Here is a 72,089-nt window from a genome sequence, read left to right as displayed (position 1 = left end):
AAAATCGTAGAGGGACACCAAGAGATGAATACACTAAACAGATTCAGAAGGATGTAGGCTGCAGTAGGGACTGGGAGATGAAGAAGCTTGCACAGGATAGAGTAGCGTGGAGAGCTGCATCAAACCAGTCTCAGGACTGAAGACCACAACAACAACAAGTTGGATACAGGAGAGAGGGACAGATGCGGTTCGTGGAGGAAGAATTCAGATATTAATCTGTTCTACATCTAATATCAAACAGTAAAAGTAATATGTGATTTTGTTTGCTGTAGTTGCATTGTCAGTTGCTAACAGTAGATGTGAATGTTGAAATGTATACAGGTACAACGATTTACAATTCAGTCAGTGGTCAGTGCAATGACTGCTCCGTAGATGACGGATGACGAGTCCTGATTGCTATGAAAGTCTGTGAATGTTGTAAAATGGCAAACACATAAAAAGGAACTTGATATCTGCAGTTGAGCAGACCCGCCGCTCGATCTCCAGAAAGGAAACGGTTGCATGTCATTGGCAGCGGCGTAAGCGTTCGTGGTAGCACCCTCATGTCGCTGTGGTGGCTATAGGAATCGCGACGGCGTGACTGGCTGTCGATACCGTATGAAGGAACTGTAGGGAGTTAATAGCAATGTTATGTTGACAGGCCGCTTTAGCTTCATTTATTTGGAACTACAAATCAATGGGGTTAGTTCGTAGTTTCGCAGGATAAACATAAACAACTGGAATAGAAGAATAAAGAAACAATTGCATCACACGTGCGGAACTAACAACAGCAACAACAACAACAATAATAATAATAACAAACATGATAAAATAATAATACTAGTAATAACCAAAATAATAAGATTAATAAGTACATAACATTCAGGAATCAATACAAACAACACCACACACGCACAGTATCCTTCATTCAGAACAAAGGTGTTACAATAGTGGTTCCGTACAAAGAACTGTGTGAAGCAAATTTCTGTCGTACACCAAGAACAGAGGATGAATCCCATATCTGCGCATCCAAGCTGTGCAGTGCAGAATGGAAGCTTGTGTCTGAAACAGAACTGTGTCGAAGTTTCAAAGGTGTCTGGGTTCATCAGCAGCTTTAGAAACGTGGCGAACGCAGTTGATTGTATGTGAGGCCGGCCGCGGTGGCCGAGTGGTTCTAGGCGTTTAAGTCCGGAACCGCGCGACTGTTACGATCGCAGGTTCGAATCCTGCCTCGGGCATATATGTGTGTGATGTCCTTAGGTTAGTTAGGTTTAAGTAGTTCTAAGTTCTGGTGAATTGATTACCTCAGACGTTAAGTCCCATAGTGCTCAGAGCCATTTGAACCATTTTGTATGTGACGACTGCAACTTAAGAAGATTATTCCGTTGCTGCAGATTAATGTTACAAAGAAACTCGAGCACCATCGGAGATTGCTTGTACAGTCTGAAGAAATGAAGACCAAGCGTTTGGCAAATGGAGGCTGTGTCTGTTTAAGATATGTGAAAGTGATTTTGTTTTCTGGTAGGTTATTTCGTACGTGCAGGTCACGAAGAGCTCTGGTGTCTTCGTGGGACTTCTTGTAGGAGTGTTCTGAACTGTCCTTTGCCCACTTTGCCAGAGGAGTGAAAATGGAGGATCAAATTTGGTGCTGCGAACATGGACTGATGTATACGAGCATTCAAAGAACGGGTCTCTGGAAGGACTAAAAACGGTTTTGGAGCCCGTTTGCGTATCTGTGAGAGCAATGGAATAATTGTATACCTATGGGTTGTAGCTCGAACATACAAACCCTATAATATCTGTATAGCTTCTAGCTGCAAGAGTGCGGCCCACAGTCATCTCGTCGTTGATTCAACTTTCGTCGACATTGTAGATATTAGCATTTGTGTTGGGTGTCTTGAGAGCACGAGCTGCTTCTTACCAGTCCTCTAAAGGTTTTTGGATGTCGTTTCTGTACTGGTACGTTTTCACTGTAACAAAAGCTTTGACTTCACGACCTATAATATTGTTTTCACGCTTCCAGTGCAAGATCGATCAGTCACTTGCGTCAAAGCTTGGGAACTTTAACTGTCTTACCTTTGTTTTCGCCCACACTTTCATGTCGACATCATGAACGCAGCAATCTTCCTGTCGAGTGTCTTTGAAGGCCTCCATCGCCATCCACAGTAATTTGTTTGTGCTTTCTTTCATACATATTAGCTTTCCACTTTCCCACCACCGTTTTCATTGATACAACATATGAGGGTGGTTTGAAAAGTTCTCGGAACAGAATAGAAAAAAGTACTTACATCACTGAAACTTTGTTTAATTTTTCAATGTAGTCTCGTCGTAGATTAATGGACTTGGCCCGACGATGTTCCAGTGTCTTGATACCATCAAGAAAATGAGCTTCCTCCAGACCTGCAAAATAGTTGTCAACTCCGGCTATCAATTCTTCGTTTGAAGTGAATCTTTGTCCACCAAGAAAAAGTTTCAGTTTTGAGAAGAGATGGAAGTCTGACAGGGCCATATCTGGTGAATAAGGCGGGTGTGGCAACAATCCATACCTTAGTTCGTGTAATTGTGCCATGTCGACGGCACATGTGTGCGGGCGCGAATTGATCCAGCGTCAAGAGTCGCAGCACCCATCTTGCAGATAATTTTTCATTTCTAATTCTTCAGTTAAAATGTTATAAACCCTTTCAGATGAAATCTGGCCAGCGTGAGCAATTTCACGCACTTTCAGTCGGCAATCCTCCATGACTACTTGTGCACTTTTGCAATGTTTTCTTGAGTAGTGACACATCTTGGCCGACTACGGCGCGGATCATCATTTAAGCTCTCCCGATCAAATTTAAATTCATTTGTCCACTTGACAACAATTTAATATGAAGGAGTAGAATCCCCCACTGTGTTCTGGAAATCGGCAAGAATGTCCTTTGCTTTCATACCTTTATTTACAAAGTACTTAATCACTGCTCGAATCACGATTTTTTCCATCTTCGCAAATCACTATGTGGGAACAACAGAGACACGTCACCGCCACTGCTTTCTTCAAAGAGCACTGACGTGGCACGTGTTTACAGGAAACAGTCCAATGAATATCACGTGAACAACTCGTTTCGCTAGCGCTGGCCTCTCGTGGTGATTCCGAGAACTTCTCAAACCACCCTCGTACATCGTGGAGGTCATCTAGAGTGACATCTGTTTTTCATTGCAGACATCGTGCGATGTGCAAATGTTTGGGTTAACTTAGGCTGCTTTTTTTTTACTTTAAAGCAATGTTTGAGCATTTCGATTTTCTCGTTAATTGGGTAAAACATTACCTTTTTCTCCTTTCGTTGCGCTTTGTGATTTCCATCAGTTGACGACTCTTTTGTCGACGAACTCGAAGATGTTGATTTTTGTCCATGCAGATGGTCACGAGCGAATGATTCCCCTCCATATGGAGTGCGCTCGTCGGTATTTAATGTGACTTTCGACGCCTCCCACTGATCAGTTATGTCCAGTAGGAATGCCACACAATTTCTCATTCTTCACACGTAGGTACACAATCGTCGATACGCAACAGTTCAACCAGAATATCAATCACGTTCCACGGATTCGTATCGCAAAACAACACTGTCAGCTGCAGTGCTGGTCTGGGCAGCAATTTAAGACATACTTGTTCGTGTGTGAACAAACACTAGACCCTAGCCACAATATGTATGTCTGATGTACGGAGGTGCTGCTGTTGTTGTTGTGGTCTTCAGTCCTGAGACTGGTTTGATGCAGCTCTCCATGCTACTCTATCCTGTGCAAGCTTCTTCATCTCCCAGTACTTACTGCAACCTACATCCTTCTGAATCTGCTTAGTGTAGTCATCTCTTGGTCTCCCTCTACGATTTTTACCCTCCACACTGCCCTCCAATACTAAATTGGTGATCCCTTGATGCCTCAGAACATGTCCTACCAACCGATCCCTTCTTCTGGCCAAGTTGTGCCACAAACTTCTCTTCTCCCCAAACCGATTCAATACTTCCTCATTAGTTATGTGATCTACCCATCTAATCTTCAGCATTCTTCTGTAGCACCACATTTCGAAAGCTTCTATTCTCTTCTTGTCCAAACTAGTTATTGTTCATGTTTCACTTCCATACATGGCTACACTCCATACAAATACTTTCAGAAACGACTTCCTGACTATTAAATCTATACTCGATGTTAACAAATTTCTCTTCTTCAGAAATGCTTTCCTTTCCATTGCCAGTCTACTTATTATATCCTTTCTACTTCGACCATCATCAGTTATTTTGCTCCCCAAATAGCAAAACTCCTTTACCACTTTAAGTGTCTCATTTCCTAATCTAATTCCCTCAGCATAACCTGACTTAATTCGACTACATTCCATTATCATCGTTTTGCTCTTGTTGATGTTCATCTTATATCCTCCTTTCAAGACACTATCCATTCCGTTCAACTGCTCTTCCAAGTTCTTTGCTGTCTCTGACAGAATTACAATGTCATCGGCGAACCTCAACATTTTTATTTCTTCTCCATGGATTTTAATACCTACTCCGAATTTTTCTTTTGTTTCCTTCACTGTTTGCTCAATATACAGATTGAATAACATTGGGGAGAGACTACAACCCTGTCTCACTCCCTTCCCAACCACTGCCTCCCTTTCATGTCCTATAACTGCCATCTGGTTTCTATACAAATTGTAAATAGCCTTTCGCTCCCTGTATTTTACCTCTGCTGCCTTCAGAGGTGATGCTATCTATCAGTAAATTATTGTTATCATTGTTCTTGTTGTTAACGTTATTATCACTATTAATACTTCCGCAAGTGTGACACAATTTGTTCTTCGTCCTTCTGTTCCTATTGTTTATATTTACTCGTGTGAAAATATATGTGTACTCAATAGGTTTGCTACTTTCAAATAAACGAAGCGAAATTGGACTGCCATTAGAGCATTTCTGTAAACTCCGAGAAGTCCTTTTACATGTTAGGAACATGTCCCATGCAACAGTTTCACACATTATACAGTACAAAAGGTGGCACGGCCAAAGCTAGGGACTGGGACCCTTGGTACGACAAACTAGCACTGTAACGTCTTCCCCACAGAAGCTCTTTACAACAGATGCTAACCGTTACGCTTTTCCTGTGCTCAGTAGGTCACGGGGGCGATTCTAGAATTCGGTCAAGGGGGTGGGGGCTAATGGGGGGAGGGGGTTTGGGGGAATGGAATATGGCTTAACAAAAGGAGTGTTGGGGTCCTATACTGACAAACTGGTAAAATTTGGTGTTACTTAAAGTAGTTTTTGGTAAGTGTTTTGGAGTTCAGGGTAAAAAATGTGTGTTAATAAAAAGACGCCTATTTTAAGTTAAATGATATTTATTGGTTTAAGTAGTAAGCTTTTAGCTGCCCTTACTTTTTTGTTAAAATGTGTTTGGAATACATTGCAACCTATATTGCTACATAATTATTAAAAAAAATTATTGAATCTCTTGGAGTAATATATTCGCTGATTTCTGAAGTCATTTTATCCAGTGCAATATAATCATCCACTACCCCTGTTTGATCAGGTGTTACTTATTGCTCACCGTTTAAGCATGGTCTCCTGGACAACAGCGCGTAGCTCAAACTATATACACACATCAAAAAAAGGTTTTACATCACCTCGGTTCCGAGAGTTCCGGAACCTGTACAGATAATTGGAATAGAGATCAACATAAACATCATTTCCGTCCTTTTTATTGCTCAAGAAAACCACACATTGCATGTTGTACCACCATACAGAGAGACCTTCAGAGATGATGGTCCAGATTGCTGTGCACACTGCTACCTCTAATACCCAGTAGCACGTCCTCTTGCATTGATGCATGCCTGTATTCGTCGTGGTCCAGATTGTCCCACTCCTCAATGGCGATTCGATGTAGATCCCTCAGAATGGTTGGTGGGTCACGTCGTACATCAACAGTCCTTTTCAATCTATCCCACGCATGTTCGATAGGATTCATGTCTGGAGAACATGCTGGCCACTCTAGTCTATCGATGGTGTTATTCTGAAGAAAGTCATTCACAAGATGTGCATGATATGGGCGCGAATTGTCATCCATAAAGACGAATGCCTAGCCAATATGCTGTCGATACAGTTGCGCTATCGGTCGGAGGATGGCATTCACGTATCGTACAGCCATTACGGAGCATTCCATGACCACCAGCGGTTTACGTCGGCCCCACATAATACCACCGCAAAACAGCAATGAACCTCCACCTTGCTGCACTCACTGGACAGTGTGTCTAAGTCGTTCACCCTGACTGGATTGCCTCCAAACACGTCTCCGACGATTGTCAGGTTGAAGGCATATGCGACACTTCAATGAAGAGAATGTGATGGCAATCCTGAGCGGTCCATTCGGCATGTTGTTGGGCACATCTGACCCGCGCTGATTGGTGTTATGGTTGCGAAGCTGGACCTCGCCATGAACGTCGTGAGTGAAGTTGCGTTTCATGCAGCCTATTGTGCACAGTTTAAGTCGTAACACGACGTCCTGTGTAGTAGCCCTTGGACGACCTCAGCGAGGAACGTCATCGAGAGTTTCTGTCTCTCTGTATCTCCTCCATGTACGAACATCGCTTTGGTTCACTCCGAGACGCCTGAACAATTGCCTTGTTTAGAGCCTTTCCTGGTACAAAGTAAGAATGCGGACGCGATAGAACCGCGATATTGACCGTCTAGCCATGGTTGAACTACAGACGATACGAGCAGTGTACCTCCTTCGTGGAGGAATGACTGAAACTGATCGGCTATCGGACCTCCTCCATCTAACAGACGCTGCTCATGCATGTTTGTTTACATCTTTGAGTGGGTTTAGTGACATCTCTGAACAGTCAAAGGGACTGTGTCTGTGATACAATACCCAAAGTTAACGTCTATTTTCAGGAGTTCTGGATACCAGAGTGTTTCAAAAGTTTGTTTGATATGTGTACATGTTTTGGTTGATACTCTATCGATATGCAACGTTTAGTGCCGAATTGACAGCTAGAGGTTTGGGTGTAGGACTTTTTTGTGAAATCAGATTACATTTTAACCCCAAATCATCCACATTCTCCCAAATATTCAAATTCAAGAGCAATTTAGTTAGGTACCCACCTACATAGATAGTTAGCTTTAGGTATTAAAATTAACTAATTTCCATGCCACTCCAAGTTGTAGGCAACGGCCTTGCCGCAGTGGATACACCGGTTCTCGTGAGATCACCAAAGTTAAGCGCTGTTGGGCGTGGTGACCATCCAGGCCGCCATGCGGTGTTGCCATTTTTCGCGTGCACTCAGCCTTGTGATGCCAACTGAGGAGCTACTCGACCGAATAGTAGCGGCTTCGGTCAAGAATACCATCATAACGACCGGGAGAGCGGTGTGCTGACCCCACGCCCCTCCTATCTGCATCCTCCCCCGAGGATGACACGGCGGTCGGATGGTCCCGGTAGTCCACTCGTGGCCTGAAGACGGAGTGCCAGTCCAAGTTGACGTTAAACGGGTTTAAAAATGAAAAATAATGTCAAATGTAAGGAAAAGACTTCAATTACCATATAAAATAGACGAGAGATAAATTTTTCACAAACACTCTTCAAGCAATTACTGTTCTATATTTACGTTCACTTACAATTTTTTTTAAAATTTTTTTCTGTGTCACGGTGAACATGGTCTCAGAGAGCAAATGTCTTCGTCTAATTCTTCGTCTTCTTCTGGCATGGGATCTAAATTGGTTTCCTCCTCGACCACATAAATCTCATTGTTGATCTGCGTCGAATCAAGGAAGATGTCCTCTTTTGTTAGAGAGTAAAAGCATGAAGCCCCTCGGAATCGCTGCATATAGCCGTGCGCTTGACAGACGCATTTCTGCAGGAACAAGCTGCTTGGCATCCATTCTTGCACACGCAGGATATTGTATTGGGCAGTGGTTGTGTAGTTGCTATGAGGCTCAGACCGTTTTCTGTGGACTTCCATTTCTGTTTCAGTGAATTCAGCTGACTGTTCCTCCATATCTGAACTTGCAAGTAAGCACTGAGGGAGTACTGGCGACCAGCGGCTTCTGTGGGAGGCAAACAGGGCAAACTGATGTTATTATTTTTCTACGAAGCTCTCTGGAGCAGCTGCAGACGATTTTCCGGCAAATGTTTACAGCTGGCACCCGCGTACAAACGCACAATGAACTTCCTCCTGCCTCTGCAATCTTATCGGATGCGCGTCGTTGGTGTTCATGGCGTCTGAGGTGACGCGTTGGTGGGCACTACACGGTTCTTCCTCACTTTTTTTTCCTTTTGTTAGATAATCTTCGTATGATTATCATAAACACAAGTAACTTACACAGAAACAATAAATTAGCTACTTCAGTAATTAAATTAATAACAGAGCTAACTACCTACATAGGTAGGTACCTAGCTAAACTGCCCTTAAATCTGAATATCTGGAGGAACGTGAATGCTTTGGAATTCAAAAGTAATTTAATTTCACAAAAAAGTCTTAGTAGGAATTCTGCACTACGCATACTTTCACTTTTTATCTATATCTTTGCAAAGGAGTGAGTCAATTTTTAATCTAGCGATTCTTTTTACAGAGACTTCGATTATTTAAGCTTTCATAGATGACACTTTTCAGTTGCAGTAACCGTTTTTGAGTTAGAGGCGTTGGCACATGAGCGTGCCTCACGTTTTGGCCAAAATGATAAAATGTATCGTTTGTCGATCGATTGTCGTTAAATGGTGATCATTCTTCACGAAATTTTATGCTCTTGCATTTTGATGTTTTGAGACTTTTCTGTATTATGTATAGTTTTCGAACTGTAAACCAAAAACCTGAAAAAGTCCAAAAAACTGGTGGATTCCAGACCCTCAGATGTTTAGAACAAGCCATAAATGGCCGCGAACTCATACAACTCTTACCTGGAATGCCTGACATCGATTGAAATTATTTCCAGATTTTGCATGTTTATTGACCAGTACAGCCTGTCTTCGGGCTAATTTTCCTGGGCTATTATGTAATTCAGCCCTGACCACTAGATGACGCGAGAAGCGGACCCACCAGTATAAAAGTAGGCGAGAAATATTATGTTGCCAGCGGCGAAAAGGTAACAGCAGAATGGGTCAATCTGGAGAGCTCAGTGACTCCGAACGTGGACTAGCCTTGGATGTCACCTTAGCAATAGATCCATTAGGAACATTTCATCCATTTTAGGGCTACCCAGGTCGTTCGTTGATGTGATCGTGAAGACGAAATGCGAAGGAACAACAGCAGCTAAACCAAAACCAGGTAGACCTCCTGTTCTGACGTACAGCGATCTTCGCACACTGCGGGCGTTGGTTGTAAAAAATCGCACGAAATCACTCCTGAGTACCAAAGAGCTACCAGCAGTACAGCTAGCGCAATGACTGTGCATAGGGAGTTAGAAAGGATGCAGTACTACGGTCGAGCAGCTTCTCAAAAGCAACACATTTTTGTAGTCAACGCTTATTGAAGCATGAGGTGCGGTAAAGAGCGGCGACATCAGACAGTGGAAGACTACTTAATTCAACCCCTAACGTACTGCTTGTGCAGAAATGGCGAGGAGAAGATTATATTAATTACAAAGAGCACAGTTTGCAATAAACGTTCTTCCAGCGTTGAACAGAACAGAAAGAAACCCTAAAACTGGTACACTGATAAGTGCCCTCTACCAGCTGCTTCAGAGTGATTTGCAGAGTACATAATGACTTCATCTTAAGCAAAACTGCGTGAAGTACTAAACTTGTGTCTTCAGCAAAAAATAGCAAAAGGAGGTGTCTTATTATAGATGAAGCAGGAGATGCCATTTGCATATCTATATCAACACTGAGCAAAAGAATTAAAGGGTTACTTTTTTCAAACACAATAACCATCCCCACTGCGACACTTAAGTGCGTAATTTAGATCAACCCCGCAGGTTCAGTAACACTTCAGACAGCAAGTTGTCGACATATTCGAAAAATATACCACAGCTCGAAAGGTCATATGAACTGTAAGAGGGGTTAATGGTATCTCATTGGCATCAAATTTCACCACAATTCTGCCCAATGCCACCCTGAATATAGGGATAAAACGAGTTTTGGAACTCTTTTGATATTAAATTAATATGCCAATAAAAATGATTAATTAAACCACCCTCTGCCCCTCAACTTAACCTACTTTCATGCAACCCTCGGGGTTGGTTTATGACTCCTGGGAATAATCTGGCCTGAGAAATCCCAACCCCTCCCCCTATACTTCCTCCACCCACAACCCCTCTGGGAAAAGGGAAACTTTTTTGTCACTCCCTCAACAGTTCAGTACTGAGCCACTTTTCCCCTTCTTGGGAAATCCCCCAGCCCTGCCCTCCCCTCCCTCAATTCCCCCCTCCCCTCCCCCATCTGGAACTGGTTGGAAAAAGACACAGTCTGTGCTGGAGGGGAAGTATCTCGCGACTTGAAGTTCGAATCAATGTCAATAATACACTCCTGGAAACGGAAAAAAGAACACATTGACACCGGTGTGTCAGACCCACCATACTTGCTCCGGACACTGTGAGAGGGCTGTACAAGCAATGATCACACGCACGGCACAGAGGACACACCAGGAACCGCGGTGTTGGCCGTCGAATGGCGCTAGCTGCGCAGCATTTGTGCACCGCCGCCGTCAGTGTCAGCCAGTTTGCCGTGGAATACGGAGCTCCATCGTAGTCTTTAACACTGGTAGCATGCCGCGAAAGTGTGGACGTGAACCGTATGTGCAGTTGACGGACTTTGAGCGAGGGCGTATAGTGGGCATGCAGGAGGCCGGGTGGACGTACCGCCGAATTGCTCAACACGTGGGGCGTGAGGTCTCCACAGTACATCGATGTTGTCGCCAGTGGTCGGCTGAAGGTGCACGTGCCCGTCGACCTGGGACCGGACCGCAGCGACGCACGGATGCACGCCAAGACCGTAGGATCCTACGCAGTGCCGTAGGGGACCGCACCGCCACTTCCCAGCAAATTAGGGACACTGTTGCTCCTGGGGTATCGGCGAGGACCATTCGCAACCGTCTCCATGAAGCTGGGCTACGGTCCCGCACACCGTTAGGCCGTCTTCCGCTCACGCCCCAACATCGTGCAGCCCGCCTCCAGTGGTGTCGCGACAGGCGTGAATGGAGGGACGAATGGAGACGTGTCGTCTTCAGCGATGAGAGTCGCTCCTGCTTTGGTGCCAATGATGGTCGTATGCTTGTTTGGCGCCGTGCAGGTGAGCGCCACAATCAGGACTGCATACGACCGAGGCACACAGGGACAACACCCGGCATCATGGTGTGGGGAGCGATAACCTACACTGGCCGTACACCTATGGTGATCGTCGAAGGGACACTGAATAGTGCACGGTACATCCAAACCGTCATTGAACCCATCGTTCTACCATTCCTAGACCGGCAAGGGAACTTGCTGTTCCAACAGGACAATGCACATCCGCATGTATCCCGTGCCACCCAATGTGCTCTAGAAGGTGTAAGTCAACTACCCTGGCCAGCAAGATCTCCGGATCTGTCCCCCATTGAGCATGTTTGGGACTGGATGAAGCGTCGTCTCACGCGGCCTGCACGTCCAGCTAGAACGCTGGTCCAACTGAGGCGCCAGGTGGAAATGGCATGGCAAGCCGTTCCACAGGACTACATCCAGCATCTCTACGATCGTCTCCATGGGAGAATAGCAGCCTGCATTGCTGCGAAAGGTGGATATACACTGTACTAGTGCCGACATTGTGCATGCTCTGTTGCCTGTGTCTATGTGCCTGTGGTTCTGTCAGTGTGATCATGTGATGTATCTGACCCCAGGAATGTGTCAATAAAGTTTCCCCTTCCTGGGACAATGAATCCACGGTGTTCTTATTTCAATTTCCAGGAGTGTATATTGTTCAATTCAATTTGCGTATTCTTTATTTAATCAGTTTGCCAGAGATTCACTTCGGAGGGGCACAACTGCACCCCCTGCCTCCACTTCCCATGTTGTAACAACTGTAAGCACCAAGGAATGGAATGGAATGCCATGTACTAGTCACCATTTTGGGTCGTGCGCACTTGTGTCTGTCGTCCAGGCCCCGCCACAAAGGTCGCTTACCTTCCAATGCCTTAATTATGTATCACGATACTAAATACCAGCAACCTCGGTGTGGAAGTCGGCATCCGTTGATATTCGATACCACCTTCACTCTCTCTCAAGTGGCTACTTCCTGTTGTGACACCTATGCCTCAAACCTGTTGAACTTGGTGACATGCCTACCCACCCACAGAACCTCCATGTGGTGGCATTCCTTTGATCGGGAAATTACAGACTCACTTCCTTTTTTCTCTCTCTTTCTCAAGTGCTTCCTTCTTGTTTCTGTAAACAGGATCTGTCCAAACACCAGATGGAGGTTTTTGTCTCTCCTCAGAATACTGTGTTCCTGTTCATTAATGCTGGACACAAAGGTAGAGCTAACACAACTGCGATATCAAAAATGATAGGATATACTCGTAGTCCATTATCACTACCCTATCAAATTACATGTTTAAAAATTACAGACGTCGAACAGATCGCTTACAACACTCATCACCATCTTACGGTGATTCTTCTTTGTAATGAAATAAATTTTAATGTTTGAGAATCACGCACAGACATTTTGCAAATCAACTAATTAATTTTCTGCCACAAACAGATCATAACACTAAAAATATCTCTGGTTCTGTATACACTGACCTTTGAGAAAACAAGCACTCTCCTCTGCCAACATACGTTTCGTTTGAGGACCATAGAGATAAGATACGAAAAGTTAGTGCTCATACAGGGGTATACAGACACTCCATTTCTCCCTCTCTCTATTTGCCAGTGGAATAGAAAAGGAAACGACTAGTAGTGGTACAAGGTACCCTCCGCCAAGCACCGTGCGATGGTTTGTGAGAAATGCATGCAGGTGTAGATGTAAATTTAGTCTGCCTATTAAGAGGTCAGTCCATCCATTTATAGGCACACACAACTCACGGAAGAATGTTGTCTCTCATTTATAGAGACCTTCTGCTACTGATTGTTTGTTGGTAAAAACCTTCGTCGTAGCCTTTAATTTTCTCGTTGCAGTCACTTTGCAAGACGTGTGTGAGAGGTTGTAAATGTATGTCCACAGTACTTAGAAGACACGGTATAAAGCTCATCTCCCAGCACACCTTTTGTCAGAGTATCGCTTACCTGCCGTACTCGCACGAATCCATCAGTCTTTGATACATAGCATTTGAATCCACCTGATCTAGACGAGTAAGAGATGTTCACTTGTTAATTCTCGCGAAATGTCTTCGTGTTCTGACAGCACTGTTTCATTAGTTAGAAGACTGCCTAGTCCTCCGTAAGGTTGGAGCCCCAGCTGTTACAACAGTAAGCAGCCACTTGATAGGCAGCGGAGTTGATCTCCCCAGTATCGAATATGAAAGGACGCCGACTTCCAGTCCATGGTCAGTAGTATTTACTATCGCGATCTGTAACTGAGACATTGGACTGTTTTCGATCTGCATGCCAGTGCCTCAATCACAGGCACTCACGTGAGCGACACGAAACGGCGGCTAATATTCTGCACTTCATTCCATTCCTCGGTGCCTACAGTTGTTACATGATGGGAAGTGGAGGTGGGAGGGTGCAGTTGTGACCCCTAGCCAAATGGGTGACCTCTGACTCCTGCAAACTGATTAAATAAAGAATATGCAAATTGAATTGAACAATATATTATTTACATTGATTCGAATTTCGTGTCGTGAGATTCTTCCTCTCCACCACAGACTGAGCCTTTTTGCCACCAATTTCAGATGAGGGAGGGGAAGAGGGGAGTGGGGGAAGGGAGGAGAGGGCTGGGTGATTTCCAAGAAGGGGAAGAAGTGGCTCAAAACTGAACTGAGGAGAAGATGATTAAAAAAAAAGTCCCTTTCCCTGAGGGGTGAGATGGATGGAGGGAGGGACAGGGATACTGGGTTTGTCAGAAGGATGGATTATCCACAGGGGGTCGTAAATCAACCCTCAGGGGGTCATAAATCAATTAGCATAACAATAGGTTAAGGGAAGGGGAGTGGGTGGTTTAATTAACGAATTTCATTAATTAGAATTTTAATTTGATACAAAAAAGAGCCGCATAACCCGCTTTATCCCAATACCACAGTGAACATGACACACCATGGGAATGTCGTCCTACACCTCGTTGCCCAAATTTCAACCCACTCTTGTTCTTCTGCAACAGAGGTCACAACTGTGACGCCCCTCATTGAAATTCCGCTGGTGTCCTAATGGTGGCTGACTAAAACAATTCAGACATACCACCGCTCAGAATTGACTGGAACTGGCCTCGGGATGCAGGAAAAATTGATGTCATTGAAACAACTCCGTCGATTGATGCTTTAAGTTAAAAACATTTGGCGATCGAAAACGACAGTTTTCAGTGTGATATGCAACTATACGTCATTCTTTGGCAACCTATGACACTGCTGACACCTCCTTGACGATTCAAGCCTTCTGTAACGACATTGTGGAGATGCTACCCGACTAAGCATGATCTGGTATGTTTGGTTTGTAGCACAACCTCAATTTTTGCTCTGGTATGCAGGGTGGAACCATTAGGGACCGCTTAAAACCATTCGACGGAATTTTAACGTGATTCGAAGCAGCAAAGACTGTTGTTGCTTTTTCAGCTTTTCTGTTTCACGTCGTCCTGTGACGGGGAGGGCGGGGGGGGGGGGGAGGGGCGGCGGGGGCGGGGGGAGATGCTACATTGACACATGATCGAATAAAACCGCAAAAATATCTTCCTGCCACCGACCAGTTCGACAACACCCTCAGTGCCACCCAGACCTTTTTTGAGCACTTTAAAAATGTAACGGTTCAAGACAACCATTGATCAATTTCTAGGCGCCTGTGGGCATGTAGAACTTGAGTGGCGTCGAAGGGGTTTGGTGCCTGCAGGCGCCTAGGGCTCAGTCAAGGGTAGCCTAACAGGAGAGTCTTAGGGGACCTTTTACTGTTTTAATCACGCACGTGTCAATGTCGCAACCCTTCCCCCGCCCCCCTCCCGTTTGCTATGATCACACCACAGGAGGGCGTGGAATAGGAGGGCCGAAAATACATAAATACCCTTTGCTGCTTCGTATCAGATTTTATCGAATGGTTTTTGGCGATTCCTAGTGGATCCACATTCTCTAACACAACAAAATATTGCGTCACACTACGCTCCAAAGGAACCAGATCACATTCATGTGGGTTGCAGCCCAACAATGTCATTACAGAAGGGTGTGGCAGCAGCATCAAAGTTTGTCAAGAACGTCGTTATGTTGCAGATAGCACTGTGAACTGTCGTTTTAATTTGCGAAATGTGTGTAAATGAATCCTCCAAGGAAAGGGATGGTTTCATTATCCTCGGCATAAGAAAACAGAGTGATTTCAACTCTGGGCGTTGTGGTTTTGACATCAACTGCTGAGGGGTTAAGAGGAGGGGGGAGACGTGGGTAACAGGTGGTGTGACGACCTTCCCATAGTGTGTCACGTCCATGGTGAGGCTGGGCAGAATGGTGGAGAAATTTGGTGCCTATCATTAACACACATTACACCTCATATGAATCTCTGAGCTCTGGCTTTTTTTGTATGTATCTACAATTCCCTGTATGTAACATCGACGAGCCCGAGGATGAAGTCTTTGGGAGCGACGCTTTTGTATAATTTTGGAGAAAGATTATAGGCACCTTTGAGCCAAACTTCACACTTCTGGCCGGTCGGGGTGGCCGAGCTGTTCTAGGCGCTACAGTCTGGAACCGCACGACCGCTACGGTCGCAGGTTCGGATCCTGCCTCAGGCATGGATGTGTGTGCTGTCCTTAGGTCAGTTAGGTTTAAGTAGTTCTGAGTTCTAGGGGACTGATGCCCTTAGAAGTTAAGTCCCATAGTGCTCAGAGCCATTTGAACCATTTTTTCACGTTTCTGCGTCACAACAATGGAACATGATGGGGTTTCAAAAAAGTGATCCTTTAATTGTTTTGCGCAGTGTAGATGTATAATCCACAAGCCGCCATATGGTGCATGGCAAAGGGTACCTTGTGTCACCACTAATCATTCTCTATTCTGTTCCACTCGCAAATGGAGTGAGAGAAAAACGATACGAGCCTTGATTTCCCTGAAACGTCCCCTGTGAACAATTATACATAACTGTGCTTAAACTGACACACAACAATTTTTAGCGCAACGCAATCTGACTTTCAATAATCACTACAAGAGAATGGCCCTGACTAAATTAACCTATACGTTTCACAAATCACTTACCTCACAAAAATCTTCGTTACTCAAACTACTGCAATACAGCGGCGCCACTACTGCCAGCTAAATAAAAGATTCAAACTACGGAAGGCACTAACTACTGATAGGCATAGTTAGCGAATGAAAGATTTTAATACAGAACAAACAATGTATTTAACTTAAGAGTCATAATATATATATCAGTTCATGACATCCAGTTTTACAAATTTCAAAACTCCGCCATCTCTCTCCCCACGTCCACCACTGCTGGCGGCTCACCTCCAACTGCGCAACGCTACATGCTGTTAACATCCAGCCGCCCAACACTACAATGGCGAGTATTACAACAATGCCAACCAGCCACAAACTGCACACGGCACAGCCAGTGATTTTTCATACAGAGCGCTATGTGGCGTTACCAATAAAAAAACCTAAACAGCCTACTTACATCTCTTATTTTATTTTATTTTATTTACACATCAAGTTTCATAGGACCAAATTAAGGAGCACACCTCCAGGGTGATGCAACGTGTCAGTACATGAAATTATAACATAAAAGTAATAACAGATAGATATAAAATATTTATGAACCCAAAAAAATCAAAACATAAGGTTAAGTATACGCAATCAACATTATAACATAAGAATCAGCTCAGTTTTTCTAGGAACCCCTCAACAGAATAGAGGGAGTGATCCACGAGGAAACTCTTCAGTTTCGATTTGAAAGCGCATGGATTACTGCAAAGGTTTTTGAGTTCTTGTGGTAGCTTATTGAATATGGATACAGCAGTATACGACAAACCTTTCTGCACAAGAGTTAAGGAAGTCTGATTCAGATGTAACTTGGATTTCTGCCGAGTATTAACTGAGTGAAAGCTGCTTATTCTTGGGAATAATCTGATATTGTTCACAAGAAACGACAGTAAAGAATATATATATTGAGAGGCCAGTGTCAAAATACCCAGACTTGTGAACAGAGGGCAACAAGAGTTCATGAACGTACACCACTTATTGACTAAATCTCCCATTTCTGAGGCAAATATATCCTTTTAGAATGGGAAGTGTTACCCAAAAATATGATACCATACAACATAAGCAAATAAAAATAAGCAAAGTAGACTAATTTTTGTGTTGAACGATCACTTACTTTAGATACTGTTCAAACAGTAAAAATGGCAGCATTAAGACTTTGAACAAGAGCTGGGACTGGGCTTTCCATGACAATTTACTATCTATCTGAACACCTAGAAAATTAAACTGTTCATTTTCACTAATCATATACCAATTCTATGAAATTAAAAAGTTGGGTTTTGTTGAATTGTGTGTTAGAAACTGTAAAAACTGAGTCTTACTGTGATTTAGAGTTATCATGAACTAAGTTCATGAACTGTACTATTTGAAACTGAGAGAATGTTATACACAACATCCTTTACTACCAAGCTAGTGTCATCAGCAAAATAAAACATTTTAGAATTACCTATAATATGAGAGGGCATATCATTTATATAAATAATGAACAGGAGTGGCCCCAATGCCGAACCCTGGGGCACCACCCATTTGACCATACCCACACCACAGCCATTCTCAACGCTGTGAATAATGACCTTTCTCTGTCTGTTATTAAAGTAAGAAGTGAACCATTTGTGAGCCACTCCCCGTATTCTATAATAGTCCAACTTCTGGAGCAATATTTTGTGATCAACACAATCAAATGGCTTAGTTAAATCTCAAAATATGCCTAGCGTTCGAAATCTTTGGTTTAATCCATCCAGCACCTCACAGAGAAAAGATAGTATAGCATTTTTAGTTGTTAAACGACTTCTAAAGCTGAACTGTACATTTGATAGCAAATTATGTGGTATAAAATGGTCAATTATCCTTACATACACAACCTTTTCAATACCTTTTGCCAACATTTATGGAATAGAAACAGATTGTAAGTGTCTACATTATTCCTTTCTCCATTTTCATAAAGCGACTTTACTACTGAGTACTTTAATCCTTCAGGTACCAGACCATTCTTAAAGGAAAAATTACAAATATGGCAAAATACAGTGCTAGCATGTGCATCACAGTACTTTAATATTCTGCTAGGCACTCCATCATATCTATGAGAGTCCTTAGTCTTCAGTGATCTTATTATTGACTCAATCACCCACTTGTCAGTATCACAGAGGAGTATTTCAGACAGCAATCTCAGAAATAAATTCGCCAAGAGAGTTTTCTGTTTCCCATTTTAGTTTCTGTGATATGTGTTTTTGGGTGGTGGGGATTATCAGCCCACAGTCCCTGAGTGTCTTGGTGGTGCTGCCACCTCAAGGCCTGGACATCTAGCAAGGTTTTATTTCAGAAAACTTGGAAGAGGGAACTGAAATACGTTGGAAAAAATCAAAGACAGTTATTTAGATATGGGAGGAAAAAATCTTAGGATTTAAGGGACATCAAAGGAAGGCATGGGTCTCCGATGTTACATAGAATGAAATCAGCCACAGGAAAGAACTAAAACGTAAGTTAAATCTTTGTAAGACAAGAGGACAGAAAAGCAAAGCGCATACAGAATACGCAGAAGCGAACAAAAAAGTGAAAATATGGCTACATTGAGATAAAAGGAAATGGATAGGTGAGCAAGCAAAGGTAGTAGAAGGTGCAGCAAGACAAGGAAATATATAACCAAACGGTTGTCAATGAAGAACTTCAGACGTGAAGGAACAGTTAAGGACTAGGATGAGGTGATGCTTACAACTCAACAGGCATAGCTACAGGGATGGGAGGAGCACTTCAAGGAACAGTTACATTGTCAACACAGCCAAGAGGAACAGGTAAGAGATGTTTCAGAGAAAGTTGAAGAAGATCAAGATATAAATCTGCATTGCCCCACAGTGGCCGAAATTAGGATTGCTTTGAAAATGCTAAAGAATGCAAAGCCTCCAGGACCAGATAACATAGAACCAGAGCTCCTAAAAGCTGATATGGAAAGTACTATTAAAATGCTCCATCCCTTCCTGAAGCATTGGCTTGAAGAGAAATCTCCAAAGGAGTGAGGATTGGAAAAATGGTTTGGTGGTAAAGCTCCCAAAAAAGGGAAATTTTGTCAGACTGTAACAACTGCCGTGATATTACGTTGTTGTCAGTGACTAGTAAGGTCCTCGCCAGTATTCTTTAAACAGAATTAAAAAGTCTCTTGAAAATCGGCAGGTTTTAGGGCACAATGCGGTTGTGTTACCTTATTAACACTCTTAGGATCATTTTAGAGCGAAGCAAAGAATTCCAAGCAACCCTGTACCTGGCATACATTGATTTTAAAAAGGGCTTCGATTCTGCGGAACATAAAGTGATCTGGCAGGTATTGTGGAAGTATGGTAAACCACAGCAAATCTTAAACATCATAAAAGATCTATATGATGACTACAAATGTTGCGTACTCCTCAAGGGAACTATGACAGAGCCCATAAAAGTAACAACTGAAGTCTGGCAGGGTTGCATTTATCACCAACACGTTTTATACTTGTTCTACACTCAGTTATGAGAAGAGTCACAGCAGACAGGAGACAAGGAATTCAATGGGGGATCCATGAACGCCTGGAGGATTTAGATTTTGCAGAGGACCTAGTTTTATTAGCTCAAAGGCTGACTGATATGCAAGCTAAAATAAACTTGCTGAAAGAAGAATCAGAGACACCTGACCTCAAGATAAATTTAGGCAAACAAAGGCAATGAGAGTAAATTCAGGGAACATGGAGCTGCCACTAATACACTATTAATAGGGGAGCAGCAGGTGGAGACTGTCAACTCATTCCTGTATCTGGGTAGTATAGTGATGGAAGATGTTGGAGCTGGAGATGACGTGATAAACCGCATTAAAAAGGTAAATGCTACCTTCATACAATTGTATCCAACATGGAAAAATTGAAATATCAGGTAAAAAATAAAATCCGTATTTTTAATAAAAATGTGAAGGCTGTCCTTCTGTACACGAGTGAAAGCTGGAAAACGGATAAAAAGATAACATCCCAGTTATAAAGTTTCATAAATAGATGTCATTAATGTATCATGAATATTTAGTGGCCAGAAAAAATATGTAATGAGTAGCTCTGGCTAATAACAAACCAGGTACCTATAGAATACCAGATACGAGTGAGAAAGTGGGGGTGGTTGGGGCACACATTGAGAATACCAGAGGGAGCCATCGATAAAAAAAAAAAAAAGCATTTGAATGTAATCCCCAGGGAGCACGGAAGAGAGGAGGACCCAGGGGCATATGGGAGAGGACATGAGTTTGAAACATTGACCTCGTGAACGCGACTTGCAATGTGCTAATGACTACGCCACCTCACTTGGCACAAGTGTTTGAGAGCAACTGCATCCTGCATCAGTAGGAGACTGGAGATAGGGCAGTGATATATATTCACAGATTAAAACTATAGAAGGAACTCCACACTATATGGGCATGAAATTTATAAATGTAACCTGGAACGACAAGTGCGATCCAAATCTAAAAAATACTGAAGAAGACCTAGAAAAATATTTGAAAAATAAGTGTCTTTATAGTGTAGAAAATTTCTTGAATGACGAGTATGTAACATGGCATTATCTTTTAAAAAGTAATAGTATTGTAATTATGGATTCTTTTTTAAATGATAACAATGTAAAATAATACCTACTTATCTGAAGAAGCAACAACATATATTTTGTAGCCTTATATCAAGTCTATTAGTCTGTGTTAAGTTTTAGGATTTGCAAGTCGCCTGTTTCACAGTCTTTGATTGTAGGAGTCATGTTACGTGATAATAACAATTTGATTTGATCTGAGTCACCTAGTGCTCCGCACAGACATCAAAACCGCTGCTCTCCTGAACATATCCTCCGCCGATACGGATGACACATTGTGTAACATAGCAGATCGCAAAAGACCATAGCATAATAGCCCGACGTGTTTTCGCAACTTTAACCTTTCCGTCTGTTAAAGTACGCGTTATTCAAATAGTACATGTATGATATTTCCTACTTCTTTGTTAATATGTATCTTGCTCGAACAGTCCACGTGTATACTGCCGGTTCACAGTGTCCAACGAGCACAATATTTCGGCGATCAGTCGTGTCTCGATCGTCAGGTGCCGATGGAGACATGTCTGATCGCCGAAATATTGTGCCCGTTGCACACTATGAACCGGCAGTACAGTATACCCGTGGACTGTTAGAGCAACAAATACGCCGGGAGAAACTGAAGAATCACAATATGTATGTTAACTGTCACAAATGCTTGAACGCCCAACTTCAAGATATGATCTATAGAAAATTTAAAAATGCTAGACTGTATGAACCAGGAACGATAAAAAAATGAAGTTGAATGGCGCCAGTATCAACTACAGGTTTGTCAAATGACAAAAGGGACTGATAATCGATTATGGAACAAAATATCGATTGTTTGTGCCGGTTTGTTTATATTCGTTTGTAGCAGAAGAGCAGTAGCATATGTTTATGTTTACGTTAAATCTAGGGTTCGTCTTTTGAGGAAAATATCACAGTTTTCTTCATACTGTGGTTGAATTTACGCTGTGAGTTCACGCGAGATTGGGTTGTTTCGATTTTATTGGTGTTTTTGATTTCATGAGCATCTGTTCATTGTTTAATCCGTACAATAACGTGCAGCTGGTGAGAAGATTACGATTAAATATCATCATCTTTTTTTATTGTTTACCAACAATAGTTGGAAAACATACGCAATTAAAATTTACGGAAAGGTTTCAGTGTACAAATACACGTGTGATTGTTCACATTTATGGATACATTAGTTAGTTCACAATTCTTTTTATAAAGACTGTGTACTCTCAGAATTAATGGGCAAATTCTTCAAATTTTCTTTCACTAGAAGTAGAAAGAGTTAAATATAGGAGAACAATACTTTAATGTCATCACCTCCTTGCTTCGAGGCTAACATTGTTCTATGCCAGTGTAGCTTGTATATGTCCAGCTGATTTCTTCTGCTTCATAGACAATTTTTGTGCATTGAATGAGTTGACACGTAGGATAAACCTTTGTGATAGTATGGAAGCTCTTGTTTAGCTACAAAGAATATTACTGATAGAGCAGAGATATAACTGTAGATATTCCATTCTGCATTTGTTGTTCCAGTATTTCCGTATTCATTCATATTTGCCGTAACGCCACAGCTTTGATTACCTACCACCATGCCCTGATAGTAGGTGCAGCCTACCAAGATCCTTCCCGCCCCCTACTACAGTCTCCTAAACATCCAGACCATCCCTATGCCACTCCCAGTCCTGAGCATTTGCCACAGGGATCATATCCCTGAAGGAGATCCTGGTGGTTTGTCAAATCCACCCAACCAACAGTTTCTATTCCAGTTCTCTCACAGGTTCGTTCTACCCCATCAGAGGCCAGGCCATCTGCGAAAGCAGCCATGTCATATACCAGGTCTGCAGCAGTCATTACACAACTTTCTATATTGATATAATCACCAACCAGCTGTCCACCAGAATGGTCAGCCACTGTCAAATTGTGGACAAGAGCAAAGTAGATCTACTGTGGCACAACACGCAGCTGAATGTAATGTGCTTGATGTCAGTGGCTGCTTCACTACCCAATCCATCTGGATTATCCCCTCCACCACCAGCTTTTCTGAACTGTGCAGTTAGGAGTTATACTTAAATACATTCTCTGCTCCTGAAATTGTCCCAGCCTCAACCCACAGTGACCTGCTATCTTCATGCTGTCTACCCAACAGTTTCCATCTCCTGTGTCCTGTCATCTCCTGCCCATTCTGATTTCCCTCCCTCTTTGTGTGCTGCCCTTAGCCAACACACTCACCCATCTCTATAGCCTTTGTTGCTCCTCTCCTTTCTCACAAAATGTCTCTGTTAACCCACCAGTCATACATTTAAACAATACTGTGGTGGATTACCAGAGCTACTTATACTCTATTTAATTAATAAAATGCTTTTCTCTTTTAAAGAAATGATTTGATGACAAGATAGTATATATTGAGTAACAAAACGTTAATGAAATAGTCGCTGCAGTAGCAAGTATGCTTAAAATTTTGGTGTTGGTAGTAGCATCATGTAATTCTGGCAATCTCAATATGTTGCAGTGTCAGGAGACACTTTTTTGTCATGAAAAAATTGAATTATTTTATTACATCTTCTCAGGAAACTAGAACAACATGATACCTCAAGAATTTCAAGTAGTCTTGCTTGCTGGGGGCAAAGGTTCTCGGATGACTGAGCTCACAGCCAGCAAACCAAAATGCCTTTTACCAATTGGCAATCGGCCTATGATCTATTACCCACTGCGCATGCTAGAGAAAGCTGGTTTCAAAGGTAATGTATGTTTTCATACTTTCACGTTGCATGCACACTGCCAAATAACCATGAGGTTGAGGAAAAATCAACATCAGTTATCCATGTGTTATCATTAATCTTTAGATGCTGCAGATACATTTTACTTTGGTTCCCCAAGGTGAAGCTAATTGTCTTTCACGTAATATGTACACCATGCAGACAGTGTTACGTTTTTTTAAGCTGCAGAACACAGTTGATTAAAATTAGTAAACATGTGGTAGATGCATTATTTCATGGTCATCAAACAAGTCTTGGAAATTACCTTCGAAAGGCGAAATTAATAGTAGAGAAAAAAATTGTTCCTGCTTTTGGAACAGTTAGTTTTTATCTCAATGAGGTAACAGGGAAAGGTTGGAGAGTGTTAAAAAGCAGGGACAGGTCACTAAGCTCCCAAGAAAAGAGTCACACCTGTTGTGAAGAAGAGGGGACATAGGAGGCCAAAGATAGTGTATTGGTAATCACTGTACCAGCTTCAGTCTGTAGATGATAAGAACAAATTGAAGAATAAAGATGGATAGAGGAATAGAAATAAATACTGACATAGGAGGGAAAGTAGATAAGACAGGAATTACAAAAACAACTGAATAAATAAATATAAAATAGTAATAATAATAAAAGGAATGAGAGGATTGCATATTGACAGAGGGGTAACTCCAGGAGTGTAGCAGGCTGTGAGGATATGTTGAAAAGCACATTTCCATCATTGGAGTTGAGGGAAACTAGTATTGGTAGGGAGCATCCAAACAGTCCATGTGGTATAGGAGGCATAGAGGTGTTTTGACTCATGCTGCATAGAATTAACAACAATTGGGTACTGGATGTCTATAAAACAAATTTATTTCCGTGTCCATTCATGTGCTTAATCGGTTTGTAGGTGGTCATTCTTGTAAAGTGCTGTGCAGTGAACACATGTTAATTGTCAAACAATGTGAATAGTTTGCAATACTTTTTATATTGTAGTATTTACCAATGGTGAGACTGAAGTAAGTGTTTGTGGGTGGGTCCATGAGGCAGGTTATGCACTGGAACAAATTGCAAGGGTGAGAACCTAGGGATTGGGATAATAGACTGAGAATTTCATAGGGTTTGAAGAGGATGATATAGAGGTTAGGAAGGCTACAGTGAGTGGTGTGTGGAGAATATAGAAGAGAGAGGATCTTATTTTCAGAGCATTATAAGTCATTGCCACAGTATAGTAATATATTGAGACATTTAAGGTCTGGGTAGTACTGTGTGACCAATGGGGAATGGTGCTTCTGACTTTTTTGAAAGTGGAACTATGTTCCTGAGAGAATGAGAAGAGGTTGTTTCCCTGGAGATCTGGATATAGTCAAGATGTATGGTCTAACTTTATGAAAAGAAAACATGGTAAATGTAGCTGCTAAGTGGTTTGGTGGTGGAGCATTTGTGTTTGCTTTGGTGCATATGCTTAGGAAAGGAAGTGTTTGATGTGAAAGGCGTCATAGCTGTCAGAGTGGAGAGTTGTTTATAGGTTGGCTATATATGAAATGACTGAAAGTGGTCATAGAAATGGAGCTGATGATAAGAGGGTTTTAACAAAAGTCAGATTCCTCAGCATTTCATTCACCTGAAGGTTGGTATGAACTGTAAAACAACACCCATCTACGTACTTCATATGTATAAATCATTACGAAACACAAATGTTTACTGCACATTTAATGTCCTAATAAGTGGTTATGTAGAGTTTTGGTGAAGTGGTAGGTTCTGCCAATATTCAATATTATTGTTATTTATTTTTCATTCTTGACTTAACATTGTATTGTAGCTGATCTGTCGGAATTTTTCAGAGGTTATTATTGTGGTGCTAGAAACTGTGCGCCAGGAAGTTCAGACAGCAGTAGATCAGTGCGGTTTGAAGGTCCACCTTGATTGGGTGGGAATACCAGCTAATGAAGACTGGGGCACTGCTGAATCTTTGCGACATGTTAGTGAGAAGGTGAAGGTAAGCCACATTGCAGTAAAGTAAAAATTTAGATTTGCTACAGTTCTATTTCTCCAGTTTCAGTGTCATGAAGCTGGTGGCACAGTGATGAGACATTTGACTTGCCAGGATGGCACTTCAGATCCCCATCCAACCATACGAATTTTCCGTACTTTCCCAAAATTGCTTAATGCAAATGTCAGGATGATCTCAGCTGATTTCCATCCCCACCGTTCCCCAATCTGAGCTAGTGCTCCATCTCTAATGATCTTATCATTGACAGGTTGTTAAATTGTAATCCTCCTTTTTTTCCAGCCAGAAACTGCAACTTTATTATTTTTGTGGCGTATCAAACATATATTGATCAACCAAAATGTTATGATCACTGCCCACCATGAGATTGAATGCCACAGGGTGGTGTTGCAGTCACATGACACATTAAGGTCATATCGAGATCCGCCCTCATCCTGGCGAATGGCTGCTCAAAACGTACATTGTGCTGCACATTCGGGCCAGTGGGAGCAGTATTGTGCTGTGGTGGCATCTTCTTGCAGGATAACTGTCCATGCTGCAATACCAGAACCATGCTACAATGATTTGAGGACCATGTTTGTGAACTGAAGTTAATGTTTTTGCTTGCCAAATCTGCGTGGTCTAAACCCAGTGGAACACACGCAGGATGCCAATTGCATGACCTGAGTGTTAACATCTGGTTTCACATACCTCAGGAAACGTACCAAGGATTGGTTGAAACCATGCCAGGCAGATTCTCTGCTGTATTGCTTTCCAAAATGGTAATCAACTTGCCATTACACAAGTCATTTTATTTGGCTGATCTGTATATGTAATTGTGCCAAAGTAATATTTCTTGAGAAAGAATAACCAAGTATGATCTCAAACCTGGTGAAAGCAAAAAGGTAAATGGAAAAGAAAATAAAGCCTTTTGTGATAGGAAAGTGGGGTACACATACAACACCCAGTTTGAACACTTGTCTTAGTAATCCATTTACCACCATTACACTAATCCTGTCATTTGCCATGCTTGTCCAGAGGGAAGGCAACTTGTGAAAAAATGCATCTCATTTATCAACTGCTATGCATCTATATCTACATTGTTACACTGTAATTCACACTTAAGTGCCTGGCAGAGGGTTCATTGAACCATTTCATACTACTTCTCTACCATTCCACTCTTGAATGGCGCGTGGGAAAAAGGAAAACCTAAATCTTTCCTTCGAGCTCTGATTTCTCTCATTTTATTATCATGATCATATCTCCCTACGTAGGTGGGTGTCAACAAAATATTTTCGCATTAGGAAGAGAAAGTTGGTGATTCAAATTTTGTAAATAGATCTTACTGCAAAGAAAACCACCTTTGTTTCAGTGACTGCCACCCCAACTCGCGTATCATATCAGTGACACTCACACACCTATTGCACGATAACACAAAACGAGCTTCCCTTCTTTGCACTTTTTCGATGCCTCCATCGGCCCTACATGGTAAGGATCCCATATCGAGCAGCAATATTCCAGCAGAGGACGGATAAGTGTAATGTAGGCTGTCTCTTTAGTGGGTTTGTTGCATCTTGTAAGTGTTCTGCCAACAAAACACAATTTTTGTTTCGCCTTCCCCACAATATTATCTACATGGCCTTTCCGGTTTAAGTTTCTTGTAATTGTAATTCCAAGGTATTTAGTCAAATTGACAGCCCTTAGATTTGTGCGATTTATCGTATACCCAAAATTTATCAGATATCTTTTAGTACCTATGTGGATGACCTCACACTTTTCTTTATTTAGTGCCAATTGCCACTTTTCACATCATACAGAAATTCTCTCTAGATCATTTTATAATTGGAATTGATTGTCTGATGATTTTACTAGACAGTAAAATTACAGCATCATCTGTAAACAATCTATGGGGGCTGCTCAGATTATCACCTATATCATTTATGTAAATCAGAAACAGCAGAGGGCTAGTGACACTACCTTGCGGAATGCCAGATATCACGTCTGTTCTACTCAATGATTTACTGTCTATCACTATGAACTGTGACCTCTCTGAGAGGAAATCACGAATCCAATCACACAACTGAGACGATACTCCATATGCACGCAATTTGATTAATAGTCGCTCATGAGGGTCAGTATCAAAAGTCTCCTGGAAATCTAATAATTTGGAATCAATCTGAGATCCTTTGTTGACAACACTCATTACACAAAAACAATATTTTCTGCATCCGTGTTGGTTATGTATCAATAAGTCATTTTCTTCAAGATGATTCATAATGTTCGAGTACAGTATATGCTCCCAATCCTGATGCAAATTGAGGCCAGTGATATGGGTCTGTAATTCAGTGGGTTACTCCTATTTCCGTTCTTGAATATTAGTGTGACCTGTGCTACCTTCCATTCTTTAGGAACAGACTTTCCGTCAAGTGAGGGGTTGTATATGATTGCAGCCACTGTGCTCCATTGTATGTGAGCATGATGATTATCAAAACTGGTCACATGGTTTAAATGTTGTTATCACACTGTACCAGTGCCTCTGTCCACTGTCTAGCACCTGTTTACAAAGCAGGGTGCACAACTCAGTGAAACATGCTGAAACTGCTTCAAAGAGTGTTTCATCTATGTTGTAGCACTGCTTCCCCTCACCCCACCCCATTTTCTTGTCCAGCTCACAACCACAGTGCAGGAAGGAACTGAGCCATCAACACATCCAAAAGTAGACCCTGTCCACATACTAAGTGAGGTAGCACAGTATTTAGGAATAAGACTCGCACTTGTGATGAGCAGCATTAAAATCCCCATCAAATTTTATGATACCTGTAGCTCTGTAAATCAAGGAAGGCAATTGTTGAGATTGTTTCTTTGAAAATGACCTTGTCAATTTCCTTCGGTATCCTTGTCTAACAATCTGAAGTTGTTCTCCATCTGTATTGACCTTGTCATCGATGGAGCATTGCACGCTGATCTTTTTCCTTCCTATCTTGTCATCTGTGCCTGCCACATTTTCATTCCTCTCATATTTTATTTGACTTTATTTTTATTCTTGCCTTGCCACGTACTTAAAATTTTGATAACAAAATTGGGCAGAAGGGGGTGAGAGTACAATTCTGAAAACCCATCTCATTCTGTGAAGAAGTGCTGAAAACAAAGCATTTTGAAAGATATCATAAAAATGGAAAAATTTACTCTGTGCTCTGCAGTAAATTGCTTGTGGGTATGTCTTTCAAGCATAACTTTGAGAGCAGCATCTGTAATATCGTTGATATCTATGAATACATAAATTAATATACATCATTTTTTGTTTGTCAGCTGCTTTGAGAAAAGTTTAATGTGTTTAATTTCTTGGTTTAAAAATCCTGTGAGTGACTATTTGTTCTACACACTTCAATTACAGCAGAAATTCAACTACTTGAGTATAATAAAAGAAAATATTCCATAAAAAATACAAGAATTGTTATTTTCATTCATATCCAAATACAAGTAAGCTGCTTCATTTTTAATCTGTTCTCATTTTCTTGTTGCAGTCAGACATCATTGTCATGAGCTCTGATCTGGTCACAGACTTCAACATTGAGAATGTGCTGGATGTTTTTAGAAAACATCAGGCTTCTATTGCCAGTGTCTTTTTCCAGTCACCTCCCGATGTTGGAGCACTACAGACCGGTCCGAAACAGAAATACAGGCCAGGTATATGACACTTGTATCTATAACAGCAAGGCACTGAAGGAGCCTTTCCACTCTTTTGGAGTCCCTGGAATGAATGTCAGTCATTAAGCAATGTGATGTGGTATAATAGAGTAATATTAAAGAAAAAAGTGATCTAGCAGCTTGCTTTTATGTATAAGGAGTCATGTAGTTTCCACACTTCTCCTTTGTGCATATTTAAAGGTTATGCACCTCACAAGATTGTGATGCATATGCAGGTATCTCAAGCATAGAGAAAAGTTTATAATCGAAAAGTTTTATATGTTGGCTTGTGAGAGAACTGATACTTTTGCTCGTCCTGTCTGGTGGCACATGGCCAATTAGAGATACAACTCTTTTGAGTGTTATCACAATGAAGTTAAATCTTTGGACAAAATGGGTAAGGCAGCAGGTTCTTCATTTGTTATAATTAATATAAACATTTATTTCCAGCTTCATATAATTGCTGTCCCAGATAAGACCTGCTTTAATTATAAAATGTTATTTCTGTAATTATTACCAATGCCCATGAATTCTTTTAATAATTTACATCTTTGAAGTGAAGGGATTGTAATGAAATGTGTGCACATTGTTTTATATTATAACACATTTTTATTTTTAATACTCAGAATAAACACATACCTTTTTCTAAGCTGAGAATACTCTACAAACAACTAAAAATGAGTGGTATTTTGCAATGGTTGTTTTAACAGTGCATGCAAAGAGTTCATTAGATTTTGTAAATAAACCTGATGACCTTGCACCATTATCTGAAATATCTGCAGCGTTCTTACACCATCAGCTTTACAGCAGTTGATGTCATTAGGCTCACCTGAAAATGTGCTAGGGGAAGAATGTGTTACAATCTTTGTTTCCTACATCTACATAATGCTCTGAAAGCCACCATACAGTGCATGATAGAGGGTAGCCTGCACTGCTGTTAGTCATTCTCTTTCCAGCTCCATTTGCAAATGGAGTGAGGAAAAACAACATGTCAGTATGCTTATAATTTCTCTTATTTTGTCTTCACGGTGACAGTCTGACACAAGTGCCAGTTGTCTAGATTTACTCAGTAGTGTTTCAAGAAAAGAACATCTTCTTCCCTTCAGGGATTCCCACTGGAGTCCACAGGTCAATCCATTAAACTCGCGTGTTCATTGAACCTGCCAGTAACAAATCTAGCAACATGCTTCTGAAGTGCTTCAATATCTTCCTTTAATTGGATCTGGTAGTGATTGCGAACACTCAAGCAGTGCCCAAGAATGGGTTGTGTGAGTGTTCTGTACACAGTCTCCTTTGTAGATTCACTAATTTTTTCTTGAATTCTCCCAAAAGTCCACCATTTGCTTTCCCTGCAACTGACTTTCATGTGCACACACTCTTTCAGCATTATGTCTGTATGTTTAATTGATGTGATTGTGTCAAGAAACATGGCACTAATACTGGATTCGAGCATTACAAGATTATTTTTCCTACTCATTTCATTACCTTACATTTTTTCACATTTAGGGCAAGCTGCAATTCATCACAAAAAACAGAAATTCTATCCAAGTCATCCTGTATCCTCCTACAGTGACTCTAAGACTACACTTCCCTAAACACTACAGCATCATTGAAAAATACTCGCAGAAGACTGCTCACCCCATCAGTTGGATCATTTATGTTTGTATTTCCCTGTGGCACTCCTGAACATACCTTTGTCTCCATTTAACATGTGCTCTCCAAGACAATGTACTGAGTTCTATTAATGAAAAATTTTTTGAGACCTCACATATTTGAGAACCTGTTCCAGATATTTGGACCTTTGTTAACATTCAGCAGAGTGTCACTATGTTGAATACATTTTGGAAATATAGGGATACGGAATCTGCCTGTTGTCCTCCATTCATGGTTCATAGGATATCGCTTGAGAAAAGAGTAAGCTGGATTTTGGGGGAGCGATGCTTTCTAAGTACTTGTTGATGTGTGGATAGAAGCTTTTCCCTTTCAAGAAAATTTATTATATTCAAATTCATGATATGCTAAAGGATTCTGCAGAAAATAAAGATTAAGAATTTTAGTCTGTAATTTTTCTGGTCTGATCGTTTGCCGTGCGCTTTCTTTCATCTCTGCAGGCCTTCCCAATGAGCAAGGGGGGGAAAACTCTTATAAAATCTATCATTCAGCAATTGCTTCAGTATGTGCTTTTATAGAAGGCAAATGAGACAGTGTATTTTGGCTTCAGTTTGTAATAACTCTTGCGATACAGACACCATAATAATACAGAGTGTCCCACTCAAACTTCTCTGATTTCAAAGACTCAGGAGAAAAGCCACACCAAATATGCCAATGAAAAATGTTCCACATCATAGAGCATCTCAAAGAATTTATATTCCCGCATCAGAAGTCCCAAGCATCGTCGCCAGAGTGCAGTATGGTCGCATGAAGTGAAAATAGTGACTCCATAGCAGCGCGAGCAAGCAGTAGTGTGGTTTGCAGAAACAAAATCACCGATTACTGTTCAAAGAAATTATCATCATGTGTATGAATGTGATCCAGCTGACGTGAACACAATTAAGGAATGGTATAGGAAATTTGTGGCAGCAGAAAGTGTTCTGAAACATTCTGGCTGTGCATGTGGAGGACACCAGACAAACGTTTCTCAGACGCCCACGTAAGTCAATTCGTCAGGCATCTAGGCAACTTGATGTTCCTCGATCAACATTGCATTGTGTAGTCCACCAGCGTCTTCGTATGTGTGCTTATAAAGTGCAAATTCTGAAACATCTGACGCCGAACGACAAACCGTGCTGATAACAATTTGCTGCAGATATGCTGCAGCGTATTGATATGGACGCCAGATTCCTGGAAATATGTTTATTCTCAGATGAGGCAACCTTTCATCTATCAGGAAGGGTTAATAGGCATAACGTTTGGATTTGGGGTTCGCAAAATCCGCATATTGTCATTGAACATGTTCGTGATAGCCCTAAACTAAACGTCTGGTGCAGGCTAATGCACAACAGGATTGTTGAATGTTTCAGAACACTTCCTGTTGCCAGAAACTCCCTATAGCATTTCTTAATTGTTTTCACATCAAGTGGATCACATTCATACACTAAATGATAATTTCTTTGCACAGTAATCGGCATTTATGTTTCTGCGAACCACACTACCGCTTGTGCGTGCTGCTGTGGAGTCACCTTTTTCACTTCATGTGACCATGTTGCACTCTGACGACGATGCTTGGCACTTCTGACATGGGAATATAAATTCTTTGAGATGCTCTACGATGTGGTGCATTTTTCATTGTCTTATCTACTGTGGTTGTTTTTTTTTCCCCCTGTGTCTTTGAAATCAGGTGGGTTTGAGTGGGACACCATGTATTATCGGGACAGAACATCCTGCCATGTTCTTAAACATTAACAGTGACATTGTACTCTGGTATTTTGTTTAACAGTACAGAATTTGTATAATGTCATGCATTGTATAAGTTTACTGATGATGTTTGTGTCCAGAAGGAATTGTTTCAGACTTGATAGGGATATCTTTTGTTAATCTTTCATTACGCTGCTCTGCAGTGGAGATAATGAGATAATGGATGGGTGACCTCTATGTTTTTTATTTCTGTACTGGAATAGGCCATGACAAGGAGTGCTGGTGTGTAGGGAAAAGAGATCCAAAGTCATTGAATAGTGTCATATAGGACAGTTTGCGGTTTGTGTACGTTACTTGCTAGAAAACTGAGACAGTTTTTCAACATTTTTTTCTGTGGAGGTAGAAAGTAGGTGAGAGAAAGAAAGATGGATAGATAAAGAGAGAGAGAGAGAGAGAGAGAGAGAGAGAGAGAGAGAGAGGAAGAAGGGAATGAAACTTCCCCTTCATAGTTGTGCTATCTAAACATGAAGAAGATGCCAACTAAATCGCTCTCTGTATCGGAAAACTACACACTTTGACACATATCAAAATGAAAGCTGTATGTTCATGTCACACCAATGATTGCGTTGGAAACCATAGAAAGCTAAGATAACAACATAACCATGAAGATTTTATCCACTAGATCAATCGATCAATCAAGAAAAATTAGACACTCATTTAACATGCTTTAGAATTTCATAATATTTTCTTGGCTAGTAGCTCTCCACTAGATGACTACTTGCTGTTTCACTCAGGTGCGCGCTGGAAAAATTTATTAATGGAATTTGCAGAACTCTCAGTACACATACTTGCTTCAGTAATGATGTATGTGTTATGCTGACAAAATTATTAATGAAGTAACAAAGCTTTGAACCTTCACGGAAAATTTAGTCTATACGGATCTAAGAAGGAAGAGGTATGGCAAAGTGTTTGTACTTTTAGGAAAAACAGTAAAGATAAGAAGTGACAAATTACTCAAACCTGCATATAAAAGAGTTGTTTGACCAAAGAAATGAAGAGAGGCAACCACATTCATACAGCTGAGACATTTTGTAGTGGGTAAGCACATGAGCCAGAAATTAGATGTTAGCGCATACACACTACTGCATTCTCCTGGCATTGCACCCAGAATGAGATGAAACTTTTACTTAGATGTATGGAGGGGAAAAATATAGGAATACTATGCCAGAGAAAGCTCATCCAAATTATGAGCTGAGGTAATTGTGTGTGATTCATAGAGACTGAAAAAAAGGCAGATTTTATTTTTTGTTTCGTTTTTGTGTAAAGTTCTTTAAACTGATGTCCACATTTATTTATTTGTCTGTCTGCTGTTTTCTTTTAATTTGCTGTTTTGATTTTAAAATAGGCTGCATGTTACACGTAATATCGTGTATATGAATACAAAGCATCATACATTAACATAAAATTCAAAATGTGTTTGTGTATCTCAGCATTATATTGTTTGGGTAGGTCAATGAAATCTGTAAGAGGGAAGAGGAAATGGCAGAGAGGGATTAGCAGTTACATGGTAAGAGGGAATAAAAAGATCTACAGATTTGTCTGTGGCCACATGGCTTGTAAGAACAGTATGAACTCAAAAACCACTGACAACATTTCTGAAAATGTTGTCCCCTGCAGGTCCAGGGATTAGAATAGGCCTGAGGTATTATTGCCTGTCGTAAGAGGCAACTAAAAGGAGTCTCAAATGTTTCGGCCTTCTGTGATGGTCCCTGTAGGGTTTGACCTCCATTCTCCAGAATTTTTCTGAAGGGTGAGCCACTTGGGTAAGGGCGTCTTACATGGTGCATCATGTCCATTGTGCAGTGAGATCTTTAGCATACTTTATCGTCTTGAATTTGTAGTTCCACTCATTCTCCAGCTGTTCGGCAAATAATCCTTCCTGGGTGCAATTTCCTCCATCCACTGTGTAGTGTCATTTTCTATGACGACAATGATCATGGACTTCTTTGCACCTCATATCCAGCACAGTAGCCACCTCATATCCAGCACGGTAGCCAGTCCGTTGTGGTGGGGCCGCCATGTACCCTACGAACCCATGTATGCCAAGAAGTAGATGCACATCTACCTGGGGCATCGAGACTCCCAGCAGTGGCTACCCTGCCAGGTGGCCTTTGCTGAGGTTGGATGGCACCCGTAGGGAGAGGCCCTGGTCAGAATGGGTTGCATAGGACAGATGACATGCCATTAAGTGAACGATGTCATCTCTTGCTGGTGGTCAAACACCAGCAGCCTCAAGCGTTCCGAGGTCTCAATTTAGTGCAAAGAAGTATGATCCCAAATTGTTCCCCTTCCTGGCCACGCCTTGGGAGGAATGCCAGGCTAAAGGTAAAAGCAAAACTTGTTTACCCCAGTACCTCGTATGTACAAGAGCCGATGGGAAACCTTTCATGTTGACAAAGCCTCAGTTTTTAGAGGATAAGTCTGGGGAGGTGGAGCGATTGTCCAAAATGCGATCTGGGTCAGTCTTGATAAAAACAGCACCCTCTGCCCAGTCATGGGCAGAAGAGCTGGGGGATGTTTCTGTTTCCATCACAGCCCATAAGAGCTCAAATATGCTCCAGGGTATTATATTTCACAGGGACCTTTTTTTGCAGTCAGGTGACTACCTTCACGCCAGCCTATAGCGAGAGGGGTATTATATTTCACAGGGACCTTCTTTTGCAGTCAGATGACTACCTGTGTGCCAGCTTAGAGCGAAGAGATGTTAATTTCGTCTGGCGCGTCCATAGGAGTTTGAAGGATAACCGTATGCCCACTGGGTGCCTTCATCTTGGCCTTTAAGGGTGATACATTACCCGGTCATGCAGCTTTACTGTATGGTTAAATGATTATGGCGACCTCTTGGGTAAAATATTCTGGAGGTAAAATAGTCCCCCATTCGGATCTCTGGGCGGGAACTACTCAAGAGGACGTCGTTATCAGGAGAAAGAAAAATGGCGTTCCACAGATCGGAGCGTGGAATGTCAGATCCCGTAATAGGGCAGGGAGGTTAGAAAATTTAAAAAGTGAAATGGATAGGTTAAAGTTAGATATACTGGGAATTAGTGAAGTTCGGTGGCAGGAGGAACAAGACTTCTGGTCAGGTGAATACAGGGTCATTAATACAAAATCAAATAAGGGTAATGCAGGAGTAGGTATAATAATAAATAGCAAAATAGGAATGCAGGTAAGCTACTACAAACAGCTTAGTGAACATATTATAGTGACCAAGATAGACACGAATTCCACACCTACTACAGTAGTACAAGTTCCTATGCCAACTAGCTCTGCAGATGACGAAGAAATTGAAGAAATGTATGATGAGATAAAAGAAATTATTCAGGTAGTGAAGGGAGATGAAAATTTAATAGTCACGGGTGACTGGAATTCGACAGTAGGAAAATGGAGAGAAGGAAACATAGTAGGTGAATATGGATTGGGGCTAAGAAATGAAAGAGGAAGCTGCCTGGTAGAATTTTGCACAGAGCATAACTTAATCATAGCTAACTCTTGGTTCAAGAATCGTAAAAGAAGGTTGTACACATGGAAGAATCCTGGAGATACTAAAAGGTATCAGATAGATTATATAATGGTAAGACAGAGATTTAGGAACCAGGTTTTAAATTGTAAGACATTTCCAGCGGCAGATGTGGACTCTGACCACAATCTATTGGTTATGAACTGCAGATTACAACTGAAGAAACTTCAAAAAAGGTGGGAATCTAAGGAGATGGACCTGGATAAACTGAAAGACCAGAGGTTGTACAGAGTTTCAGGGAGAGCATAAGGGAACCATTGACAGGAATGGGGGAAAGAAATATAGTAGAAGAAGAATGGGTAGCTTTGAGGGATGAAGTAGTGAAGGCAGCAAGGGATCAAGTAGGTAAAAAGATGAGGGCTAGTAGAAATCCTTGGGTAACAGAAGATATATTGAATTTAATTGATGAAAGGAGAAAATATAAAAATACAGTAAATGAAGCAGGCAAAAAGGAATACAAACATCTCAAAAATGAGATCGACAGGAAGTGCAAAATGGCTAAGCAGGCATGGCTAGAGGATAAATGTAAGGATGTAGAGGCTTATCTCACTAGGGGTAAGATAGATACTGCCTACAGGAAAATTAAAGAGACCTTTGGAGAAAAGAGAGCCACTTGTATGAATATCAAGAGCTCAGATGGAAACCCAGTTCTAAGCAAAGAAGGGAAATCAGAAAGATGGAAGGAGTATATAGAGGGTCTATACATGGGCAATGTACTCGTAGACAATATTATGGAAATGGAAGAGGATGTAGATGAAGATGAAATGGGAGATACGATACTGCGTGAAGAGTTTGACAGAGCACTGAAAGACCTGAGTCGAAACAAGGCCCCGGGAGTAGACAACATTCCATTAGAACTACTGACGGCGTTGGGAGAGCCAGTCCTGACAAAACTCTACCATCTGGTGAGCAAGATGTATGAGGCAGGCGAAATACCCTCAGACTTCAAGAAGAATATATTAATTCCAATCCCAAAGAAAGCAGGTGTTGACAGATGTGAAAATTACCGAACTTATCAGTTTAATAAGTTACAGCTGCAAAATATTAACACGAATTATTTACAGACAAATGGAAAACTCGAGAAGCCGACCTCGGGGAGATCAGTTTGGATTCCGTAGAAATGTTGGAACACATGAGGCAATACTGACCTTACGACTTATCTTAGAAGACAGATTAAGGAAAGGCAAACCTATGTTTCTAGCATTTGTAGACTTAGAGAAAGCTTTTGACAATGTTGACTGGAATACTCTCTTTCAAATTCTAAAGGTGGCAGGGGTAAAATACAGGGAGCGAAATGCTATTTACAATTTGTACAGAAACCAGATGGCAGTCATAAGAATCGAGGGGCATGTAAGGGAAGCAGTGGTTGGGAAAGGAGTGAGACAGGGTTGTAGCCTCTCCCCGATGTTATTCAATCTGTATATTGAGCAAGCAGTAAAGGAAACAAAAGAAAAATTTGGAGTATGTATTAAAATTCATGGAGACGAAGTAAAAACTTTGAGGTTTGCCGATGACCTTGTAATTCTGTCAGAGACGGCAAAGGACTTGGAAGAGCAGTTGAACGGAATGGACAGTGTCTTGAAAGGAGGATATAAGATGAACATCAACAAAAGCAGAACGAGGTTAATGGAATGTAGTCGAATCAAGTCGAGTGATGCTGAGGGAATTAGATTAGGAAATGAGACACTTAAATTAGTGAAGGAGTTATGTTATTTGGGGAGCAAAATAACTGATGATTGTCGAAGTAGAGAGGATGTAAAATGTAGACTGGCAATGGCAAGGAAAGGGTTTGTGAAGAAGAGAAATTTGTTAACATCGAATATTGATTTAAGTGGCAGGAAGTCGCTTGTGAAAGTATTTGTATGGAGTGTAGCCATGTATGGAAGTGAAACATGGACAATAAATAGTTTGAACAAGAAGAGAATAGAAGCTTTCGAAATGTGGTGCTACAGAAGAATGTTGAAGATTAGGTGGGTAGATCACGTAACTGATGAGGAGGTATTGAATAGGATTGGGGAGAAGAGAAGAAAAACTCCGATATAATTTGTACTATGCGCTATCGCCCAGGAGAAAGTGCGTGAACGGTAAGTAGGGAGCACAGGAAAAGCATAACTGTGAACGTCCCTCGTATACAGCTTGAGCGTGGAAGTCGCTTCATTTCTTGAACTGAGAGTCCTGAGTTCGAGCCTTCATCATCTCAGTTTTTGTACCATAGTGAGTGTGAAACAGTTACACGCGACAACAAGCACTTGACATTAAGATGCTGTAACTTCCTTTGCACGCTTTGTGGTTCTTTAGTTGGATACCCGAAGCTTTCGAAATGTAGTGCCACGGAAGAACGCTGAAGATTAGATGGGTAGATCACATAACTAATGAGGAGGTGTTGAATAGAATCGGGGAGAACAGGAGTTTGTGGCACAACTTGACTAGAAGAAGGGATCGGTTGGTAGGACATGTTCTGAGGCATCAAGGGATCACAAATTTAGCATTGGAGGGCAGCGTGGAGGGTAAAAATCGTAGAGGGAGACCAAGAGATGAATACACTAAACAGATTCAGAAGGATGTAGGTTGCATTAGTTACTGGGAGATGAAGGAACTTGCACAGGATAGAGTAGTATGGAGAGCTGCATCAAACCAGTGTCTGGACTGAAGACCACAACAACAACAACAACAACAACAACAACAAAAACGTTACCCGGTGATGGTATACTGCTTTAATGTAAAGCCATATCTCCCTCCCCTGATGCTGTGCTTTAAGTGCTATCAGTTCAGGTATATGTGTCCCCGCTGTACTTCCAGTGTCATATATTGCAATTGGAGATGTCCATCACATCCCGGTACTCCATGTGTCCCGTCTCCCATATGTGTCTGCTGTAGTGACCAATATTCCCCTTGCTCGGCGGACTGCAGGATTCTACAGAAAGAAAGAAAAATCATGGAATACAAGACCCTGGACCAACTGACCTACACTGAAGCGAAGAGGAAATTTGAAGGGCTACATCTTGTGACACAAGTCTGCAAACCTTCACCTACCCCCTTACTGGTGGTGGAGGGAGGGGGGGGGGGCACTTTTATCCCCATTGCTCCCAAACCACCTGCTTCGGGTGCAATGCCTCCCCAACCATCAGGGATATCAGGGAAAGAGGACACCTGCCAGTGGCTGAAGCACCCATAGGCAGCTGGTCGCAGGGCTTCAAGATCCTCCTCAGTCCCTGAGACTGAATCAGTGAAGCCCTCCCAGCCAGAGAAACCCAAGGAGCAGTGACAGAAATAAAAAAAAATAAGATACCAAGAACAAATAAATTGCAGTGGCACCTGCACCACTGCTACCTACAAGCTCTGCATCTGCGAATGAAGTGGAGATTCTGGTGTTTGCAGAGGATCTAGATCTCACTGGACCCTCAGACACAGTGGATATAGAATGCACAGGTACTCAGTCAGTGGCAGCAGGCGACCCTGAGGCATAAACTGCTTCATTGCTTTGTGCCTTCCCAGCCTCACGATGACAACATCCTCCAGTGGAATTGCGACAGTTTCTTCCAGCACCTGGCTTAACTACAACTGTTAAGCCTTACACCTGTTTTCTGCATTTACCTCCACAAAACCTGGTTCCTGACAATGTGGACCCCTGCCCTTCGTGGCTATAGGGGATATTACAAAAACTGTAGCAAATATAACAGAGTGTCAGGTGGAGTTTGCGTCTATGTCCTTCACTCGCTATGTAGTGAACCTCGATGCTGTGCCTGTCAGGATTAGAACAACACAGGAAATAACTATCTGCAATGTATATCTTCCTCCAATGGTACCGTACCCCTGAACATATTGGCTGCACTGATTCGTCAACACCCTAAAGCCTTTTTTACTTTTCGGGGATTTATAATGCCCATAACACCTTGTGGGGTGGCACCAAGCTTACTGGCCGAGGTAGAGATGTCGAAAATTTACTGTCTCAACTCGACCAGTGCCTTTTAAATACTGAGGCCCCCCACACATTTATGTGTGGCTCATGGTACTTACTCAGCCATTGATTTATCAGTCTGCAGCCCAGCATTTCTCCCATATATCCACTGTCACTCCCCCAGCATCATTCCTGGACACCTACACAGATGGGCTTTAAACGAGGCAGACTGGGAGGCTTTCACCTCTGCCATCACCGTTGAATCTCCCCCACGCAGTAACACTGATGTGGTGATTGAGCAATTCACCAGAACGATCGTTTCTGTGGCAGAAAATGCGATCCCTTGTTCCTTAGGGTGCCGCTGGTGAAAGACAGTACTTTGATGGCCGCTGGAAATAGCTGATGCCATTAAAGAGTGTAGGCGGGCTCTACAGCGACATAAGCGGCACCCTTTCCTGAGGCACCTAATAGCTTTTAAATGGCTCTGTGCCCATGTTCTCCAGCTGATAAAAACACAGAACATGAGTGTTGGGAGAGTTATGTCTCGACCATTGGGTACCATATATCGCCTTCACATGTCTGGACGAAGATCAGATGTGTTTTTGGTGACCAGACGCCGACAGGCGTCCCTGGCATTAACATCAATGGTGTGTTATCTACCGACACAAATGTAATTGCCAAGCATGTTGCTGAGTACTATGCTCGAGCCTCTACGTTGGAGAATCGACCCCCACCCCTCCTTGCCCTGGCCTTTTCACCCCCAAATGGCAGATGGAAGGGAAACCCCTTTCATTCACTGCACACCACAGTGAACCGTATAACGCTCTAGTTACTGAGTGGGAGCTCCTCAGCACCCTTTGCACACTGCCCCAACACAGCTCCTGGGCCAGATTGGACCCACATTCAGATGATTCAACATCTCTCGTCGGACTACCAGCAGCATATCCTCGTCATCTTCAACAGCATCTACATCTACATACATACTCCGCAATCCACCATACAGTGCATGGCGGAGGGTACCTCGTACCACAACTAGTATCTTCTCTCCCTGTTCCACTCCCAAACAGAACAAGGGAGAAGTGACGGCCTATATGCCTCTGTACGAGCCCTAATCTCTCTTATCTTATCTTTGTGATCTTTCCGCAAAATATAAGTTGGCGGCAGTAAAATTGTACTGCAGTCAGCCTCAAATGCTGGTTCTCTAAATTTCCTCAGTAGCAAAACACGAAAAGAACACCTCCTTTCCTCCAAAAACTCCCACCCGAGTTCCTGAAGCATTTCCGTAACAATCGCATGATAATCAAACCTACCAGTAACAAATCAAAGCAGCTCGCCTCTGAATTGCTTCTATGTCCTCCCTCAATCTGACCTAATAGGGATCCCAAACACTCGAGCAGTACTCAAGAATAGGTCGTATTAGTGTTTTATAAGCGGTCTCCTCTACAGATGAACCTCACCTTCCCAAAATTCTACCAATGAACCGAAGATGACTATCCGCCTTCCCCACACCCGTCATAACATGCTTGTCCCACTTCATATCGCTCTGCAATGTTCCTCACAAATATTTAATCGACGTGACTGTGTCAGGCGCTACACTACTAATGGAGTATTCAAACATTACGGGATTCTTTTTCCTATTCATCTGCATTAATTTACATTTATCTATATTTAGAGTTAGCTGCCATTCTTTACACCAATCACAAATCCTGTCCAAGTCATCTTGTATCCTCCTACAGTCACTCAACGATGACACCTTCCCGTACACCACAGCATCATCAGCAAACAGCTACACATTGCTATCCACCCTATCCAAAAGATCATTTATGTAGATAGAAAACAACAGCGGATCTACCACACTTCCCTGGGGCACTCCAGATGACACCCTCACCTCCGATGAACAGCCACCATCGAGGACAACGTACTGGGTTCTATTACTTCAGAAGTCTTTGAGCCACTCACATACTTGGGAACCAATCCCATATGCTCATACTTTAGTTAGGAGTCTGAGTGAGTTACCGAGTCAAACGCTTTCCGGAAGTCAAGGAATATGGCATCTTTCTGATACCCTTCATCCATGGTTCGCAAGGTATCATGTAAAAAAAGGGCAAGTTGCGTTTCGCAGGAGCGATGCTTTCTAAAGCCATGCTGATGCATGGACAGCAACTTCTCTGTCTCAAGGAAATTCATTATATTTGAACTGAGAATATGTCCGAGAATCCTGCAACCAACCGATGTTAAGGATATTGGTCTGTAATTTTGAGGATCCATCCTTCTACCCTTCTTATATACAGGAGTCACCTGCGCTTTTTCCCAGTCGCTCGGGACTTTACATTGGGCAAGAGATTCACAGTAAATGCAAGCTAAGTAAGGAGCCAATGCAGTGGAGTACTCTCTGTAAAACTGAATTGGAATCTGGTGCGATGGTGTATTCCTGTTGCAATGGTGGGACAGCACCGTCATTCTGGTGCTTAAACCTGGTAAAAATCCACTTGACTTGGATAGCTATCAGTCCATCAGCCGCAACAACATTCTTTGTAAGCTGCTAAAATGCACGGTGAGTCAGCAGTTGTGTTGGCTCCTGGAGTCATGGGGCCTGCTGGCTCCATGCCAGAGCAGTTTCTGCCAGGGACGCTCTACTGTTGATTATCTTGTGTCCCTAAGTCTTCCATCCAAGCAGCCTTGTCCAGATGCCAACAGTTGGTTGCCATCTTTTTTGATTTAAGAAAAGCTTATGACACAACCTGACAATATCATATCCTTGCTACATCATATGAGTGGGGTCTCCAGGTCCCCTCCCAATTTTTATTCAAAATTTCCTGTCACTCCGTACTTGGCATGTTCAAGTTGGTGCCTCCCAGAGTGCCTCTCTATTTTTAGTGGCTATTAGTGGTCTAGCAGCAGCTGTGGGGCCGTCCGTATCACCTTCTCTGTATGCAGACGACTTTTGCATTTCGTACTGCTCCTCCAGTACTAATGTTGCTGAGCGGAGCCTACAGGGAGTTATCCATGAGGCACAGTCAGGGGCTGTAATCCATGGCTTCCAGTTTTCAGCCGCCAAGTCATGTGTCATGCACTTCTGTCAGTGTCGTACATTTCATCCGGAACCATAACTTTATCTTGATGGTGATCCACTCACTGTAGTGGCGACATATTGATTCTTAGGACAGGTTTTCAATGCCCAAATGACTGGGCTTCCTCACTTTCATCAGCTTAAATGAAAGTGCTGGCAGCACCTCAATGCCATCTGTTTCCTGAGTAACACCAACTGGGGTGCAGATCGCTCTATACTGCTGCAAATCTAGAGAGCCCGTGTTCAATGCCACCGTGACTATGGGAGTCTGATTTATGGTTTGGTGGTGTCCCCAGCATTACAGTTACTAGACCCAGTGCACCACTGCGGAATTTGACTAGCAGTGGGAGCTTTTAGGACGAGTCCTGTGACCAGTATAATGGTGGAAGCTGGAGTCCCTCCATAGCAGATCAGGTGTGCACAACTGGACAGTTACATTGTACACATTCATATCTCTCTCCTGAGCATCCAAATTACTGTCTCCTTTCCGAACCACAGCAGTTCATCTCCCACATTGGTGGCCCAGGTCAGAGATTATGATTGAGATTCATGTCCGATACCTTCCCATTACAACCTCTACTCCAGGTCCATTTACATACACCTCCATGATGTATACCTAAGCTGCAGCTTCGTCTGGACCTTTCGCATGGCTCTAAGGACTCAGTTCCTCCCAAGGCTCTTTGCTGTCACTTTCTCTCGATTCTTGATGCATCCCAGGGCTCTGAAGTAGTTTACACTGACGGCTTGATGGCTGATGGTCACATTGGCTTTGCCTATGCTCACAGAGAACACATCAGACAGCACTCCTTGTCAGACGGCTGCAGTGTTATCGCTGCAGAGCTGGTGGCCATATCTTGTGCATATCCATTCATGCTCTGGTGAGTCATTAATTGTCTGTAGCGACTCCTAGAGCAGCTTACAAGCTGTTGACCAGTGCTACCCTCGCCAGCCTTACGTAGCAACCATCCAGTAGTCTGTCTATGCCCTGGAATGATACAGTCATTTGGTGGTGTTTCTCTGGAACCCAGGTCATTTCGGAATCTCAGGCAAGGAACTTGCTGACATACTGCCCAAACAGGCTACATGAAAACTGCTTCTGGAGATCGGCATCTCTGAAACTGACCAAGGTTTTTCGGCTTTGGCAGACATAATGCCATAACCTCAGTGTGCACAACAAACTGCATGCCATAAAGGAGGCTACAAATGTGTGGAAGCCCTCCATGTGGGCCTCTCACAGGGACTCTGTGGTTCTCTGCTGGCGCCACATGAGCCATGCTTGAGTGACCCATGGCTATCTCCTGGGCCATGAAGACCCACCTCGGTGTCTGTGCGGCGGTCAGTTGACAGTGGCCCACATTGTGTTGCGCTGTTCTACTTTGGCTGCTCTGCGACGTTATCTTCGGTTACCAGACTCATTACCATTAATTTTAGCTGACAACATCTCATTGACTGATTTAGTTTTACGTTTTGTATGTGAGGAGTTTTCGTTGCGGTTGGCAGGAGAGCCAACACCGTGTCACTAAAGGAGGCCGAAATGCACGCATTTTAGCTCACGCAGGCTGACGTGAGGTCTGGAACATGACAAGGGAATTAGAATTGAGAAAGACGGACGTAGCTGGTGGAATACTTAACTTTAATCCATTAATGGAGAACGTCGCTCTTTATGGTACACGATTCACAATATCAATAGTACGGATACTGGTGCCTTGCTAGGTCGTAGCAAATAACATAGCTGAAGGCTATGCTAACTATCGTCTCGGCAAATAAGAGCGTAGAAGTCAGTGAACCATCACTAGCAAAGTCGGCTGTACAAATGGGGCGAGTGCTTGGAAGTCTCTCTAGACCTGCCGTGTGGCGGCGCTCGGTCTGCAATCATTGATAGTGGCGACACGCGGGTCCGACGTATACTACCGGACCACGGCCAATTTAAAGGCTACCACCTAGCAAGCGTGATGTCTGGCGGTGACACCACAGTTTTATCATTCTATCTAAGTTTTAGTGCATTTCTTTTGTCAGTCTGCATTGACCCTAGTGCTTTTAGGTTGGAGGTTTTAATGTGTTGCAGAGTAGCTGGTTTATCCTTCTTATTCTTCTTATCAGCCAGTGACAGTCATCTGCTTCCATGTTGTAATCCCTTCTACCTGTTTTTGCATGTCTCTGAAGCTTTCTTGTCCTATTTTTTTCATTATAGTGTTTGTTGCCCTTCTGTCATTCTTTTGGTTTTTCTTTTCTCCTTGTTCTCGGCCATAAGTCTCATTTGTTTTATTCTTTCCCTTGTGGAGTTCTCTTATAGGAACAAGGGACCAATGATCAAGTAGTTTGGGCCCTCCCCCCCTCCTTTATACTAACCAAGCAACCACTCTGAAAATGTTCAAGGATATTTTCTAAGTACTTTGATATTTGGACCAGTGGTCTGTGGTGGCTTATTACTGAGTAATAACGTAATTGTGGTTTATTTGATTTGTTGTGCCAATTACCTTTATTTCCATGCAGAGACCTTCACAGCAGACAAAAAGCTTGTAATAGGCAATCTTCAATATCACTGAGTAATGTGAAAGTATTGTGATGTAATTCCCATCATTGTGAGAAGAATTCAGCATAGCTTTATTTTGACATTCTTCGATTGCTTTTATTGAACTCGTACATGTGGTAAATAACAGGCAGTTCATCAGTAAGCTTACCCATACTGCTGAGTATAACTGTCAACATAAAATAAATGCTGCGTACAATCTAACCCAAGACAAAACCAAGCAATAATGGATACAAGATTGAGGTCAAAGACCAAACTCGGCATTACTGCTGTCAACAGCAAATATTGTGAGTGAATGGAAAAGATTCATTTCCCAAACATGCCACATAGCGCATACCATTGACAGCTGCACTGTTTCACAGATATATTCAGTGCACTACAGATATAGAGATAAATGGGATAAGAAATCAAGTGAAATACAATAGACCTGTAATGAGCCACTGGAGATGATGCATTCCCTTGTATCAAAATACTCGTGAAGTATTCGTGAGCAACCTCCCACATTTTTTTCAGTTAGGCACAGGTTCACACTGTATGCTCGTATGGAATCCAGAACAGATCCCAATGCTACACCACAGAGTTTGCAATTTATAAATCTACATTACACAGCACTACACTACACCACAGTACCCTACACCACGAAACTTTGATTCAGAAGTGAAAACTGCTTTTCTCAATTTTTGAGGATCATTAGCCCTGGCGCACTGATATATAGTGCAGGATTCACAGGGACTGTGTCGTGATGCCATGAGTGCATGGTCTCAGGATATTCTTCGTGGTCCTCCTCAAGGCTCATGTCCTCACTGCCTGCAGAAGGCTGTTCTGATTGGATGTTCTGCCGTGTTGCATCTGATTGTCATGTCACATAGCTTCTTCTAGCCTCTCTCTTGGCTGGATTCCACAGCCGACATAAGGTTGTTGAGTTAAATCATTGTTTCTGTATTAGGCAGTGCCAGTAAGTAGAAGGCTACACGTCTTATGCAATCAGCTGATTTCATGGAAATTGTCCATTTTCATATGACCTTTAATTACAGACTCATTTCACTCCTTCCAGTGTTTTCAAATATTTTTGAGTAAATGAGATGCAATACAATACTTACTCATTTATCAGAGCACAACTAGCCAAATTCCTCTCTGTTGATATTCAGAGTTTGTCCAAACAAGAAAAACTATACTCTTGGGTGTTATTTGACCATGCTAAAGTCTTTTATTGTATGGAGCATAAAATTCAACTGTGGAAACAGAAAATAATGGCATTCCTCTTGCATGACGGAAGTGTTAACAGATAGAAGATGACCATATCGACCTAGTGCACCCCCTTCCATGAAACTGTACACTAAAGGTGTATAAATAAAATGTGGATTTCTACATATTTTACAGCTTTGGGTCTGCTTCTGTTGCTAATAAAACTGGATGACTTTCCTATTACATCAGTGGGCTGTTCAAAAACTGTAGTGTTGACTGATTACAGAAGCATACTAATCTAGGGTACAAACTCAATCATACAAGATGCAGCTCAGATGATAATTGAACAGGTTAGCAACTGATTGACAGCAAACAGTGGTTCATATTATGCAATGTGGTGGAGAAAATAGCCTGTTAGTACTGTTATTGACATTAATTACCATACATTAAATGAATCAATGTTTAAAATTCTGTGGGGTCCTTTAGATAACAAGTTAAATGAAGTCAACATATTACACTAATCAAGAAGGGCATTTCGTAATGTTTTGCACTTAGAAGTTTGGCTAATTTAGGTGACTTTTGAGCCAAAGCACTGGTCTGTTTTATCTACTTTTCACACAATGTTATTGACATTAATTACAATATATTAAATGAATCAATGTTTAAAATTCTGTGAGGTCCTTTAGATAACAAGTTAAATGAAGTCAACATATTACACTAATCAAGAAGGGCATTTTGTAATGTTTTGCACTTAGAAGTTTGGCTAATTTAGGTGACTTTTGAGCCAAAGCACTGGTCTGTTTTACCTACTTTTCACACAATGTTGTCTTGTAAGGCATTATTTTTTAAGACAATGCAGCTGATACAAAAAACATTCATCCTATGAAAGTAAGCAGTAATAATTTTGTATAGATAACTGCACAATTTTCAGAGGCTTCTTAAAAGTTCTTGGCAGTCCACACTCACATCCTGGAACATTCACTTGTTTATAAGTGAAACAAGTCAGTGTCAGGTGAAATGTGATTTACACTGTTGCAATGTGAGAAACAGAAATATTGTTCAGGGATGCTTTCTTTCCTAGTGTAGGGATTCTGCATACTTGTACGAAGGTTCTCGATGAGCTCCCTTCTAACATAACACAAATAGTTGAAAAGTTTCAATAAATACAGAAGAAAATTTTAAAAGGAATGGTTCAGCAGCCACTCTGTCTACATATTATTTGTTATTTAGACTCGACAGTAGCAAATTAATTTTAGCTGCACCACTGCACTATATGTAGTGATGTTCATTGACGTTTAGGCCCCATTCTTATAGCACACGGATACCTGTTATAATCTATTGTGTATCTTCTACATATGTATTTCACAGATAGATGCTCTCTCTCTTTTTGGGGGAAGGTGGTGACTGGATGGCATGGGTTGTAGGATAAGGGCTATTGGGGTTTAGTCTCTTTCCTAACCCATCTGTCCAGTCGATTCAGTATATATCCTGATTTATATCACCAACTTGTCACTTGTCATAATTCACTCTGCATTCCAAATTTAATTATTATGTTTGTGCTCTGAAGATGAAGGAGGGTTTGTAAGACAATCTACATTTTTTTCAAGCTCTTGGTTATGTGTGTATGTGCATTTCAACTATTCTGTTACAAAGTGACTCATGTCTTTTTCTTATTATGTTATTTGTGCCCTACCCAAGTTTTTTGAGTATTGTATTAATTTTAATTACATTTATAATATGTTGTCGTAAGCACAGTCATTGACACAATATAGGTTCTACATATTTTAACTTAACTTTTCTCTCTTTTTTTCAGAGCGTGATTTAGTTGGAATTGAAACAAAGACATCACGATTGCTTTTCTTAGCTTCTGCTTCAGATTTTGAGGACAACGTAACTCTTCCTCGTGCACTGCTGAGAAAACATCCGCGGTTTTCAGTGTACAGTCATTTGATTGATTCCCATATTTATGTACTGAAGAAGTGGATTTGCGATTTTCTCAAGGCAGAAAAGTAAGTCGTCTGGAAGGAAAAAAAAGTTATATTCAGTAGAGTGCTTGTGGCTCTGTGCATGCCATGTGATACTAAATTATGTAGAGTTTTCATGCTATGACAGAAGCAATAAAACAAAATATTAATTTTAAATTATGAGAAGCCTAATTATGTAACAGATAATTGTTGAAATATAACTGTTAGGTTAATAAACGCAAATACTCGAATGCTGTAGGCTTAAATCATACGTTGCACATTTTCTTCCTCTTTACAATATAAAGGTACTTTTGACATGTGAATTCACAAATGCCAGTTAATTATAACCACAACCATACATGATACAAAAGGCTTTTTTATGTTCTGTTTTCTTCATAAAAAAGAATTGTTTATGGTGAATTTATTTTGTGCTATATAGTACTTTTTAATCATCATCATGAAGTTAAAACTGTGCTCCAGACTGAAACTAAAACCTGAATACGACCTATGCCATGAGTGCAAGCCCTTGAACACACTTCACAGATTGTTTCAAAGCATTTACTTTCCAGTCACTTGTTCTTTGTTTTGCCTCATTCTCACAGTAGGGGGTCACTCTTATCCTGGACTCTTGAGTGATCTGCTGCTCCTTGCTGACCTTCCCCTAGAGGAACATACTAACAATCTCATAAGCATTTATTAAATGTGTTTATTGGCAGCACTGAAATTTCACCTCTTAAAAGTAAGTACTGGCCAGCCATTCTGTTTCTTTGTAGTTTTATAGTTCTCTCAATTGAATTTTCCATTTTATACAACTCACTGTATATTCTTATTCCTCAGAAACATTCATTGTTGTTGTTGTTGTTGTTGTTGTTGTTGTTGTCGTCGTCTTCAGTCCTGAGACTGGTTTGATGCAGCTCTCCATGCTACTCTATCCTGTGCAAGCTTCTTCTACTGCAACCTACATCCTGAATCTGCTTAGTGTATTCATCTCTTGGTCTCCCTCTACGATTTTACCCTCCACGCTGCCCACCAATACTAAATTTGTGATCCCTTGATGTCTTAGTTACGTGATCTACCCATCTAATCTTCAACATTCTTCTGTAGCACCACATTTCGAAAGCTTCTATTTTCTTCTTGTCCAAACTATTTATTGTCCATGTTTCACTTCCATACACGGCTTCACTCCATACAAATACTTTCACAAGAGACTTCCTGACACTTACATCTATACTCGATGTTAACAAATTTCTCTTCTTCACAAACCCTTTCCTTGCCATTGCCAGTCCACATTTTATATTCTCTCTTCTACGACCATCATCTGTTATTTCGCTACCCAAATAGCAAAACTCCTTTACTATTTTAAGTGTCTCATTTCCTAATCTAATTCCCTCAGCATCACCTGACTTAATTTGACTACATTCCATTATCCTCATTTTGCTTTTGTTGATGTTCACCTTATATCCTCCTTTCAAGACACCATCCACTCCGTTCAACTGCTGTTCCAAGTCCTTTGCTGTCACTGACAGAATTACAATGTCATCGGCAAACCTCAAAGTTTTTATTTCTTCTCCATGGATTTTAATACCTACTCCAAATTTTTCTTTTGTTTCCTTCACTGCTTGCTCAATATACAGATTGAATAATATCGGGGAGAGGCTGCAGCCCTGTCTCACTCCCTTCCCAACCACTGCTTCCCTTTTGTGTCCCTCAACTCTTATAACTGCCATAGGATTTCTGTACAAATTGTAAATAGCCATTCGCTCCCTATATTTTACCCCTGCCACCTTCAGTATTTGAAAGAGAGTATTCCAGTCAACATTGTCAAAAGCTTTCTCTAAGTCTACAAATGCTAGAAATGTAGGTTTGCCTTTCCTTAATCTAGCTTGTAAGATAAGTCGTAAGGTCAGTATTGCCTCACGTGTTCCAATATTTCTACAGAATCCAAACTGATCTTCCCCGAGGTCGGCTTCTACTAGTTTTTCCATTTGTCTGTAAAGAATTCGCATTAGTAATTTGCAGCCGTGACTTATTTAACTGATAGTTCAGTAATTTTCACATCTGTCAACACTTGCTTTCTTTGGGATTGGATTATTATATTCTTCTTGAAGTCTGAGGGTATTTCGCCTGTCTCATATATCTTGCTCACCAGATGGTAGAGTTTTGTCAGGACTGGCTCTCCCAAGGCTGTCAGTAGTTCAAATTTAATGTTGTCTACTCTCAGAGCCTTGTTTCGACTCAGGTATTTCAGTGCTCTATCAAACTCTCCACGCTGGATCATATCTCCCATTTCATCTTCATCTACATCCTCTTCCACTTCCATAATATTGTCCTCAAGTACATCGCCCTTATATAGACCCTCTATATACTCCTTCCACTTTTCTGCTTTCCCTTCTTTGCTTAGAACTGGATTTCCATCTGAGCTCTTGATGTTCATACAAGTGGTTCTCTTTTCTCCAAAGGTCTCTCTAATTTTCCTGTAGGCAGTATCTATCTTACCCCTGGTGAGACAAGCCTCTACATCCTTACACTTATCCTCTAGCCATCCCTGCTTAGCCATTTTGCACTCCCTGTCGATCTCATTTTTAAGACGTTTGTATTCCTTTTTGCCTGCTTCATTCATAGCAGCTGAATAAAATGTAGTGCAGTTCATTTGACTTATACAACAGCTAACTCCCAATTTTCACTTTTGTTAATGAGTCTGTGTCAGGACCAGAACAGAAATTAGCAACCTAATAATTATTGAAGTCTGACAGTTAAGGAAAGGAAACTTGTATCAGGTATGTTAATATTTCACACAACCATGTGGAAAGGATCTAGAAAAAGAAACTTGTATGAGATGTGTTGAAATTTCACACAGTCATATGGAAAGAAACAAGAATGGGAAGCTTGTGTAACTGTATTAAAATTTCACACCATCACAGGGAAAGAAATAATTGTTGATTATGTTGATGTGAGTGGAAAAAAAAAATTGATACCTATTCTGGCACTGTAGGTTAAGTTTCAACTAACTAATATGATGGAGCACTTCCAGACAGTCTATCAAGGAGACCACTTACAAATAACTTTTGTGACCCATTATGGAATATTGCTCAAGTGTGTGGGACCCACACTAAATAGGACTAACTGGGGGTATTTGAATGTATACAAAGAAGGGCAGCACAAATGGTCAATGGTTTATTTGACATGTAGGAGAGTGTCGTAGAGATACTGAATGACAGACTCATGAAAATAGATGTAAACTATCCTGACAAAGCCTGCTTGCAGAGTTCCAAGAAATGGTTTTAAATGGTGATTAAGAATGTACAACCACCTCCTACTTGTCACTTGGATGGGGATCTCAAAAACAAGGCCAAATTAATTACAGCACACAAAGAGGTACTTAAATGATCATTCTTCCTACACTCAATACGTGCGTTGAATGGGAAGGACGTCTAATAACTGGTAAAATGGGACATACCTTCAGTGATGAACTTCACAGTGGCTTGCAGAGTATAGATGTACCTGTAGAATACTATCATTGCTTTTGTAATATATTTCTCACAGTTTTTTCTTCATTTCATCATACTGTAATATTAGAAGTATAATGCCTATTGAATTTAGCTAAGTAGTAATGTATGGTAGGCCATGAAAACTAATCACAGTCACTAAGTGATTAGTACACAGTATGCTTATTCAACAAGAGTGGGATTCTAATCTCTCCCCAGCATATCTTGATTCAAATTTTTGTCTAAATCACTTCATGCAAATCACAGAGTGGTTTCATCGACATTGCTAGAGCTGATTTCTTCCCCAATTATCTGCTTTGAGGTTTTACATTGCCCTTGATGTCAGTAGGGCATTAAACTCTAAATTTTCCATCTCTTCCACTGCCTTCAAAAGTTGCTTCTACTCCTGATTTATTCCATTTCTTTATAGATTACAAAGGTAAACCTAGCTTTTTGCAGTCATGGCTTGTGTGATGAGAAACTGCCCTTCTTGTTGTACTGGAACTTCCTTAAGAGAAGACATGAACAGTCATATAACAAAACTTTCCAGAAATCCTACTGTTGAAATAGGTTACTATGTTAAAAATTTCCAAAGGAGCCTCTGTTTTGCAATATCTACTATCCTGTTCTTTTTATCACAGTACCAATTGAGTTAGTGCAATGGTAAGACGCTGAATATGTGATTGCCGTAAAATATTTAAGGTAAATGCTGCGATGGTTTCTTCAAAAGTGCGAGCTTGTGCACAGTTTCTAATGACATCATTGTTGATGGGACAATAAATTTTAATCTTCCGTCCTCCTGTTTTTTTAGCATGGTGATATTCACTGTGAAGAATGCACCTCTTACATCTTAAGTAGTGTATTCACCTTGTTTTGTCATTCTCTCTTAAATATGATCTCATGGGCTACAATTATATCCACATCCCATAAGTTGCATCAATTTCACATTGAGTTGATTTATTGCCTTGAATTGACATGAATGTGCTTCAGTATTACCAGTTACCTCACATTCTGCCATTCAAACATGAAATTAAAAAAATAGTAATCAGCCATTGAAGTGGAGATTATGGTGGCCAAACAGGGTATATTTATCTGAGAGGATCATAGTTAATTCTTTTGAGAGTGATTGTAGGAATCTCTTGATACTTAAGAAAAGAAACAAAACATTGTTTTCTGTGAAGAAGTAAGTTTATATCTACGTGATTTTTGGGTTTTATAAAACAGAGAAAAATTAACAAGAGCTATGTGGATTGTTCCATTATATTTGCAATACACATGAATACAGCTACAGATAATGTGAAAAACAATGTTTACAAAGAATAAAGAGTATAACATTACTACAAAAAGATATTGGGCATCTTGCAAGAGGGTATTAAATAATTAGTGGTATACTGGACTTAAAAACTTTCTGTAGAGCAGCTCATACTACTACATTGAAGGATAACTTTGCAAGACTGATAAAATTATCACATTTTAATGTAATTAATATTACTTGCAAGTACATAAAATGAATATCTTTGATTTATTCTGACATTCCAGACTCTTCCCTTTGTGGAACAGAATATGACCCATGTAATGTGATCTATAGAATTATTCCTTATTTTGATTTGTCATTTCTTTACTTATATCTTGTATTTTTTAAAACTTATATTGTTTGTGCTCTTTTGGGATTTGAGAATTACTTCAAATACAGCTCTTTATTCCAGGTCATTCAGCACACTGAAGGGTGAAGTTATACCTTATATTGTGAAAAAGCAACTAGTAAAGCCGTTATCGCAGACTGCTCCTGATCCAAATGTTTCACTAATTGGAATGGATGTTAAAAAAGGTAGTGTAATGTTTCCTACTATGGCAGGAAATCAATGTGCTGAAAGTATTCCCTTTTACATATAAGAGCTGGCACGAACATGTAGGCCTGTCAATATATTCTGCAGCAAAACTACAAGTCAAGTAGCTAAATTTCTCAGAGGTAAAGAACATGTACACATATCAAAATTACTGCAACACATTGAATTGTAATAACGTTGCTGTGGTTTGCAGAGATTTAAAAACTGGAGTACTGAAGGAATACAAAATAAATTCAAAGAAGTTGTCACAAAAGTATAGAATATTATGATAAACAATGCCAAACTCTGAAAAACATCTCATTTCGTGTTTACAGTCAACTCACAATTATTGTTTGAACATGGTAAACACACACACACACACACACACACACACAAGGCAGCAGAGAGCAGCCTATTGCTGCACTCAGAGCAAAAGAAAATTAAACCTGTAGAGAAGTCTAAAATGTAAGTGATTAAAACCAAATAGACAGTTTCAGCATGGAGAGCTGCATCAAGCCAGACTCAGGACTGAAGACAACAACAGATACATTACAGTCTTGTAACCTCTGATTATGTCTACAAATCTGTTCTGATGAAGGAACCACTCTATCCCACTTTTTCTCTGTTGGCAAGACTAGAGTTTCAACCAGAGCAGAATGAAAAATCTCAATAGATTGTCCCTTTACTACAGTGGGACATAAACAACTTAAGTATTCATGTGGAGGAACTGATGTCCTTAGTGTAGAGAAGATTTTCGTGTAAATGTTTTTCTGAGACCAATTTCAACTCTCCAGTCAGACCAACTTCAACCCTTCAGTTAGATGTACTCTGCAAGACAGTCTCCTTATGTTATGATTTGAATCAAGATTGCAGACCCTTTAAACAAAGAGTATATTTTCTGAACATTCCTAAACCAGAACACATTTTTCCAGTCCTGTAGTCACCTTACTTGGCAGTATTTCTCCAGAGAGAAATGAACAACGAATGATGCTGCATAATTATTTCTGTGGATATATTTTATTGTATTTAAATTTTGTCATTTTTTTGTACATGGGAAATATTAATGAACAATTTGCTTTTTCAGCATTCACATTAAGTTTCTGAATTTTATGACTGTAAAAATCCCTTAAAGCCACAATATAAAAAAGTTCTCAGATGTTAAATAATGAAAGCTTGTAATAAAGACAAGTAATGAAAGCCGTATTCACACTTAAATGTGGGATGCAGTCAGAGAGAATTCAGAGGGAACCACAGAATTGTCAACTTCAGATCTTCATAAATCACTGGACAGAATGAGAAAGGGAAAATACTAGTCATCATAGAAGACTAGAAATTACTTGGAATTAAGGATGATAAATTATATGCAAGGCATAATGTGGGAAATTTCCACAATTCCTGCACTTGAAACTGACAACCAGTAACATAATGTGTACAACACTCTTTACTTGTGGAATGTGCTGTATACTTTTGCATGTAATACAAATAATAGAGCTATGGCTGTACTGGACTCTTTTGGTAAAATTGATTATACTGTAAATTATAATAGTATAAACCATATTGAATATAAAAGTAGCACCATTAAAATTAAACCAGATCAATACAGTAACCATATTTTCATAAATTTTCGTATCGCTCTTTTTTATTTATTTATTTATTTTAACACAATGGTTGTGATGTATGTTCTGCTGCAAATGGTCATGTGTTCTGTGTACTGGACTGTGAAACTCAGAAATGTGAATTCATTGGTTAATTCATCATTGTTGTCCTCTGTGTTCTGGTTTATTATAATTTATTCTTTTTAATTCAAGTTTGATAAGAAAAAGAGAAAAGAAATCATATTTATCAAAGTTTTCTACGTATAAAATATATTCTACATTCCTAGATCTCTTCTCTTCCTAGATATCCACCAGTTCTCAGCAGAAGATCAGTTAGTGAATGAAATTCGTAGCATGTCAACTTTCACAGATCATTGTGGAGACATGCAGCCACCATATCACGCAGACACCATTAGGTGTTATAGTGTTGTAATGTCCAAAGAAACCTTTGGCATGCGAGCCAATACGTTAGCCGGATATAGCTTCCTGAATCATAAGGTATAATTTTGTATTTCAAGTTTTCTTTTTTTGTTTTGTTTTGAAATGGAATGCCACAGTCCTTTCAGTCCTGTTCATTCCACCTAAAATGTTCTTCAGTTTTAAGCTGATTGACCCAAAATATAATATTAATTGTAATTTTCCATATTTCAGCTAAATACTGTTTGGAATTCATTGAATGGAAACTTAAAGATGTTAAGTCCTACCAGCGCCATCAAATCAAATCATATTGGGTCAGAGTGTATAGTTGGAGATGCAACAGAGATAGCAGAGAAAACAACACTAACAAATTGCATTATTGGTTCAAATTGTGTTGTTCAAACAAAAACAAAGCTGTTTAACTGTATTATAATGAACAATGTCACAATTGAAGAAGGGTAAGTTTTCTTAGTTGTTCTATGAGGGCGTGCTGAAAAGTAATGCCACTGAATCTTTTATTCTGTTCTCAACATTCGCTAATGTATGACATGTCATGTATATTACTCAGTCAACTTTCCCGTCTCACTGGCCCAAGTTACAACCTTCTGCTGCTAGAGGGCTCCAAATTGTAGCATGTAACATGGCAGTGTTGAACATAAATATGTTGTGCGAGAGAAACAGCATGCTGTAATTGGGTTTTGATTTCAAAAAGTTCATTCACACATGGAGCACTCACCCCCTTCAGCACAACAATACCAAACCACACATGAGCACTGCAACATCTGCAACAATCCAGTGCCTCAGTTTCACTGCCACTGATCATCCTTCATACTACCCAATGTGGTGCCATCCAGTTTTCAGCTATTTGCAAAACTTAGAGAACACCTTTGATGACTTCACTTTGAAAGTGATGAAGTGTTGCAACCAGAAGTGAGACTGAGCCCTCTGACAAAAAAGTCAAAAATTCTGCAATGATGGTGTCAACAAACCGGTCTCTCATCAGGAAAAATGTATTTATCACCAGGGTGACTATATTGTTGAGAAATAAATATATAGACATGAAGAATAAAGATATAGAATTTTATCAATGTTGTTTATATAAAAAGCTTTAAGAGTTTTCTCACAAAACATTTGGAGGCATTACTTTTCAGCGAACCCTCGTACATTGTGTGTGGAACCAGGGCTACCTATATGTTGTTGTGTGGTCTTTGGTCCAGAGATGGTTTGATGCAGCTCTCCATGCTACTCTACTCTGTGCAAGCTTTTTCATCTCCAAGTAACCACAGCAACCTACATCTTTCTGAATCTGCTTTGTGTTTTCATTTCTCGGCCTTTCTCTATCGTTTTTATCCTCCATGCTTCCCTCCAGTACTAAGTTGGTGATCCCTTGATGCCTCAGAATGTTCCCTACCAACCAATCCCTTCTTCTAGTCAAGTTGTGCCACAAATTCCTCTTCGGCCCAATTCTATCCAGCACCTCCTCATTAGTTACGTTATATACCCATCTAATCATCAGCATTCTTTTGTAGCACCACATTTCGTAAGCTTCTTTTCACTTCTTGTCTAATTATTGATCATCCGTGTTTCCCTTCTACACATGGCTACGCTCCATACAAATGCTTTCAGAAAAGACTTTCTGACACTAAAATCAATACTCGATGTTAACAAATTTCTTTTCTCCAGAAATGCTTCCCTTGCCATAGCCAGTCTACATTTTATATACTCTCTACTTCAACCATCATCATTTATTTTGCTCCCCTACTAGCAGAACTGATCTACTACATTAAGTGTCTCATTTCCTAATCTAATTTTCTCAGCATCATCTGATTTAATTCGATTGCACTCCATTATCCTTGTTTTACTTTTGTTTATGTTCATCTTATGTCCTCCTTTCAAGACACTGTAAATTCCATTCAGCTGTTCTCCAGGTCCTTTGCTGTCTCTGACAGAATTACAATGTCATTGGCAAACCTCAAAGTTTTTATTTCTTCTCTGTGGATTTTAATTCCTGCTCCAAATTTTTCTTTTGTTTCCTTTACTGCTTGCTCAGTATACAGAGTGAATAACATTGGGGATAGGCTACAAACCTGTCTCACTCCCTTCTCAACAGCTGCTTCCCTTACATGCCCCTCGACTGGCTTCTGTGAAAATTGTAAATAGCCTTTCGCTCCCAGTATTTTACCCCTGTCATTCTCAGAATTTGAAAGAGAGTATTCCAGTTAACATTGTCAAAAGCGTTCTCCAGGTCTACAAATGCTGGAAATGTAGGTTTGCCATTCCTTCATCTATCTTCTAAGACTGATCTTCCCCAAGGTTAGCTTCTAGTAGTTTTTGCATTTGTCTGTAAAGAGTTTGTGTTAGTATTTTGCACCCATGTCACATTAAACTGATTGTTCAGTAATTTGCATAGCTGTTGACACCTGTTTTCTTTGGGATTGGAATTATTATATTCTTCTTGAAGTCTAAGGGTATTTCCCCTGTCTCGTATATTTTGCTTGCCAGATGGTAGAGTTTTGTCATGGATGGCTCTTCCAAGGTTATCAATAGTCCTAATGGAATGTTGTTTACTCCCGGGGCCTTTTTTGTGTACTTAGGTCTGTCCGTGCTTTGTCAAATTCTTCATGCATTGTCATATCTCCCATTTCATCTTCATCTACATCCTCTTCCATTTCCATAATATTGCTTTCAAGTAAATCATCCTTGTATAGATCCTCTATATACTCATTCCATCTTCCTGCTTTTCCTTCTTTGCGTAGGACTGGTTTTCCATCTGAGATCTTAATATTCATACAGGTGGTTTTCTTTTCTCCAAAAGTCTCTTTAATTTTCCTATAGGCAGAATTCATCTTACCCCTAGTGATATATGCCTCTACATCCCTACATTTGTCCTCTAGCCATTCTCGCTTAAGCATTTTGCACTTCCTGTCAGTATCATTTGTGAGATGTTTGTGTTCCTTTTTACGTGCTTCATTTACTGCATTTTTATATTTTCTCCTTTCATCCATTAAATTCAACATATCATCTGTTACCCAAGGTTTTCTTTGAGCCCTCATATTTTTACCTACTTGGTCCTCTGTTGCCTCCACTATTTCATCTCTCAAAGTTACCCATTCTTCTTCTACTGTAATTCTTCCCAATGTACTTGTTAATCCTTTCCTAATGCTCTCTCTCAAACTCTCTACAATCTCTGGTTCTTTCAGTTTATCCAGGTCTCATCCCCTTGAATTCCTACATTTTAGAAGTTGCTTCAGTTTTAATCTGCAGTTCATAACCAATAAATTGTGGTCAGAGTCCACATCTGTCACTGGAAATGTCTTACAATTTAAAACCTGGTCCCTAAATCTCTGTCTTATCATTATATAATCTGTCTGAAACCTTCCAGTTTCTCCAGGGCTCTTCCACACATACAGCCTTTTTTACCGAGCGAGGTGGTGCAGTGGTTAGCGCACTGGACTCATATTTGGGAGGACGACGGTTCAAACCCCTGTCTGGGCATCCTGATTTAGGTTTTCCGTGATTTCCCTAAATCGCTCCAGGCAAATGTTGGGATGGTTCCTTTGAAAGGGCACGACCGACTTCCTTCCCCGTCCTTCCCTAACCCGATGAGACTGATGACCTCGCTGTTTGGTCTCTTCCTCCAAACAACCCAACCCAACCCAACCCAACCTTCTTTCACGATTCTTAAACCAAGTGTTAGCTATGATTAAATTATGCTCTGTGCAAAATTCTCCCAGGCGTCTTCCGCTTTCATTCCTTACCCCAGTCCATATTCACCTACTACTTTTCCTTGTCTACCTTTTCCTACTACTGAATTTCGGTCTCTCCCTCAACTATCTGAATAATTTCCGTTATTGTCTCATACATTTCTTCAATCTCTTCATCATCTGTGGTGCTACGAGGGCTGCTATATATATTTCTGGCCTAATAATGAAAATAAGAATATTTATCAATGAAAATGGTTTATTGTTTTTCAAAATATTCTCCATCAAGATTTATACACTTTTGCATGCGCTCAAACCAATTTTCGAAGCACTTTTTCCACTCCGATTGAGACACCTCCAAAACATGGTTTTTGAATGCTGCAACAGCATCTTCTGGCGACGAAAATCGTTGACCACGCATTTTTTTCTTGATGTGTGGGAATAAAAAGAAGTCATTGGGTGCCAAGTCAGGGCTGTACGGCGGATGACCCATCACTTCGACGTTTTGGCCGGTCAAAAAGGCGCTGGTTTGAGCCGATGTGTGACAGCTCACATTGTCATGGTGCACAATGATTCGTCTTCTCTTGTTCATTTTTCGAATTTCTCCGAAGACTTCAGGCAAACAAATGGTGGTGTACCACTCAGAATTGACTGTCCTACGTTGCTCAAGCGGAACAGTCGCCACATGACCAGTTTTGCCGAAGAAACAGGCGACCATTTGCTTCGAAGTGCTTCTTCCACGAACAACTTTCGTTGGATTTGGCTCGTCTTGGAAGACCCACACGGTCGATTGCTGTTTTGTTTCGGGCTCATACGCATAGATCCATGATTCGTCACCTGTGACGATCTTATAAACGTCTTTTGAAGCACCGCGATCGTATTTTTTCAGCATTTCTTTACACCGATCCACACGAGCTTTCTTTTGAGCGATTGTCAAATTGTGCAGGATCCAACGAGAACAAACCTTTTTTACAGCCAGGTGTTCATGCAATATCGAATGTATGCTGGTGGGAGAAATGCCTAGGCATGCCTCTATCTCACGGTATGTCACATGACGGTCTTGCATTATCAGTTCACGTACGGCATCGATGTTTTCTGGCACAACGGCTGTTTTTGGACGACCTTCACGGAATTCGTCTTTGAGCGAGCGTCGGCCACGATTGAATTCGTTGTACCAGTTTTTCACAGTGCTATAGGATGGTGCTTCGTCGCCATACAAAGATTTAAGTTCATCGATGCACTCTTGTCGTGATAATCCACGTCGAAAGTTGTGAAAAATGATCGCACGAAAATGTTCACGAGTTAATTCCATTTTTGTGCCAAATTGATTTCTTCAAGTCCCTGTAAAAGAAAAAAAATTGTCGTAAGTCAAAAAGTTCTGAGTACATTTATGCTAAAAAATGTCAAACTTTCCAATAGGCCAGAAATATATATAGCAGCCCTCATAGTTGGGATATAAACTTGTACTACTGTGGTAGGCAAGGGCTTTGTGTCTATCTTGGCTACAATAATGCATTCATTATGCTGTTCACAGTAGCTTATCTGTGCTCCAATTTTTTTATTTTTATTTATTTATTTTTTTTTTTATTAAATCTACTCCTGCATCACCCCTATTTGATTTTGTGTTTGTACTGTTGGGTAAAACTTCAGCCTTCAAACAAAAGCTATAATCTGCTTAGTAATTAAAAGAGTAATTATGTCATAATATGAAAGTAATGTTTGTTACTTAACTGATATAATTTAGGTATGAATTGAAAGAGAGCCAATAGAATTCTTTTTTAATTTGTTCGATGAAATGTTGATTATATGTAACTCTTTATGGTCTGTGATATGACATTCTCTAATCACTTTCATTGAACTGCTTTTGATGCTTTGAGTATAGCTGTATGAGATGGTGTACCAGTGTCCTTACCTAAAATATATATACCTTAAGATGAGGGAAAGGCAACCACTTACCTATTGTGAATTGATGTGAGGTGTATAATAACAGAAAACAGCATTCACCCTAGCTTGCAAGCATTAGTGGCCACAGGAGTGCACATTTTTGTGTCTTTGTGGTTTTGTGTGTGTGATGGTGTGTGCGGTTGCTAGAAAAAGCTAGTGCCAATGCTGTTTTGTGTTAGTGTGTTAGTGTGTTATTGTGCTTCACATATTGATCTGCTGTAGATGAGTTGTTGCTTTTTCCTTATTTTATGTATTGCTCCATTCAGGAATTTCCAGTATTGTTAGATCCTAACATGAGACTGTATGGTGGGTCTACTTTACATTGAGCCCTGCGCACACTTTGGTACGTGATTTTCGTTAACGATGTTCACCTTGAAAATCATCATTATATTGTAAAAGCATGCTGTTAAGGTTCAAAGTGCAAATGGTGCCCCACTCCATATTTTAGGCTTAAAAATTTCATAATTGAGCTGCTGAAAGGAGATACTGGAATAACGACTGACTTTGTATCATATTTTGTGCCAGATGGGTATGAAAAAATTAAATAAATAAATCTAGGAAAAAGCTGGTACATTTCATGACCACCATGACACTCACAAATGTGGAAGAGATGATCAGTAATTCATCTCAGTAACACACTACAGTCATCTAATGGTAAATATTTTGTTCAAAACCAATTATGACAAACAACCACAGATGACTTAAATATGTCACCTATATAGTGGTTGCTTTCTCTTTCTCATATTTTCTTACCATACAGGCATAGTACCCTCATATTGCCAAATTTTTACAATATCTTTGGTATATTTAAATGCATTCTGAATTTTCCTTGAGATAGTGCACCACTTATGAACCATACTGAGCTTCAGAAGCAGCTCTGCATCAACAATTTTGAGAAAGCCATGCTCATGTGCCACAAGGTCCAGACACAGGAAAGGGATAGTGTAGTTTAACAGTGTATTCCAGCCATTATAGTTTAATAGTACTAATTAAACTGTGTGGATAGGTGCTCTGGATAACACCTTCTGAGGGGGACTCAAATGATTAAAGTTGTGTTTTGTCATCCACCCAACCCACATAATATTGTGGTCCGCAAACTCTTGCCACATGGGTTACACCCTTGTGGAAGACACAGGTCTGCAACATGCTTCATGCACTCATCTAACTCACCTTATTCTATTCCCATCACATGCCTGTCATACTCTATTAAAAGAAGGGTCACCTATGAAAGCAGTTATGTTGTATACTAGCTCTGTTCGAATTTTTACACATCTTTTACGTGAGCATAACCATCGTCCAAATGTCCATCCAAATGAACAGCCACATGCAGACTGTGGTTAATATCAGAATTGACTACCCAGTGACAGAACACACTGTTGCACACAATATGCTTGACTTCATTGGCTACCTCACAATCAAAACCATGGACTCGGGATCCTACCCCTCCCGAGTCTACAGCTTCTACAAATTGTGAAGATGTAAATTGTCCTTAAAATGTATCCTTGCACACAGTTATCTTGATTTCAATATCTGCTATCCCATGTCTCACAAAAACTCCACCTCCGTGGGCATGCCTCACTTCACTGACTCTACACTCTCACTTTACTCTCTGCAGTCTCCTTTTTCATCTATTACATCTCCTTTTCCCAGTCCGCCCAATAACTTTGCTGTGTACCTCATGATATTCCCTCTGCCTGTGCCCAGCAAACTTACTGATCATACATTTGTATCCCATGCACTTGCTGTACCTCTCTCTCCCAGTTCTCAGGCATCCTATGCCAAACCAGGCCTTCACTTGCCTTCACTGCCTCCCTGGTTCTGTCTGTGTGTGTGTGTGTGTGTGTGTGTGTGTGTGTGTGTGTGTTTTCTACATTAACAATTAGCACTGAAAATTACCCAAAAGCTTAGCAATGTTTTTGGTCTTTTATATGTGCCTTTCATCCACTCAAAGTCTTAACTATATGGTGAGGTGTTTATCTTTACTCCAGAATCAGAATTTTACTATCTCATTAAGTTCATACATAAATTATTGATTTAATGTTCAGGAGACTCATCAGTATCAATAATGTAACGGAGACACAGACAATGTGTTAAAAAAACCTAAAATTCATCTTAATTTACAAACATCATTACAAGTTTATTAAATTACTCTACATAGAAATCTTTATCAGCATTTAAAAATTCCATGACTGAATAATTATTCTTAAAAATTTATTTTCTGGCCATGAATTCCTTGACATTGGCTTAGATAGATGTACTATCCAATAGTCAATATGGAAATCTGTGCCAGACTGGGTCTCAAACCCAGATTTCCCACATATTGTGAGTGACTGCCTTAACCACTTTGTGAGCGTGCACGGATAGCTGAAGTGGTTAGGGCGACTCCTCGCAATATGCAAGAAATCTGGGTTTGAGCCCCATCCAGCACAAATTTTCATGTGTCACTGTTGGTTAGTAGATCTACACTAATACAGCTGATTTATAGGACTTTGCAGTCAGCAAATAAATTTAGAATTATTTCATACAGCTGTGGACAATCAAAAATGCTCTGTTGGGGATCAATATTCTGAATAACAACATTTTTGCACTAGGATGGCATAAGATTTTATCTTCAGTAAAGGTAATAGTATATTGTGAAAGTTTTTGACTTTTAATTTGTTATATATTTTCATAGCCATGTATTAAGGAGTCTGGGAGTAGAGAGTTAATCTATGACATAGTGTCATGAAATTATCTGTACTACTGTGTCCTATGTACACTGAAACTGGATTCCTATAAATAATTCTGGATTGATATATATAAAGACAAACAATTAATAAATGTAAATACATGGAATAGTTAAAATGCTTAGCTACATGAATAGAGGTTGGCGTGTATCTGTAGACATAATATTACACATATTTCTAATAACAGTTTTTTGAAGCAGTAATAGCCTATTTACAATACTTGCATTCCTCCTGATCTTAAAATTCGATCTCTTAAAAGAGATTCAAAATAGCTTTGGTAAACAACTTTCCTAGTGTTCATGTACTTGCTTTGGGCAATATTGTCATTGTGAATGTAAGACTGGGTTGTTTGCCAAGTAGCTTATACAAGAAGACCAGGATACATTTTTTCTAGAAATATCCCCAGGAATTTGACAGAATCTGCTTCCCTAAGTTCCTTATTTTTATGGGTAATTTGAAAGTTACATAAGTTTGATTTTCATCTGTGTTACTTGGTTCTCTGCCATGTTTTATTGTGATCAGTTTGCATCAAACCAATGTTTTAAACTATTTATAATGTCAATGACTCTTTGGGAAATTTGTTCTGTGTCTCACTTTCAGTGACTACATGTGTGTCATCTGTAAATAAAATTGAATAGGTTGTTACATTTAGAGGTAAATCATTCATATAAGATAAAAACAGAATTAGGCCTAAAATGGAATCTTGTAGTACTTCTTGTGAAATAATTTTCCATTCTGAGAAATAGTTTCCTGTACCTTATGTTACAACTTCTACTTGCTTTCTATCTGTTTGCTTTGCTCACTTAGACTGTATGGCCTGCTGAGTTTTTCTTTTTCTTTTTTTCTTTTTTTTCATATTTATTTGAATTTTTATATTGTTCACAAATTGAAACTCCTACTAAACTTTTCATGCTAATTAAGGCCATATAAGCATGATCTTTTCTGAATGTACTCCTGACTAAAAAGTGATTCTGGTAGCTGGAGTCCTAGGTTTTTCTTAATCATGCTGTTTGCATTCTTGTGGGGATATTTTCATAGCAACTTTAATTCTGTAACAAATATTTCTTCATTTCTAATCGAGAAGTGAAATACCAATTTTCATAAATTTAGCTTTATATTTTTTTAATGTAACAAAATATTTTATTAAAAGTTTTCATAGTCTGTTGCACTCCCTTAGAGGTTGAACTTCCAGAAACACTGAAACACATGTATTTGCACTTCTAACTGAGAAGTCAAGTACCAGTTGTTATAAGTGTAGCCTTAAAAATCCTTTAGTAGTTCTTTAGCAATTTTTTATTTTCAAAAAAGTTTTCACCCACTATTTTACCCCTTAGTGGCTGAATTTCCAAAAATGCTGAAACACATATTTTTTTTATTTTCTGACTTAGAACCCAAATACCAGTTTTCGTAATTCTAACTTCAGAATTCCCCGAATAGTGAAATACTTTTAAAAAGTCTTGCATCCCCTATTTCACCCTGTTAGAAGTGGAATTTTGGACAGTCCATTCTTAAATGATGCCTACAGCGTAAGATGCGCACCCTCTCTGAATTTCAAGTTTCTGTACTTAAGTGGTTTGGGCTGGATGATAATTGATTCAGTGGATCAGTATATCCCTGTTTCACTCCATTAGGGGTTGAATTTTCATAAACACTGACACATGTGTGTTTAATTTCTAACAGAGAAGTCAAAAATTTTTTCGTAGATTTAGATTCAGTAATCAGGGTGTATATGACCCGGGGCAAAAGGAAGATCTGGGAAAAACTCGGGATTTTTTTTGTCCAGGAGATAAGCCAGGGAAATTTTTTAGAATTTTGGGAATTTTTCACATTTTTAGTTTCCAGTTAAATTTTTGTGATTTGACTGGTAAGAATCAATACTCTAACAAAGGATGTAATTGTATCTCACTGTTGCAGAATAACACTGCACCAATAAAACATGAATGAGAGAAGAAAAAAAAGAAAATTAAACTTAAGTTGCAAAGGAAATGTGCCATATACAACAACAAAACACAGTGCTCATACTAGTGTCTGCCAGCAGAAAATGTGTTAAAGGAAGCCTATGCAATACTTCATAACAACAAATTGCCTCCAATGAGTGTGACGTCACAACTGTTAACATTAGATTCATTTGAACAGTTGAGTTGCATATGAGTAATACTTTCTCCTGCTTTTGGCTACAGAAGTGTGGCTGTTAGCCATACAAGCAACAGCAGCAAGCAGCCAGCATCCTGTATTTCAACCCCTTAGGGATGGAATTTTGAAAAATTGCTTCATAAATAATACTTCAGTGTAAGATCCACATCTTCTCCAGATTTCAAGTTTCTATCCTTAGCAGTTTGGGTTTGGGTGATGATGAGTGAATGAGTGAGTTGGTCAGTCAGTCAGTCAGTCAGTCAGTCAGTTAGGACATTACCTTTTACATATAGAGATTTGAACCAGTTCCAAGCACTACTGTTTATTCCATATCTTTCTACTTGCCTTATATTGGAGATACTGAGTTGCAGATAGACACAAAAAAAAGACAGTCACAAAATGAGCTTTCGGCTGACAAGGCCTGTGTCAAAAATAGACAAAAAACACAATTCACACATACCTGATCACAGTCTCTGTCAGCTGAAGCCAGACCACGAGCAGGGGTGAGTGATGGGAGAGGCAACCAGGTGGGGATAAGGAGGAGGCTGGGGTGGGGAGGGGGAGGGATAGAAGGGTAGGGGTAGGGGACAGTAAAGTGCTGCTAATGGGAGTGTGCAGGGACAAGGTTCAGAGAGGCTAGGGCAGATAGGTGCAGTCGGAAGGTTAACAGGTGGTAGGCAGAGAGGGGAGGGGGGATAGAGAAGTAAAAAGACTGGTTGCGTTGGTGGAGTAGAGGCTTGTGTAATGCTGGAATGGGAACAGGGAAGGGGCTAGATGGGTAAGGCCAGTGTTTAAAGAAGGTTGAGACCACGAACGCTAGGGGGATGTAGGATATATGGCAGCAAGATTTCCCACCAGCACAATTCAGAAAATCTGGTGTTGGTGAGAAGGTTCCAGATGGTGCAGGCTGTGAAGCAGTCAATGAAATAAGCGTCGTGTTTGGCAGCATGCTCAGCAACAGGATGTTCAAGTCGTTTCTCGGCCACAGTTTGTCAGTGGCCATTCATGAGTTAAGGCATCTACATCTACATCTACATCTACATCTACATCTACATCCATACTCCGCAAGCCACCTGACGGTGTGTGGCGGAGGGTACCCTGAGTACCTCTATCGGTTCTCCCTTCTATTCCAGTCTCGTATTGTTCGTGGAAAGAAGGATTGTTGCTATGCTTCTGTGTGGGCTCTAATCTCTCTGATTTTATCCTCATGGTCTCTTTGTGAGAAATACGTAGGAGGGAGCAATATACTGCTTGACTCTTTGGTGAAGGTATGTTCTCGAAACTTTAACAAAATCCCGTACCGAGCTACTGAGCGTCTCTCCTCCAGTCTTCCACTGGAGTTTATCTGTCATCTCTATAATGCTTTCGTGATTACTAAATGATCCTGTAACGAAGCGCGCCAGCAATACCTCCACTTCGACAGCTGCCACCCATTCCATACCAAGAAGTCCCTTCCACACAGCCTAGTCACCCATGGCCATTGCATCCGCAGTGACGAGCAGTTCCTCTTTAAATATATCAAGGGTCTTACTGAGGCCTTTACAGACTATATAATTATGGTCCTAGAAGGCCTCAGTAAAGCCTTGTACAAAATCAGATCTCCCACACCTTATCTTTCCAGTTACTCACCACCTCCCAAAGTCCCACTATACAGCCACTGAGGAGCATTCCCCTTGTGCCTCAGTACCACCTAATACTGGAGCAACTGAAATACATTCTCTACTGGAGTTTAGACTACCTCTCGTCATGCCCTGACATGAGAAATGTCCTACCCTCTATCCTTCCCACCCCTCCCACAGTGGCATTCCGCCACCCACCCGAGCCTACACAACCCCTGCTCCCAATGGCTTGGCTCATGGCTCTTATCCCTGTAATACATGCAGATACAAGAACTGCCCCATGCATTCTCTCACCACCACCCACCCCAGTCTGGTCACAAACATCACCTACCCCATCAAAGGCAGGGCTGCCCATGAAACCAGTCATGTGATTTATAAGGTAAGCTGTAACCACTGAGCTGCATTGTATGTGGACCTAGCAACAAACAAGCTGTCTGACTGCATGAATGGCCATCGATAAACTGTGGGCAAGAAACGAATGGACCACCCTGTTGCTGAGCATGCCTCCCAACACGACACTCATTTCAATGACTGCTTCACAGCCTATGCCATCTGGATCCTTCCCACCAATTGCTATGTTGGGAACACTGCCTGCAATATATCCTACATTCCCCTAACCCTCCTGCTCTCAATTTTTGTTAATCACTGTCCTTACCCATCTAGCCCCTTCCCTGTCCCCATTCCAGCACTGCACAGCCCTCTATTTCACCAATGCACCCAGTCTTTTCACTTCTCTCCTTTTCTCTTACCTCCCCCACCCCCTCCCTCTCTCCTCTGCCATCCGTATAACTTCCTGACTGCATCCATCCGCCCTACCGTCTCTCCACCTTGTCCCTGCATGCTCCCACTAGCAGCACTTTAATGTCTTCCACCTCTTTCTCCTTCTCCTTCCCCTTCCCAGTCTTCTCCTTACCCCCGCCCGGTTGCCTATACCATCATGCGCTGCTGCTCGTAGTCTGGCTTCAACTGCCAGAGACTGCGGTCATGTGTCTGTGAGATGCATTTGTGTGTGTGTGTGTGTGTGTGTGTGTGTGTGTGTGTGTGTGTGTGTGTGTGATCTATTTTTGACAAAGGCCTTGTTGTCTTAAAGCTCATTTTGTGATAGTCTTATTGTTGTGCCTACCTGTGACTTAGTATCTTCACTATATTGTGAATAACAACTATCATTTTCATAATTTTGTTACATTCTGTTCTGGATTTTCCATTGTATAATTTGTGGAACAGTAGAGAGTTGTTTATACGATCAAAAGCTTTCAGAATCTCACAGAAAATTTGTGTGATTCTTCAGGATTTGCCCAGAGATAAGCAAATCTTCTCAACAAGTCTGTTGATGGCACATATTGTATTTGTCCCTTTCTGGAAGCTGTAGTGATTTAATGTGATCTTATTGGATTTCACTGTGAAATTTTGTCTCTGGATTGCAACACATTTTTGAATACCTTTGATAATGTTGGAAGAAGGTATACTGGTCAGTACACATCTTCCTTTCTGCCTTTACTGAACAATGGCTTTACTAGTGCATACTTTAAAACATGTGGGAAACATTCTTTTTCAAATTACTGGTACAGTATTTCATATAGGGCTCCTGATATAACACTAGGAACTGTTTTAATTACTCTAATAGGTGTTTCACACAATCCAGCTGAATTTTTTATTTTTAAGGGATGATACTACTTTTTCTACATCATTAACTGTAATGTAATCTGCTCAAATTTGGTTCGAACTTTGTTGTTATCCTGATTCAAACTAAAGTGTTCGACATTGCCTAGGTAAAGTACATCAACAGCTGATTTTGATACATTTATAAGAAACTCGAAATATTGCAATACTTCTGAAGAATTTCCAATGGACTTTGTCACCTGTCTTAATTTTGGAGATTTGTGGAATGCTGACTATGACACCAAGTTCAGATTTCACAACTGATTATACTACCTTTGATTTACTTGTATGGTTCAGAAAGAATTTTTGTGTCATTTCTTTTACTGCCTTTGGTATTCTTCGAAACATAGTTTTACACGTGTTTACATAGTTTGTAAGATGAAAATGTGTACTACTTTTCAGGTCATTATACAATTTTTTTTCCCCGGTGCTTTACACTTTTATAACATCAGTTAATCATTTCAGTTTGCTTGTCATTTTTATGACTTTGTTGGCCAGTATTGCAAGGAGATGAATATAATAGTTGAGACTAGTGGTGTTTTGTATTTAAGAGTTGGCCAACTTTGAGAGAAGTTAGTCAAAAGCTTGAGTTATCTTTCAGACGTGATTATGCATCAAGACAACAAAGAAAATTTTGTACAAGATTATTATTATTAAAAACTATAGTTACATATACATGTTTCTGTGTGGTTTCTGCAGATCCAGCCTGTCAAACTGTATATTGTGTGATGGAGTAAAGATTGGTAAGCAGTCTGAACTTAAAGACTGTTTACTGGGAAGTAGTCAAGTCATTCAAGCAGAAGGTAGGTTCTCATTCTCAGATATAATTGTTGTTGTTCATGTTGTATACACAGTTTTGTGTTTATTTTCAATGTTGTCTTTTATCTTTTTAGCAAAACACTCAAATGAAGTACTGACAGATACAAAGAGACTGATGGAAATATGAAGATCGTATACTTGTAACATGAGATAAAGTTGAGACAGTTTCTTTGCAGCTTGAAGATTTTATGAATGCCAATGTTTTGGGGCCATGAAATCGACTTGAATAGTTACATAAGTGACTTGTGAAAGATTGGGATCAGTATGTAAACAGCAATGAACATTTCATGTTTTCAAATTAATGCCATATGAAATTATGTGCGTATTTATGGAAGTAAGCAGATTTTTATCAGAACAGGATTGAGAACAGGATGATCATAACTACCCTGCAGACAGCAGCAATGTTCTGTGTCCGATTATCAGGATTGTCACTTTTCAGATGCATGTGTGTTGCATGAGAAACAGTGAATAGAGAAGTTAACACCTTATTATTTTTTTAAATGATATAAAACTGATGTTTGGTATGTTCATTCCTCTTATTCAGTCCAGTAATGTGGCTACATTATATTATGGCACTGTGCCAACATATTAATTTTTGTATTATTTTATTGTTTCTTGTAATTAAAATAAATCATTGTTGATCCTTTTTAAACAGCTGGTGTTACTTTTTCCACTCTGTATGCCACTTTTCATAATTTATAATAGTTGCTTTTAGTCTATGAATATAAGAACAATAGCTGACTTATTGTGTAACTTCTGTAGTATGGCAAGGTGGCCATAAAGTTTTTTTTGTTTTTTTGTTGTTTTTTTTTATCTTAGGCTTAAGATGCTTTCAGTTTATAATGGCTCCTGGATGATTTGATTATGTTAATGCAGCATTTTGGAATTTCTTTGGTGACCACAGGTATTTTTACCCAGGGAATGGAGTAAGAATTGTGACAGTAAGTCTTGTGTGGTATGACTAGACTGTCTTCATAGCTCAGGACAATACCAAGTCTTTCTTCAAGAATGCCTGAATATTGTTAAAAAGTCCTTGTTAGATCATACTGCTGATTATTGGTTCAAATATTTAGACATGGTTATTTTATTCATAATGTGCTTTGTAATATAAGGAACAACAATGAAGTCACATTGGTGCTTATTTTTATATACTCTCCCCCTGATGACAAAGTCTACTTTGATGGCTTGGCGAAATGTACTGTAGTAAATGTCAGTTTTTATGAGCTCCAGAGATACTTCAATACCACGATGTAGAATGTGGATTTTTCTGCAATAAATGTCATATGTTTATCTCTTTCCTATAGGATTCCATGCCTAATATATAGTCCACCAT

General features: G+C 40.5%; 1 protein-coding gene across 2 annotated transcripts; it reads left to right on the top strand.

The window, feature by feature from the left end:
• The first annotated feature begins 21,659 nt into the window (after positions 1 to 21,659).
• Positions 21,660 to 71,408, top strand: LOC126284529 (translation initiation factor eIF-2B subunit gamma). Of its 2 annotated transcripts, none has more exons than XM_049983524.1 (10): positions 21,660 to 21,810; positions 23,422 to 23,592; positions 25,422 to 25,576; positions 29,092 to 29,254; positions 48,682 to 48,877; positions 54,024 to 54,145; positions 56,043 to 56,236; positions 56,390 to 56,613; positions 70,637 to 70,740; positions 70,831 to 71,408. In XM_049983524.1, exons 2-10 carry the CDS (start codon positions 23,436 to 23,438, stop codon positions 70,881 to 70,883), a joined length of 1,368 nt encoding a protein of 455 aa, XP_049839481.1. In that variant the 5' UTR covers positions 21,660 to 21,810; positions 23,422 to 23,435; the 3' UTR covers positions 70,884 to 71,408. The 2 variants fall into 2 exon arrangements, with proteins under 2 accessions (XP_049839481.1, XP_049839484.1); XM_049983527.1 differs by having other exon boundaries at positions 21,675 to 21,907.
• The last annotated feature ends 681 nt before the right edge of the window (positions 71,409 to 72,089 follow it).

This window comes from Schistocerca gregaria, chromosome 8, assembly GCF_023897955.1.
Source record: "Schistocerca gregaria isolate iqSchGreg1 chromosome 8, iqSchGreg1.2, whole genome shotgun sequence".
Taxonomy (NCBI): domain Eukaryota; kingdom Metazoa; phylum Arthropoda; class Insecta; order Orthoptera; family Acrididae; genus Schistocerca; species Schistocerca gregaria.
The sequence above is the reverse complement of the archived record's forward strand: the minus strand, read 5'-3'. Positions and strand labels throughout refer to the sequence as shown.

What these genes read in the sequence shown, in the direction of transcription:
- LOC126284529 (XM_049983524.1), top strand. Translation starts at nt 23,436, where the DNA reads ATGATACCTCAAGAATTTCAAGTAGTCTTGCTTGCTGGGGGCAAAGGT. An exon ending in GAAACAGAAATACAGGCCAG is followed by an intron (nt 29,255 to 48,681) that starts GTATATGACACT and finishes TCTTTTTTTCAG; the next exon opens with AGCGTGATTTAGTTGGAATT. An exon ending in ATAGCTTCCTGAATCATAAG is followed by an intron (nt 56,237 to 56,389) that starts GTATAATTTTGT and finishes TCCATATTTCAG; the next exon opens with CTAAATACTGTTTGGAATTC.